This window comes from Mustela nivalis (genome assembly GCF_964662115.1).
Source record: "Mustela nivalis genome assembly, chromosome: 8".
In the NCBI taxonomy this organism is placed as follows: Eukaryota; Metazoa; Chordata; class Mammalia; order Carnivora; family Mustelidae; genus Mustela; species Mustela nivalis.
In genome coordinates, this window is record NC_139027.1 from 98,728,445 (window position 1) to 98,800,533 (window position 72,089).

The 72,089-nt window shown below is 39.4% G+C and overlaps 1 long non-coding RNA gene across 1 annotated transcript; it reads left to right on the plus strand.

Moving 5' to 3' along the window:
- Positions 1-13,604: 13,604 nt before the first annotated feature.
- On the plus strand, positions 13,605-57,366 carry LOC309871418. The gene is made up of 3 exons (XR_014315270.1): positions 13,605-13,732; positions 31,326-31,396; positions 57,079-57,366. It is a non-coding gene; the product is annotated as an uncharacterized lncRNA (long non-coding RNA).
- Positions 57,367-72,089: the final 14,723 nt, after the last annotated feature.

Here is a 72,089-nt window from a genome sequence, read left to right on the forward strand (position 1 = left end):
TGCGCATAGCTATGTCTTGAGCTGGGCTCCCCCAAGAGCACATCCTGAAGCCAGGATTCAAGTGCAAGAAGTTTAGTTGTAAGGTGAACTCAAGAATCCCTTGTAGGAGTAAGGGCTTGTGAGGTGGGAAGGAAGTTATAGGACTGGTTTTACGCACCAAGGGCAGTGCCTCTCAGTCCCTCCGCGGAGCTGCAGGGGATGGTGTAGAGCACCCTCAATAATGATTTTTACCCACACACTTTCAGCCTGTGGTTGTTTGTGGCTTGCTGTGTGGGCAGGACAAAGCCTCAAGGCAGAGACTCCCAGGTGAGAGGAGCCCCACCTTCAGCAGGTAGAGTGAGTGCCGCGGGCATCTTGGACCTGTTGCAGGTCCAGGAAAATGTCTAGTGCAGTGTAGCCCAGAGGCCCCTTAGCCATGTGTCCAAACAGGAACGAACACAGGGACAGCCTTTGTTCCTGCCAGTGAAACCAGCAAATGAGGTGGGCTGGGGCTCCCCTGCCTCAGAATGTCATTTCCTAAGTAATCCATTTGTCTGTTTATTGATGCACCCATCAAATGTGTGGCTCTGGATATACAGTCAAAAGAAAACAAAGTTCAGGTTGAGATTACATAGGGGAAAGTCCTTATTTGGTGCTGAATCCTATTAGGTGTTCATTTTTTTGTTTGTTTCTGAAGCCAGGACCTCAAAACCAAAATCCTCGGAAAGAAACCTGAGCAGGTTGTAGGGAGAGGACAAGAGAAGCCGTGAAGGTTCAGAATACAGTATGCAACAGATTCAGCCCCAGAGACAGACCATGGCTTCTCCACCAGAGCCCGCCCCGCAGAGTCAGGGTTTCATGTCACTGGAAAACCATGCCACTGAAAATATCATTCGTCAGTTGGCTGATGGTTGGCTGTACAACAGAATGAAGAATTCTTTTCCTGTGAAAGACAAAATGTTTATCTTCTAATTCTTTGGTAGTCTTTCTCTTGGCCTTTTAAAATTGAATTCCTGTCTTCACCTGAGCTGTGTATTTAAAATTCTAATTTAAAAAGTGCCTGGGTGGCTCAGTCAGCTAAGCGTCTGTCTCCAGCTCAGGTTATGATCCCCAGGTCTAGAGATTGAGCCCCGCGTTGGCCTCCCTGCTTCTCTCTCTCCCAAAGCTGCTCGCCCTGCTCGTGGGCACTCACACTTTCTCTCTGTCAAATAAATAAATAAAATCTTAAAAAAAAATAAAATTCTAATTTTAAAAAGGAAGAAAGCTTAAGCTTTTTTATTTTAAGTGCCTTTGATTAAAATAGCCTATATCAGAAACACAAAAAGATTGAGTCACATTCTTTTGATCTGTGATATTAAAAGAAAATTTAAAAATTCAGCTGGTCCATTTTCAACATTTTGAGGAACCTCTATGCTGTTTTCCAGAGTGGCTGCACCAGCTTGCATTCCCACCGACAGTGTAGGAGGGTTCCCCTTTCTCCACATCCTCGCCAGCATCTGTCATTTCCTGACTTGTTGATTTTAGCCATTCTGACTGGTGTGAGGTGATATCGCATTGTGGTTTTGATTTGTATTTCCCTGATGCCGAGTGATATGGAGCACTTTTTCATGTGTCTGTTGGCCATCTGGATGTCTTCTTTGCAGAAATGTTGCACTATTGGGTATTTACCATAAAGCTACAAACGTAGTGATCCAAAGGGGCACGTGCACCCGAATGTTTATAGCAGCAATGTCCACAATAGCCAAACTATGGAAAGAACCTAGATGTCCATCAACAGATGAATGGATCAAGAAGATGTGGTATATATACACAATGGAATACTATGCAGCCATCAAAAGAAATGAAATCTTGCCATTTGCGACAACATGGATGGAACTAGAGCATATCATGCTTAGCGAAATAAGTCAAGCAGAGAAAGACAACTATCATATGATCTCCCTGATATGAGGAAGTGGTGATGCAACATGGGGGCTTAAGTGGGTAGGAGAAAAATAAATGAAACAAGATGGGATTGGGAGGGAGACAAACCATAAGTGACTCTTAATCTCACAAAACAAACTGAGGGTTGCTGGGGGGAGGGGTTTTGGGAGAAGGGGGTGGGATTATGGACATTGGGGAGGGTATGTGCTTTGGTGAGTGCTGTGAAGTGTGTAAACCTGGTGATTCACAGACCTGTACCCCTGGGGATAAAAATATATGTTTATATATAAAAAAAAATTTTTTTTAAAAAATTCAGCTGGTCCAAGTCCATATGTGGTTGCCATTTACTTGTTGGAAATTTTTCCCAAGTGTAAAAAGGCGGCCCAGCTTTGCCACTGAACTTTTCCTTGGGTCTTATGAAAGTCACAGTCTGGTTCAGCATTTCACTTTCCTTGTTTGTAAAATGAGAGGTTTGGACTGGATTATTTCTCAGGTCTTTTCAATCTCTAAAAGGAATAACGCTTCATTATTTTTTTTTAGATTATTTATTTATTTATTTGACACAGAGAGGGATCACAAGTAGGCAGAGAGGCAGGCAGAGAGAGAGAGAGGGGGACGCAGACTCCCCACTCAGCAGAGAGCCTGATGCGTGGCTCGATCCCAGGACCCTGAGATCATGACCTGAGCTGAAGGCAAAGGCTTAACCCACTGAGCCACCCAGGCACCCCAATAATGCTTCATTATTAATCCTTTACTATCGCTACTCAGCTTCCTTGCTTCCCTCCTTCTGATGATAAACAGCAGGAGCCACTTGGGGGCCACTGTGCACACAGAGAACTACGGTGTGTGTCCCATGTGCAGAACCTCATTTACTCTTCAATCTTATCCTGCAAAAGAGGCATTATTGACCCTGTCTCTGAATGGGGAAACTGAGTCTCAGAGAAAATGAAGTTAAGCTCTCTAACTCATATAGTCCATAAGTGAAAAGGGCAGACAGACTTGAAGTCTGGGCCCAGTGTTCCTACCCACTTGGCTTTACTGCCACCCTCTGCCTTTCAAAAACAGATATGGGGGGGGATGACATTTCAAAGCCAAGACGCCAAGATCATTTATTTTCCTAATGTGCCTCAGGCAGTTGATGTACTTAGGGCTTTAACAAGCCCCCACCTGTGGGGAATTCCTCCAGCAAGTTCCCATGCTCTGAGGGCAAACCTCATGTTCCCCTTGCTGGAGGGAGTAGCTCTGAATGCTCAGTCTACTACTAAGCCAGCAGGAGTGGCTGCTATTTGGGGTTTGTTTGGTTTGGGAAGCAAGTAGAAGGAGAGCAAAGTCCCAGGATCACTTCACACACAGAAAGCTGGGATAGGATATTCACCCCCCACTACACACTCCTAGGCGCTAATAGGTAATGAGATTCTTCAGACACCCGTTTTGTCAATTTTCCTCTTACTCCCCACTTGAGAAGGGTTTACAGTAACTCACAATAAAGAAAGTGGAGGATGAGGGAATAAAGTGTCCTGGAGAGAAAAGCATTCTTGCGAGTGAATTTAGCCAGGAACATTTTGCTTCTGTTTGAACAACTGTTGTTAATTTGATTCAGTCAAACAAGTACTTAGTGTAAAAAAAAAAAAAATGCAAGTTTGGAAAGAGATAATTCTACTTTAACAAAGAAGAAAAAAATATGTGTGTGTGTGTATGTATATATATAATTTCATTGACTATAACATGCTATAATTATTAGTAATGTAATTTTATGTTCCATCAAAGGAAAATATTATCAATTAAATTTGATACAAGTATTTCTTATTCCTTGGTATTTTAATTTTAATTATGTTTAATTTAATTTAACGAGATTTTAAAGACTTTTTACACGTAGATTTTTATTGAAAGACTTTTTACACATAGTTTTTTTTATTGTATATCATTCTTTAATGTATAGAAAGTAGGCAACATCAGTTAAATAAATAAGATAATGTTTTTCTAAGACTTGCTCATTTGAGTTTTTGATCACTTTTCAACCTGGAGACTTTGATGTTCTTATGGGTTTTGTTTGTTTGTTTTCCACACAATATCATCCCCAATACCATTGAGAACGTTGAAGACACAGCCTTTCTTAAAAGGATGTTCCACTATTGCCTTCAATATCTTCTTCCAAGCTGAAGACATTCATACGTTTATTCTAAAAGCTCTTACTACTGCCAGGCTGACCAGAATTGTAAAATGCATTTCAATTTTCAGGGTGGAGGATTAAAAAAAAAAAAAAAAAAGCATTCATACAGCAGGCAGGAATGTACACAACACAGCAAAGCCTTTCTACATAATATCTGAAAAAAATCAAGTGCCCTAAAAATAACCAGAGCCTTGTTTTTCTCTAAGATTGAGTCCCTCAACTTTACCTTTCATTATCTTCATGATCTGTTCCCCAACTTTTCTCTTAGCTATTTATTTCTAGCCTCTGGGCCTCTGCCCATGCTTTTTTTTTGCTAGGGAGTGTCCTTCTCCCCCCCCCTCCCCCCAACTCTGACTCTGATAATTCTGTAGGCTTCCCTGTACTCATTAGTCACTAACTCTGGTTACCTGCCCCTTGAGTCCCACTTCTAACCTAGTACCTGGTGATTTAAAAAGAAATACTGTTTTAAATACAATTAAAAATCAGGGCACCTGGGTGGCTCAGTGGGTTAAATCCTCAGCCTTCCGCTCAGGTCATGATCCAGGGTCCTGAGATCAAGCCCCGCATCAGGCTTTCTGCTCAGCAGGGAACCTGCTTCCTCCATTCTCTCTCTCTGCCTGCCTCTCTGACTACTTGTGGTCTCTGTCTGTTAAATAAATAAATAAAATCTTTTTAAAAAAAGATTAAAAAAATACATTTTAAAAATAAATTTATACAATAATATAATAAACTACATTTGTATCTTTAGGGTAAATACCCAGTAGTGCAATTGCTGGGTCATAGGGTAGTTCTATTTTCAACATTTTGAGGAACCTCCATGCTGTTTTCCAGAGTGGTTGCACCAGCTTGCATTCCCACCAACAGTGTAGGAGGATTCCCCTTTCTTCACATCCTTGCCAGCATCTGTCATTTCCTGACTTGTTAATTTTAGCCATTCTGACTGGTGTGAGGTGATATCTCATTGTGATTTTGATTTGTATTTCCCTGATGCCGAGTGATATGGAGTACTTTTTCATGTGTCTGTTGGCCATCTGGATGTCTTCTTTGAAGAAATGTCTGTTCATGTCTTCTGCCCATTTCTTTTTTTTTTTATAATTTTTTATTTTTTATAAACATATATTTTTATCCCCAGGGGTACAGGTCTGTGAATCACCAGGTTTACACATTTCACAGCACTCACCAAAGCACATGCCCTCCCCAATGTCCATAATCCCACCCCTTCTCCCAAAGCCCCACCCCCCAGCAACCCTCAGTTTGTTTTGTGAGATTAAGAGTCACTTATGGTTTGTCTCCCTCCCAATCCCATCTTGTTTCATTTATTTTTCTCGTACCCACTTAAGCCCCCATGTTGCATCACCACGTCCTCATATCAGGGAGATCATATGATAGTTGTCTTTCTCTGCTTGACTTATTTCGCTAAGCATGATACGCTCTAGTTCCATCCATGTTGTCGCAAATGGCAAGATTTCATTTCTTTTGATGGCTGCATAGTATTCCATTGTGTATATATACCACATCTTCTTGATCCATTCATCTGTTGATGGACATCTAGATTCTTTCCATAGTTTGGCTATTGTGGACATTGCTGCTATAAACATTCGGGTGCACGTGCCCCTTTGGATCACTACGTTTGTAGCTTTAGGGTAAATATCCAATAGTGCAATTGCTGGGTCATAGGGCAGTTCTATTTTCAACATTTTGAGGAACCTCCATGCTGTTTTCCAGAGTGGCTGCACCAGCTTGCATTCCCACCAACAGTGTAGGAGGGTTCCCCTTTCTCCGCATCCTCGCCAGCATCTGTCATTTCCTGACTTGTTGATTTTAGCCATTCTGACTGGTGTGAGGTGATATCGCATTGTGGTTTTGATTTGTATTTCCCTGATGCCGAGTGATATGGAGCACTTTTTCATGTGTCTGTTGGCCATCTGGATGTCTTCTTTGCAGAAATGTCTGTTCATGTCCTCTGCCCATTTCTTGATTGGATTATTTGTTCTTTGGGTGTTGAGTTTGCTAAGTTCTTTATAGATTCTGGACACTAGTCCTTTATCTGATATGTCGTTTGCAAATATCTTCTCCCATTCTGTCAGTTGTCTTTTGATTTTGTTAACTGTTTCCTTTGCTGTGCAAAAGCTTTTGATCTTGATGAAATCCCAATAGTTCATTTTTGCCCTTTGGCGTTGTTCCTAGGAAGATGTTGCTGCGGCTGAGGTCGAAGAGATTGCTGCCTGTGTTCTCCTCAAGGATTTTGATGGATTTTTTTCTCACATTGAGGTCCTTCATCCATTTTGAGTCTATCCGAAGGGGCACGTGCACCCAAATGTTTATAGCAGCAATGTCTACAATAGCCAAACTATGGAAAGAACCTAGATGTCCATCAATAGATGAATGGATCAAGAAGATGTGGTATATTTACACAATGAAATACTATGCAGCCATCAAAAGAAATGAAATCTTGCCATTTGCGACAATGTGGATGGAACTAGAGGGTATCATGCTTAGCGAAATAAGTCAAGCAGAGAAAGACAACTATCATATGATCTCCCTGATATGAGGAAGTGGTGATGCAACAAGGGGGGGTGGTTAAGGGGGTAGGAGAAGAATAAATGAAACAAGATGGGATTGGGAGGGAGACAAACCATAAGTGACTCTTAATCTCACAAAACAAACTGAGGGTTGCTGGGGGAAAGGGGGTTGGGAGAAGGGGCGTTGGGAGAAGGGAGGTGGGGTTATGGATATTGGGGAGGGTATGTGCTATGGTGAGTGCTGTGAAGTGTGTAAAACTGGCGATTCACAGACCTGTACCTCTTGGGATAAATATATATTATATGCTTATAAAAAATAAAAAATATAATAAACATAAGTAATATATGATAGAAATAAATAATATGTAATAAATATATATGCATATAAAATACATACTTATAGAAACCGATGAGTAAATAGTCATGTTCTGCTAACCCCTTCAGACTTAACCTTCCCGAAAGTAATTTTTAATTTTTTTTAAAATTAAAAACAATTTTTAAGTAGGTTTTATACCCAGTATGTAGCCCAACAAGGGGCTTGAACTCATAACTCTGAGATCAAGGCCTGAGCTGAGATCCAGAGTCAGAGTGAGCTACCTAGGTGCCCTGGAATCAATTTCTTTTGACTAATATAGATTGTAGTTCCTATCATGGTTGCTTCCTAATTTCTAACTTTTGCCACTTCCTGTATTGTATGTAAATATTCAAGCTTCCAGTGGTGTGACAACTGACTCATTAAATGCCTTCACATTTAACAAAGTTAAACAAAAACACATTGGTTCTTCAATATGAGAGGTACCTTAGTACCTTCTTTCTCCTTGCTTTTTCCTCACAGTGCTTGATATAGTCTTAGCTTTTAGGTTTTTTTTTTTCCTTTTGTCCCATTATGACTTTTTAAAATATCCTTATGCTTTTATTCTTACTTTTAGTTGGTTAAGCCATGATTTTGCCATAGTTATTTGACACATACTGCTTCTAACCAAACAAAAGCTATTCCTTGTCGTTTCCTCTCACACCAGCCCCCAAAACTTCTTCCAGTTCTCTGATTTCACAGTATCATCACAGTTATTCACATTTGCCTCCTATTTTGTAATAACAATTAACTTTCCATGACTTGCTCATGGTCTGTATCCATAATTGGAAAGCCAGTATTTTATGATTATAAAAATACCATTTGCCGCCAGACCAGGTACTGTTATAACATTACAATTTCTTCAGCATGGGTCCAGTGCCAGTTAAATAAAATTTATTCTAAGATCAAAGCCAAATGGTTTCTCTTTTCTTACATTCAATTGGTTGTTCAAAATCATGCCATTTTTAAATTTGCTTTCTGTTTAGAATAGGACTTTATTATTTAATTATTGTTATTTGTTTTCCCTAGAGTTTTTAATTGTTTTTTGTATTTCTTGTTGACAAAAGAGCCACGTGTCCATCATATTTTTAAGTTGCTCCATCATCTCACCTTCTCAGTCAGAAAATCCATTACATGGTGTTATTCTAATACCTTTCATCACTCAGATGCTTCCTCTCGGAGCCTGTTTCCTTAAGATCCAACCTGGAAAGATTTCCCCCAGATTTACAGACACAGTTATAACCCTATGACTCTACTTCTACTTCTGCTAGAGCCCACTAGTTCCACTATTCCCCACTTTTCTTATTTATTTATTTAAAGATTTCATTTATTTGAGAGAGAGAGCACAAGCAGAAGGGAAAGCAGGCAGACGGAGAGGGAGGAGGAGGCTCTGCTGAGCAGGGAGCCCAGTGCAGAACTCGATCCCAGGACCCTGGGATCATGACCTGAGCTGAAGGCAGATGCTTAACCAACTAAGCCACCCAGGTGCCCACATTTCTTCTTTATTTTGCTGGGGTACATTTTTATTAACTTCCTAAGGAAGTTGCATGTAAGATAAACTTTGGAGATTCTCATGGCTAGTTAACTTCATTTTCCTATTCACTTGTTTGATAGTTTTTCTGAACATAGAATTCCATATCCAAAATGATTTTCCTTTATAATATTCAGTGCTTTGCTCCACTTTTGTCTAATATTTCACGTGGCTAATAAGAAGTCATTCCAGCCTTGTTTTTTGTCTCTTGCCAGTGACTTTTTATCCTTCTATTCTTGGTGTCTTATAATGTCGATTTATTTGTTTAGAGAGAGCAAGAGTGTGATCAGAGGGATGGGCAGAGGGAGAGGAAGAGATAATTTTTAAAAAAATTCTGTCATGTTAGGCACCATACAGTACATCATTAGTTTTTGATGCAATGTTCCAAGATTCACTGATTATGTATAAAACCCAGTACTCCATGTAATACGTGCCCTCCTTAATAACCATCACCAGGCCAAACCAACCCCCATCCCCCTCCCCTCTAAAACCCTCAGTTTGCTTCTTAGAGTCCACAGTCTCTCACAGTTTGTCTCCCCCTTCCACGATTGCTCTCCCTTCATTTCCCCCTTCCTTCTTCTAAAGTCAGGAGATAGAATCCCAAGCAAGCTTCTCACCCAACATGGAGCCTGACGTAAGGCTCCATGTCATGACCCTAAACTGAAATCAAGAGTCGGACATTTAACCAATGACCCACCGAGGCACCTTGGTGTCTTATAACATATTAAGAAAGAGTCTTGGTCTTAGGAAGACTGTTTCAAAGGGTCTTTACATTAGGACAGACACCTGCCCTTTTGGAAGATCCCAATTTGGAAAGGAGGAGGAAAGTACTCCAAAACCCACTTTGAATAATTGACTTGACCAGTATGGAAGATACATTTTGGATGTTTTGCCTCTGTTTGCAACTGTTAAGTCCTCTTTCTTCTACCCATTCTGCTGAGGTGTCATCACGTTGACAAATGCACAGATCATAAGTGTGCAACTTGAAACTTAATCTCAGAGTAAACACACCTGTGTAATGTACATCTGGCTCAAAAGAGAGATATCAGCACATCTGAAGTTATCTTCTTTTTCCCAGTAAGCTTCTCCTGACCTCCCAAACAACAGCTCTTCTGATTTCTAAGCACTGAAATTAGTTTTGCTGGTCTAGTCCATGTAGATGTGTATGTACATTAATATACATAGAGCATACAGCATATACTTTTTTATTTTTTAGTTTTTAATTTTCTTGTCAGTGTACCAGAATTCATAGTTTATGCACCACACCCAGTGTTCCATGCAAAATGTGCCCTCCATAATACCCACCACCAGGCTCACCCAGCCTCCCACCCCCTCCTCTGCCCCTTCAAAACCCTCAGATTGATTTTCAGAGTCCATAGTCTCTCATGGTTCACCTCCCCTTCCAATTTCCTCCAACTCCCTTCTCCTCTCTAACTCCCCATGTCCTCCATGATATTTGTTATGCTCCACAAATAAGTGAAACCATATGATAATTGACTCTCTCTGCTTGACTTATTTCACTCAGCATAATCTCTTCCAGTCCCATCCATGTTGATACAAAAGTTGAGTATTCATCCTTTCTGATGGAGGCATAATACTCCATCGTGTATATGGACCACATCTTCTTTATCCATTCATCTGTTGAAGGGCATCTTGGTTCTTTCCACAGTTTGGTGACTGTGGCCATTGCTGCTACAGTATATACTTTTGTGTCTGATTCCCCTCATTCAACATTACTTTTTTGAGTCAACCATACTGTTGCCTATAATTGTAATCCATTCATTCTCCATGTGGTTTGGTGTTCAGTTGTGTGAATGTGAATCTTTATTCTACTGTTGTTGGATATTTGGGTTGCTTCAGTTTGAAACTTGGCTGATTGTGTCCCCAACATCCCCCCACCAACTTCATGTATTGACCCTAACTTCCAGGACCTTACAATCTGACTTTATACACACACACACACACACACACACACACACACACAGGGCCTTTAAAGGGGTAAGTAAGGTAAAATAAGGTCATTAGGGTGGGCCCTAATCCTATATGATTTACCCCTTTCTAAGAAAAAGGACACAGACACACACGGAAGAAAAATCATGTGAAGATACAAGGAGGAGACAGACATCTACAAGTCAAGCAGAGAGGTCTCAGGAGAAACCAACCGTGGAAACAATTGTTCTCAGACTTCTAGCCCCAGAATTATGACAAAACAACTTTCTGTTGTTTAGGCCACCCAATCTATGGTATTTTGTTCAACTGCCCTAGCAAACTGATATAGAACTATTACAAATAGTGCTGCTGTGAGCACTTTGTATCTGTCTTCTAGTGAAAGAAAAATTTGTCCCAGTTTTTGCTAGAAATAAACTCAGGAGTGGAACTGCTATATCCCATAGGAATAGCTATGTTCATTGCAAGTAAATCCTTGCCAACTGGTTTCCAAAGTGGTTGTATGAGCTTATCCTCCCCTCGAGCAATGTGTTAGAGTTCTCCTGGGTCCTCCAAACCAACTACTTAGTTTTGGGTCTCTCCTCTCCCTGCCACATCCCTGGCCCTGGTCCACCATGTTCCCTGACTCCTTTGTCCCCTGGTTCTTCATCCCTGAGTGTTTTTATAGCCCCTTTGTGCCATCCTTTCTTACTTAGACTTGTTCTGGTTTTGTAAACCCAAACTTCTTTTTCCTTTACTTTTGTGATTCACTGATCGTTTTCTTCCTAAGATGACTTGTCAATCCTGACTTCAGCTAGGTGACAGTGAGTAATTATAAATTAATCAGACAAATTATTCAGTGCAAATAGCATAGTCTTCTACGTTTATGGCCTTGCCCTTCAGTCATTGTCAAATCCTATTAAAGTTTCGAAATAGTAGGCAGACTGCTGGGGAGCTTTCCCATGTATTACAAGAGACATTTTTGTGCTTTTCCAAGTCAGGATCAATAGACAGATGACTGTCCTATGTATGAAGTCACTTCTGGACATGGAAAGGGAGTTTACAAATTTTCATTCTCCTGGATTGAATTCCTAGTCACATTCAGGGACACTTTCATTTTCGGGATTCATTTTACCACACTTTCTACCAACATTTATTCAGACGTCCAAGAGGCTTAAGATAGAATATAATGACATTAACATGATCAAGAGAAAAAAATTCTCAGCTGCAGTAGGGTAATGTTGCTCAGGTTCCTTGCAAATCAAGGCAATTTGATCACAACTATGTGTGGGTTGATCCCTCGGATGAAGGGCAGTGTTTAGGGGAAGAGACAGCTTCTCTTAAAAGACCGTTTCCTTGATGGATGACATAAAATCTATAGAAAAAGAGTCTACTGTCTGCAAAGTTTGGATAACACAGCTGGAAGAGCTAGTTGTTGCACAGGCCAAGGAGCAGGCACTGGCATTGATGGAGGGCCTCCATGTAAAGTGCATGGCCATGTGCTTTACAGGTACCATCTTTTTAGCTCTCACATAAAGCTACACCTTGGCACTCTCATTTTACTAAGGAGCAAACCAACGTTCAAAAAGTTTAATTAACTTTTCCAAATCACACACCCTCCACTGTGGACCGGGGTCTGAATTCAGGCCTGTGTTGCTCTGGAATTTATGTCCTTTTCATTCTAAACATTCACTGACATTAAAAAAAAAAAAAAAATTGAAGAATGATTCACTGAAATAAATGTGATGCTGTTTAAAGGAAATACATGTAAAAACCCTTACTTTGGTTTAAAAATGCACAAGTGTGCAGGTGTAGGATTGGGAAGATTGGAGGAACTAGCATTCTTAATGTAACCACCATTTTACCATCATGTAAAATTTGGTGTCATTGTCTGAGCCAATTTGTAAAGTACACTCATAAAACTGTACTGCCTCCTGAGGAGTGAACGGAAGTGGATTAGGATGGAAGATCTGCTGTCAAAATACTTACTTCCAGCACATCAGTTACATGATCTTGGGTTGTCCTTCTCCTTTTTGAGCCCTACTGTACTAATTAATCTATAGAATGGGAAGAATCAGTTCCTGATTCACTGTCTTATAAGAACTAAAGAGTAAAATGTCTAACATGATGCATGTCACATAGAGCTCAGCATGTGTCCACTGGTGCTATTATACTATCTGGAGTTTATTTCCTAATTCCCAAGTCCAAACATTAAGAGTTAAAAATGGCCCTGAGTTAGTTCCAGAAGAAGGTAAAGCAGAGGTTGTCACCTGGATTCCATATCAACTGCACTAACAGCAGACCAAAGACTGGTAAGTTAAAAAACAGGAAAGAGGAGAGATTTTCTTTTCTTTTCTTTTTTAAGATTTTATTTATTTATTTCACAGAGAGAGAGAGAGATCACAAGTAGGCAGAGTGGCAGGCAGAGGGGGAGGGGAAAGCAGGGTCCCTGTTGAGGAGAGGTTCCCAATATGGGGCTTGATCCCAGGACCCTGAGATCATGACCTGAGCCAAAGGCAGAGGCTTAACACACCGAGCCACACAGGCACCTCTAGAGATTATTTCCTTTTATTTCTGCTAGCATTTAACAAACATTTCTTGACTGTTCAATACATGCCAGGCACATTTTATTCACATTGTGAATAAAATGGTAAATGTCTTGGTCCATGTAATCAAAGGACTTCCCTTCTCATGCAAGAGGCAGGCATAGAACAGCTAAATATACAAATAGACAAAATGAACAAGATGACTGCAAATTTTAATTGTTATGAAGAGGCAAATGGCAGGCTGAGATAGAGAATAATAAAGGGATGGACTGCCTTAGACATTGGCCAAGTGGTTAAGGTTATGGATTGCTAATCCATTGTCCTCTGCAGGCCTGGGTTTGAATCCCATCCCTATCATTCAGTTTCCTGTCGGACTGGCCATGAGAGGTTTTAGTACTTTGTGAGAAAAATATTTCACCAGTAGATGTGAGAAAAGGAAAAGAACTCATCTGACAAAAAAATTCAAATATCATGTAAGAGGATCTAAAAATATACATCTGTGTCTTGGAATTGGTACCCAAATCGCACTAGAGAACAAAATGTTTGTTTTGCCAAGTAATGAGCAATCTGAAAGAGCAGGTCCTTCCTGTGTGAAGAGGTTCCAGTTAGTTAATCAGAGACTTCTGGGCTGAAACAGGCAGAAAGCATGCCTGGTGGAAGGAACAGCACAGCAAAGGCTCCCAGTAGTAAAGAGCCTGAGCTGGCCAGGGAGCCAGCCGAACACCCACACTGACGTCAGAGAACATGGCAAGTGAGTTTAAGAAGACCCAACAGTGCCCATGGAAGGTGAGGAGTTTGGATTTTATTTTTAGGGCTGTGCAAAGGCATTGGGAAGCTTTGAGTGGAGGGCAGTGTGAGGTGGGTGACAACTCAAGCAGAAACTGAATTTGGAGGAAGACAAACTAGAAGCTTGTGGTAACTAACTCTGGAAACAACAGTGGCCTGGGAAGGGGTGGTAGCAGTGGAAATTGGGAGGACAGATGGATTTCAGACATGTTTTGGAAAGGAAATTGATAGGAAATATCACATGGTCCAATCACGAACCCGCAATATGTCCAGAGCTCCCTATTTAAAGGATGGATGAGCTTTGGAGAATGTTGTTTGGTCAGAAGTATACAGAAGGGAGGTCCTAAGAATTTGTGTACTGTCAGTCTATGATTACTGAATACTCAAAAGTCTATATTCATTGCTTATTTAGGATAAATATCAAAATTATCTTATAATGTTGATGATAATGGAATCATATATTAAATCATCATATACAGATATTTGGGGATTAATTAAGTACAATCTAATATGGCACTTCACAGATCTGCTAGAAAAAGAGCTAGAGGGGGAAATAATTCAATTGTAAGATAAAACTGGGAAAAGATCTAGAACTTTCTGGGCATGAATAAAGGGGATGAATAAAGGGGAAATGGTGTTGTGCAAAAGGGCGCTGGGTGGCTCTTGTTGCTGCTACCACTTCCCTCACACATCAAACCACTCATTGAGGACTCCCTCCATGCCAGGCACCATGCTTACCACCTCATAAGTTGTCTTATTTAATCCTTAACAACCCTGGGAAATCCATTGTATTCTTATTCTTATTTTTTAAAGATTTTATTTTTAAGTAATTGACTATCCACGTGATATACCACACTAATAAAAGAAAGGGTAGGGGCACCTGGGTGGCTCAGTTGGTTAAGCATCAGCCTTTGGCTCAGGTCATGATCTCAGGGTCTGGGGATCAAGTCCCAAATCAAGCTTCCTGCTCAGCAGGGAATCTGTTTCTCCCTCTCCTTCTGCCCACTACTCACGCTGTCTCCCTCTCTCAAATAAATAAATAAAATCTTTTAAAAACATGGTGCTGTGCAGAAATTTCACAACACCTTCAGAAACTTCAAGATACCCACTTGGTAAGCTCAGGTCCTATCTTTTCTCTCAGGTGTTTGGCTTTCTTTTGTCAGAGCAGATTTTTTTCACCACCTGAGCTCTTCCTTGTTAATAAATATTGCCTCTCAAGCAATCTTCGGAGATTGTCAAGTTCTGGCAGTAGAAAAATATTACTTATTTTCAAGACTTCTGTGAAAATTCACTGAGAATTAGGGTTTAAACCAGTGGGCCACGACTCGAGCTTCCCCTTCTCCTGGAGGAGAATCTGGAGACCTTCTCCTTCTCCTTCTTTCACCCAGGGATCTTCTAAGGAAAAAAAAAAAATTGCCCCAGCAGCATTCTGGGGGGAAAACATGCACCGGACATTTTAGTATCTTTAAAGCCTTCCCCAGGTGATTCTAATGCAGTCAAGCTTGACAAAATTGCTGCATACTTTTTGAACTGTCTCACTCTGTTGTTTCATTTTGAGATCTTTCTCTTTTCCACATGGCATGAATTTGCTTGGAAAAAACACATATACATTAAGGGCAAGAGAAGTTTCAGAAAATGAAGGAAGGCATAAAAGGAAAGGCCCAGTCCTTCTTTTCTGCTGGCCGTGGAAGGGGAGGTGGGGCGGGGAGGTTAGTACCCGCCAATGTCTGCAATTTTCTGTCTCCTGATGAACTCAGAGTCACCAGCCTCTGGCCAGACAAGGTTGGTGGTGGTGCGGGGTGGGGGGATCAGGTACAGATGCCCTATTCACTATACTTCTGAGGCTCTACCCTGCATTTTTAGTTCGGCCTTTATTTATCGTCTTAAAATTTTCCATTCCGACTTTTAGTCAACAGAGTCTCAAACTTCAACTCTTTTCTCATATGAGGATGGTGATGAGGAAAAAAAATACCTACCTGAGCTCTGCAAACATTTTGAGCAAACCCACACACAGGGCAAGTATAGTCTAGGATGCATAGCTAAGCCCTTTGTCAGTCCGAGGCCTCACTCCAACTGCACACTGCTTGGCTGGCGATCAAAATGGCTTCATCTTATTAGAAATCCCCAAGGCTTACAGAGTCAAAACTTGGACGTTTTCTGTACACATTAACAGAACTTATTCCACAGGCTCATAATAAATCTTTATAACCACATATGGCCGAGTTATAAATATCAGCTGGGAAGAGCAGTAAAATCACAGCATACAAAAAGGTGTCTGCCGAGCTTGGAAGCACTTTATACTTTATTAATTTACTTATTTTATCGGATTGCAGCCTTTCAGATGCTGGGGTGAAGTTAAATCACTAGCAACGTGAAGTGGAGAAACTAATAAAACACAAAAATCACGCCAAGAAAAACAATGCAACAATTAGTTCACTTAGTACTTTCAGTGGCAGGGTTGGGGAGGGGCACCGTTCTTACGGCAAAACAAAGAAAGTGAAACATAGGGAACTCGCTATGGATTATTTTGTCCTGCCGAGCAGGTGGAGGGAAGTTCTTTCTATTTGTTGTGATTCTGATACCTCCCTCCTGAAGTAAACAAAAGGTTGAACCAGGTATTTATCCACCTGGAAATATAGCACATGTAATAAAGAAAGAAAAAAAAAAAGCATGGATGGGCCCCAAGTGTCTCTCAGACACCAGAGCTTGAGTCAGCCTGGGGGCCACCTTTCTGTTTTCTGAAGCCTGTGTCATGGGCAAGGGTGGCAGGCTGTGGAGAGAATATCTAGTCTCTTCGATGTGTCGCTTTACACAGGAAAGTGAAAAACTGGGCAGTGCAGCCCAGATTTACATAGGCAGTTCTAAACTCAGAAGTCCCGTTTCAGTTTTAAGGTATCCTTTTGAAACACTGTCACTGCTAAAATCACAGGAACAACTGTGACCCTCTTTTCCCAGGGGAAAAATGACACTTGTATTTTGTGTCAGCCTCTTTCTCCTCCAGGAACTCCTCCACCACCTTTCAAAACCCACAAGGTAGGGGCACCTTGGTGGCTCAGTGGGTTCAAGCCTCTGCCTTCAGCTCAGATCATGATCCCAGGGTCCTGGAATCAAGCCCCACATCTAGCTCTCTGCTCAGCAGGGAGCCTGCTTCCCTTCCTCTCTGTCTGCCTCTCTGCCTACTTGTGATCTCTGCATGTCAAATAAATAAATAAAATCTTTAAAAAAAACCAAAAACACATGTAAAGTGTCACCTTGACATAGATGCATTTTATGTCAGGAAGCTTTTTGAGACCGAGGAAGAAAAAAAAAATTCTTAAACCTAAAGAGGTAGAAAATTTAATCAAACTGGTGATGATTCAGAATCACTGTTTACTTTCTAACATTCTTTTGCTAGACAAATAGAAATACTTTGGACATTTCCTATATTTGATTTTTTTCAAGATTACAAAATTGTTCTAATGTTCTAATGAACTTTCCTTTGGCGTTTCAAACTTTCGCTTCAAAACATACAGCATCATGCATGGTTGGTGTGTTTGCAGTGAGATGCAGACATGGACTTTGGAGCATAGGAAAAGGATTTTAAAACATGGCTTTGGGAATCAAACCTGCAGAACTTGGTTACAGAAATTACATTAGCCCTAGATTAGGTGCATATAGGAGATATGCCATATCTTTTTGTTGTTGTTGTTTACATTGAAAAATTCACTTATTAATGAAATCAAAATAGGATAGATTTAAAAAGTATTTTTCATGTAGTTCGTGTGAGTCTCCCAAAATTATGTTGTTCATAGAGTGAGTCCGGAACCACCAAAAAAGAAATACAAATATAATATATATTCAATTTAACATATCTTGGTTACAAATATAATATATATTCAATTTAACATATCTTGGTAGCTGCATAAATATTTACATTATTTTTAAAATCTAGAAGGAAATGCATTATCAAAAATGTAAACTACAGAAAATTTTAAAGGGATTAAGGAAATGGTTGCTTTGTTTGCTTTTCTCAAATGAAAAGTATTTTCTTTGTGCTTTCAAGATATTATAGCATTTTTAAATTGTATTTCACCAGATAATTAAAAGCTATTGAATATTTATGATGAGCTAGAGCTTACTGTTTTTTTTTTTTTTTTAAAGATTTTATTTATTTGACAGAGAGAGTGAATGCATGAGCAGTGGGAGCAGTAGGCAGAGGGAGAGGAAAAGCAGGCTCCCCAATGAACAGAGAGACCAATGTGAGTCTCAATCCCAGGACCTTGGGATCATGATCTGAGCCGAAGGCAGAAGTTTAACCAACTAAGCCACCCAGGTGCCCCTATGGCATACTGTTTAGGGGAAAAATCGATTTTTACCAGGGCTGGTTGCATACTAGTGTACTGCCTACTTGCTACATAGAAAAGAGAGACTCTCAGTATACTGGAATCGAGGATTGAAGACAGCATCATTTACATTAGAATTTAATTATCCAAATACTATCCTAAGAGTCCTTTTTTTGTCATGGTAGTTCTGTCACTATGATATTCCACCAAGAAAAGGTCCCATTTTGTTCATATGCACCCAGCTTAAATTTCAGGAAAGAAAAGAGAGTAATAAAGAAAGCAAAATACACCCCCATATATTATTTCTAATTTCAGCTCATAAGTACTGAAACAAACCATGCGTTTAAAAAACATTATGCCTAAACTTTGAGATCGACTCCCACAATTGTTAAGTAAATATAAATTATTATGGGACAGTTATGAAAGACACCCTCACTGTCTTTGAATCACTTACACTTGTGGGCACTTGCTACATGGCTCGCCTCTTCTTCAGAGGGCCCTCTATAGTGGATTAGTCAAGCATCAAGCATTCCCCAGTTTTTCCATGTAAAATTTGCAGAAACCACAACTATTCTAATAACTCATATTATAAATTGCACACGTTGTATAAATTTGTCAAAATGTCATCATGGGCACTCGATCTTCAAGTCCTATCATTCTTTTTTTTTTTTTAAGGATTTTATTTACTTATTTGACAGAGAGAGATCACAAGTAGGCAGAGAAGCAGGCAGTGGTGGGGTTGGTGGCGGGAGGGGGGGGCGGGAAGCAGGCTCCCTGCTGAGCAGAGAGCCTGATGGGGGTTCAATCCCAACACCCTGAGACCATGACTGGAGCCAAAGGCAGAGGCTTAACCCACTGAGCCACCCAGGCGGCCCTCTGTCATTACTTTATAAATAACCTACTGTGCTTTCAACTGTCAGTTTTCTTAGAAATGAAATACCTGTTAAACACAAGTTCATCACGCTTCAGGCCGGTCCCCACCACTTTTGTTCCTGACTTGGAATTTTCTGGATGGGACTGTTTTAAGACAGGCTCTAAGATCTGCAATAACATAGGGGAGTTTTTATGTAAAATTAGGTGACGTTTTCCTCATTATAGGAGGTAAGACAAAATTAAACACAAGCCTTTGCTAACAAGATTCTATTTCCTGGACCTTAAAGTTCATGACATTTAGCTCTCTGGAAATCTTTTCCAACAGGTCAGGGCATAAACAGTATTCAGAGATTTCAGACAAAGGCATTTCCTTCAAAGTCATGGCCAGGTGAATCTTTGACTTCCATGTAGGCTTCAAATAGCAGCCCCATAACAAGACCTTTTGGCAATTCTTTCTCAAATAAGAATCCATTTACTGCCAAAGAAAGCACCTATGTTGGATGGGTGCAAAGTTCTGTTAAGGAAAGACAAAATGTGTATCCTGCAGGAGAAGGTACACAGAGTCTTCACAGGGCAGGGGAATACACCAATCTGTACATTTTGCTGTAACCTATGAATTAGTTTTGTGGATTTCACCTTTTTGGGCTCCAGAGAAATAAAATCTAAGGGTACAGTACCAGGTCTCCTTGAAGGACCCAGAAATACCTGTTGGCTGACTGAATTAGGGCAAAACTTGGAACATGATTTCAATCCAAATTCCAAATTAACTGGAGGGCAGTTCTGTGAGTTCAAATATTGGAACAGCTGGTTTTATAGACAATCTGAGACCAGGTTCTTGCCCTCAGTGTCAAGTAATTTTGGAGGGTGGGGGTAGGAGAGAGGGCAAGGAATGTTTATATTAAATTCTATTCCTCTCTGAATAAGTACTCACTCTCCACCCCCCGCCAGTTGAAGAGAGAATCCTGAAGGTAGCCCTGGTATAAAGCATGTGCACTAAAATAAGCAGGGCTTTCAGCACCCATTTGCAGGAGCTGATTCAATCCCAAATACACCTTTTTCTCTCTGTCCAAAATCTTCCATAGAGAGGGAGGGGCAGTGTGAGAAAAATCAAAGGAAGAATGGGAATTAACATGCACGTTATAGGACAGAGGAGCCTTGTGGTGGAGGGGTCCTGGGGGAAACTTTGGACACCAAAGATTTGCAAGGGTTCCCTCCTATTTGGAATTATAGCTCCAGAGTCTACACCAGGGGGCCAGTTCCATAGAAGGCACTTAATAAACATATAATGAACTGAAATGAATTGATGACAAACCAGGGTAATATTGACATCAATTGATTAATTCATCTACCCATTCCCTTAAAAATATCCTAAAACATAGGTGATGTAGAGAACGTACAGGAAAGATGCAGTACTTGACAGCCATGACATTCTCTAGGAGGTGAGGGGTGAGTGAGAAGTGATCAAATATGACCCATGTTGCTATGCACCCAGAGACGTTTAGAGACTCCCCACAGGCAGGGATGTGAGCAGAGCCATGAGGGGCTCCTGGAAGTCTCCAGAGGGTCTGCAGATACTCTGGAGTTACCAGGATTGCTGTGACAAAGCAGAATTCTGTTCCCCGTGCTTATGCTGCTGTGTCTTTCTGGGCTGGAATGGACCCTGCCCTTCTACGCCACTCCTCCTTCAGGGACCAAATCAGATGCCAGCTTGAGGTGACAGCCCCTCCAAACACTCATGTACACAGAGAGACCAGGGCACCTGAAAGGTTAACAAAATGGTAGTTCTTGGACTTGGTTGCTCACCGTGGCTATCTACAAGCTCAAATTCCTGAAATTGTGATTTCATTGTTTTTGGGTATGGCCTGAGCCTGGGAATATTTAAAAGCACCCTCCCCCATAACCCCGGAAAGAATGAGAATATTACCCAAGAAGACATCTATTTTCAGCTATGCCAAAGTAAGGATTATTTATTCCTCTCTCCCTTTTAATTTCCCTGCTTTTTCCATGGAAAGCAAAAAGGCTTATACTTTCACTTTTGCAGGCATGCTGAACAGATTTACAAAGGGTAAAAGCACTTGGGATACTCTGTGTATTGAGGGGAACATTCTGCCTGAATAATCTGCTGTTCAGTCTTTCATCTCCCTAGATCGACCACTGGGCCTCTATTCTCCTGGGTCTGGGGGTAATAAACAGCTCTTCTGACTGCTCTTTAAATCGTATATAAAAGAGGACACAAATGGAAGTGACGAGGTGGCCGAGCGGTTAAGGCGATGGACTGCTAATCCATTGTTCTCTGCACGCATGGGTTAGAATCCCATCCTCGTCATTCAGTTTCCCTGCTGGACTGGCTATGTGAGGTTTTGGTGTTTTGAGAGAAAAATATTTCACCAGGGGACGTAAGAAAAGAAAAAAAATTTGCATGACAAGAAGAGCCAAGTGTCACATAAGAAGATCTAAAAATATACATCTGTGCCTTGGAATTGGTACCCAAATCACACTAGAGAACAAAATGTTTGTTTTGCCAATTAATGAGCAATCTGCAAGAACAGCTCTTTCCTGACGGTGTACAAGAGGCATGGAAACCCCAGCCAGACTTCTGAGTTGGCCGAACCTGGCCTGCTGCCTGCTCCAGCGGTGTGTCAGCCGAAGTCAGAGAGACCGGCTGCCAGTGACACCCCGTGCAGGCGAAATAACACTGATCTCTTCAATGGCGGGTTATGTTTGGAAACGTCCTGCCTGTTTAGGCTGCCAAGTCTGCAGACAGGGCTCTGCCGATCGTGGGTACGGGAGGAAGGCCACCTCGTGGAACACAGGTGCTGTCTGGCCTCTCTGCCTGCCTAGGGCCCAAACGAGGTGCCCCTGTGTGTTCGCCGCCGATAGGACGTGTGTTCTATAATCTGGAAGCTCCCAGAACTGGTGCTGAAAGATCCTGTCCTGAGTCATGTCAACTCCACACCTACTTCCCTTACAGGATCTGGGGCACAATTCCATGACCACCTACTGACTTTGAGGTTTGTCAGCCACACAGCGGGATAAAAAAAGGCACGCAAGGCATGAATTAGCATGGTGTGAAAAGAAAAGTCGGTAAAAAGAGTCCAGGGTGTGAGGAGGTAGGAAAACATGTTCTGCAGGGAAAGGGATGTTGATACATGGAGAGACACGTGCTGGGCAAATCGACATTCCTCTCTTCTTCTGAACAGTTACTCCTACTTTCCGTGCTTCTCTCACTGTTGACAGAATCCTACAGCCCTCTCTCATTTCACTCTGGCTGCGCCAGGTGAGATGAAGAGAACTTACAGCAGGAAGTTGTGTTTTCAAATACGAACATTACTGTAAAAAAATATTCAGTAAAGAGTTTCACATCCCGTTGCTGTTCAAATCTGTCCCACCTGCAGCTCCAGATGCTGCCAGCAATGCTGCCTTCTCCCTGGGGCAGGAGAAGGGAAAATTCTACACAGTCTCTGTCCAGAAATTTTTCCTTGGGTCAAGCTCTTGTAATATCCAATTGCCACATTCTTCTGCTGATGTCCTCCTGAGCCGTGAAGGTCTCTGCTCTGTCCCACAGGCTTCCTAACCACCCACCTGCCACCACTACTCCTGAATGTGATGCTGAGGAAAGGCACCTTGTCCTCCCCACCCACACTACACCCACCTACACCTGAACATTTAAATGACACCCTTACAAGGGAAAATGGGATGGCTTTTGTATAACTTAAACCAGAGACACAAGCATGTGAAATGGTTTGTTCGTGCATGCCATGAAACAACACCCGAAAATCTGCTTTGCTGGAAGCAGAAAAGCTGAACAATTTTGGATTTATATTTACATTAGCACATTATTTATTTTTTCTTATTAAAACAATAAGATAATACACATCAGATTTTGAAAGTACAAGAATTAGTAAAAAAGAAATAGAAAGTGGGCTCCTGGGTGGCTCAGTTGGTTAAGTGTCTGCCTTTAGCTCCTTTTATGATCTGGATCAAACCCCATGTCAGGCTCCCTGTCCAGCAGGGAACATGGTTCTCCCTCTGCTGCTGCTCCCTTTGCTTGTGCACCTGCTCTATCTCTGTCAAATAAATATATAAAATCTTAAAAAAAAAAAAAAAAGAAAGAAAGAAATAGTTACCAATCATGCTTCCTTTCTGATAATTACTATGATTTTTAAAATTTTTTATTTAAATTCAATTTGCCAACATATAGCAAGTACATCATTAGTTTTTTTTTAATTTTTTCAATTTATTTATTTTCAGAAAAACAGTATTCATTATTTTTTCACCACACCCAGTGCTCCATGCAATTCGTGCCCTCTATAATACCCACCACCTGGTACCCCAACCTCCCACACCCCCTCCACTTCAAACCCCTCAGATTATTTTTCAGAGTCCATAGTCTCTCATGATTCACCTCCCTTTCCAATTTCTCCCATCTCCCTTCTCCTCTCTAACACCCCTTGTCCTCCATGATATTTGTTATGCTCCACAAATAAGTGAAACCATATGATAATGACTCTCTCTGCTTGACTTATTTCACTCAGCATAATCTCTTCCAGTCCCGTCCATGTTGCTACAAAAGTTGGATATTCATCCTTTCTGATGGAGGCATAATACTCCATAGTGTATATGGACCACATCTTCCTTATCCATTCGTCCGTTGAAGGGCATCTTGGTTCTTTCCATAGTTTGGCGACCGTGGACATTGCTGCTATAAACATTGGGGTACAGATGGCCCTTCTTTTCACGACATCTGTATCTTTGCGGTAAATACCCAGGAGTGCAATTGCAGGGTCATAGGGAAGTTCTATTTTTAATTTCTTGAGGAATCTCCACACTGTTCTCCAAAGAGGCTGCACCAACTTGCATTCCCACCAACAGTGTAAGAGGGTTCCCCTTTCTCCACATCCTCTCCAACACATGTTGTTTCCTGTTTTGTTAATTTTGGCCATTCTAACTGGTGTAAGGTGATATCTCAATGTGGTTTTAATTTAATCTCCCTGAGGGCTAAGGATGATGAACATTTTTTCATGTGTCTGATAGTCATTTGTATGTCTTGATTGGAGAAGTGTCTGTTCATATCTTCTTCCCATTTTTTGATATGTTTGCCTGTTTCCTGTGCGTTGAGTTTGAGGAGTTCTTTATAGATCCTGGATATCAACCTTTTGTCTGTACTGTCATTTGCAAATATCTTCTCCCATTCCATAGCCGCCTCTGAAAGAGGTGCGCGCAAGCCAGGCACTCCCAGCCCAGGCCAGCGGCAAAATCTCAGTGTGTGATAGCTGCTTGGAACCTCTCTGGCGGTTGGGAGCTCCCAGACAGCTGCCACTGCTTTGGCTTTGGGTACAAGCAAAAGATCCTGCGCCCCCAGGGTCTGTAACTTGGAACGTGCTCTGCCAATGGGCAAGGGGGAACTTATTTAGGCTCTGCACCCAGACTGAGGCTTCTCTCTGAGAGGGAGATCAGGGTGTGGTTTGTTTTCCTCTAAAACTACAAAAACCATCAAAGGCAGTCAAGGTGAGAGAAAAAAAAAAAAGGGTGAACAAGCATAGAAACCGCCAGAGAAGAAAAGACTGAAAAAAACCAGTTTCCTCAGAGCCCACCCCCTTGAGGGGGGTGGGAGGACTTAACTCAGGAAACATCATTGACCCACGTGGCAGGCCCCTCCCCCAGAAAACAAACCAAGAAAGGAAAAAAAAAAAAAAAGAAAAGAAAAGAGAAAAAAAAAGGACTACAAGAGAACAACCACTACTTCATAGGAAAACCTGTATTGTTCACTCGTTTCCACTATTCCGTTTTTGGTTTTTTTTTATTATTACTATGATTTTTAAAAAAATAAGGGCGCCTGGGTGGCTGAGTGGGTTAAAGCCTCTGCCTTCAGCTCAGGTCATGATCGAGCCCCACATAGGGCTCTCTCCTCAGCAGGGAATCTGCTTCCCCCTCTCTCTCTGCCAGCCTCTCTGCCTAATTATGATCTCTCTTTCTCTGTGTCAAGTAAATAAACAAAATCTTTAAAAAATAAATAAATAAAATAAATACAATGAAAATATATTTACATTTATGTATGAATAACCAAAATTTATAGTAATATTTGATATGCGATTTTGAATCTAGTGTTTTAGTTTTAAATTTCTTCTCCTTTTCCAATTACAAATGTAGATTATTTTTAGTGTGAAAAAGTAAAATATTACAGAAATTAAAAAGAGAGTATAAAAGTAAGACTTTCTACAACAGGTGCTGGCGAGGATATGGACAACAGGGAAACTTTCTGGGCTGTTGGTGACAATGCAAACTGGTACAGCACTCTGGAAAACAGTATAGATGTTTCTCAAAAAGTTAAAAATAGAACTTCCCTGTAATCCAGCAATTGCAGTACTGGGTATTTACCCAAAGAACATAAAAGTATTAATTCAAAGAGATGCATGCACCCCTATGTTTATAACAGTGTTATCTATAATAGTCAAATTATGGAAACAGTCCAAGTGTCCACTGACAGATGAATGGATAAAGGAGATAAAGAAGATTAAGACAATGGGATATTACTCAGCCATAAAAAACAGAATGAAACCTTGCTTTTTGCAACAACATGGCTGCAACTAAAAAGTATTAAGCAAAGTGAAATAAGTCATTCAGAGAAAGATAAATACCACATGATTTCACACGTATATGGAATTTAAGAGGGACAAAAAAGAGAGACAAACCAGGAAACAGACTGAAAAAACAAACTGATGGTCATTAGAAGGAAGGTGGGTGGGGAATGGGATAAATAGCTGACGGGGACTAAGGAGTGCACCTGTGGTGAACGCTAGCCATTGTATGGGGGTGTTGAATTACAAAATTGTGCATGTGAAACTATTACCCTGTATGTTAACTAACTGGAATCTAAATAAAATTAAAAAAAAAAACAAAAAACAAAAAAAAGAAGACTTTCTGGTAATTACCACCCCCTCCCATCACCATCTTTGACACTTTAGTGTATAATCTGACAATTATTTTTCTCTTTTCCAGATGTACATATACTCAAACTTTTGTCCTGAGAGCTTCCCATTCACTACATGTTCTTTGAAAACACCATGCTAATGGCAACTTATGTATCATAGAAATGCACCAGAATTAGTTAATCTTTTTTTCCTATTGAATTTGTTTCTCCAGTTAGATGATTTAGCAACTTTTACCAAGTTTGTTGCCGGGCAGACCCTCTCATCTTTGGCCTCATTGCTGGTGGCTTCCCTTAGAGTAAAGTCTTTGAACAAGAATAGGGAATCACAGGACAAGAACTTTCAATCAGCTTGATACATATTATTAGGCTATATGGGCACTTTGGGCACTTTCTACATTCAGTATGTATATTTGATTACAATTTTAACCAATTTAAGATATTTGGTTAAGATATCTTTGACATTTTGAATCATTAGATCTTCTTATTAGTTTTCCCTTCAGATTTCTTTCATAGAAAGCATTTCTCCAACATGAGAGTGGTTAGACTCTCACATATTTTTCTTTTTTTTTTTTTAAATATTTTATTTATTTACTTGAGAGAGAGACAGTGAGAGAGAGCATTAACGAGGAGAGGGTCAGAGAGAGAAGCAGACTCCCCATGGAGCTGAGAGCCTGATGCGGGACTCGATCCCGGGACTCCAGGATCATGACCTGAGCTGAAGGCAGTCGTCCAACCAACTGAGCCACCCAGGCATCCCTCTCACATGTTCTTCTGTGTTGGAGTTTTGTACTTGTTTTTGTTTTTTCCCATTTCTTTCTTTTTTTTTTAAGATTTTTTATTTATTTCACACACAGAGAGAGATCACAAGTAGGCAGAGAGGCAGGCAGAGAGAGAGGGGCAAGCAGGCTCCCCGCTGAGCAGAGAGCCTTATTCAGGGCTTGATCCCAGGATCCTAGGATCATTGCCTGAGCCCAAGGCAGAGCTTTAACCCACTGAGCCACCCGGGTGCCCCACGTTTTTTCCCATTTTGCTCCTTAATCCTGTTAGACTTTGTTTTAGTAGGTCACATAATGTGAGAATGTTTTGCTTTCTTTTTCTAAAATAAACAAGTAATTGCTCAGTACCTCTTAAAGATATTCTTTGCTTGGGGGGGGATGAGGTGTTTTTTTTTTTAACAGTGAATCCAGGCTACTCATTTCTGGTCCATTGACTCATTGTTGATTAAGCATCAATGCCACCTGGCTTGACTTTTTGTAGCTCAAAGCATGGCAACTTTTGTAGCTCAAAGCATGGCAGGTAGGTACTGAATTAGAGGGTGCTATACAACATTAACTGTGAGCCTCTGTGAAGTGGTACACAAACTCCCTGGCTCCTGTTGGAAGGGAGTACTTGTGGTCCCTCTGCATAAGGTTGTTGGGGGAAAGGAAATGTGGCAGTTCAGGAAAGTCATGGCATGGTATTTATCACAGATGGGTTACACACGGTAGCTACTGTTAGGTGTTGCATTTTGTATCTGCTAAGAGGAGCCACACCCAGTATTGTTTGTTTGTTTGTTTCCTTTTTTTAAGTCCTGCCTATTCTGGTCTCTTTTTATTTTCAGAAAAATTTCTCTAACATATTCAAAAGAAATTCCATCAAGATTTTAATGGAAGTTATTCATCTGATGTACTCATTTGGGAAAAATTGACTTTGTGCCATAATCTACTCATCCTCTGTCTTGCACTATGTTTTACAATTACTAAGATTTTATATCTTCAGGCAAATTTTGTGGTGGTATTTCTGTTTTACTTTTGCACATTTATTCTTAAAGCCATTCTTTTGTGGGGTTTTTTTTTTTTTTGGTGTATTTTTGCTCATGTGATTCATATAGGTTCTTATCCTTTTTGAATAAATGATTGCTTATATTTGGAAAGCTATTTAGTTTTGGTGTATTTGCTTTGTATCTAGCAACATCACCTTATTTGGGTACCCTAAAACCGTAACTAAATTTTTAGGCTTTCTAAAAATTCAGTTATATCATCTGTCAATAATAACGATGCCATCTCTTCTCTTCAGTTACCGCCTCTCCTCTGTTACGTACCCTGGAGAATCTGCTACAATGGCCAAAACAACACTGCAAACCATAGTGTCAGAAGTCATTCTGCAGAGCAGAGTAGCCCTTTCTTTACTTCCCTCTCTACCTCGATGCTGAGCAATCTTGCATCCACTCTTCTCTGTGCCTCAGTTTCTACATTGGTTTAAGCGTTTAACTAAGAGGTAACTCATGGCAGGGTGCTGACCAACCCTTTCTGTCATTCATTATTGATTCTGCCTATACTTGCTCTCCTTTCTTCTCTGTTTCCTCATTTGACATTTTCCTTCCATCTGGACTCCTTCCCTCTTTTTTACAGCTGGTACCTCAGATGACCATTATTTCTGGGGCCAGGTTTTTACCATCCCTCTGAAACTGTTCATTTGTTTCCTCTCTCACCAGAGGACAGGTGTGACCTGTCCACACTGTTGGGCTAGGAGCCTTCTCATGTGATTCAGTTCCAAGCTGGGGGTTGGGAGAAAGAACTGAAATCCCTTTGTGGTTTGATAAAGTCAGACTTGTGGCATCTTGCAAAGATCTTCAATGCAGGAGAATCTGGGACAACATGGTTTGGCTTTGGATTTAGTGATTTGAGGGAACTTCAAATAGGACCTGTGATGAATTAGCAGGGGATTTTCAGTTATGATGCTGTCACATATTAATATTCTAGATTCCTGACCACAGACTATAATCACTGTATTATTTTAGAATGTTTGCCCTTTCTAATAATTTCTCTCCAAAAAAGAAGATAAATCATAATTGGAGCATTTTTGTCTTGGTCTGTGGCCACATATGGCCATCCTCATGGTTCATCTTTGTGAGTCTGATCTCATGAGAAACAAGAGTTACATAGAAATCAGCTGTAAGATTAACTCAACCCTGATCTCGTTTTGTTTCAATTTAGCAATTCCTCAATGGCGCATCAGTCCATCAATCAAGAATATGAGGAAAAGGGATGACAGCAGATTGGATGAAGCTGAGAGAAGGATATAATAATATCCTTAATGCTGAGTTCTATGCTTCAGCCTTAAAGTGTATCTTCGATAAAAAGACTCAAAGTTGCAATAATTCCTCCTGATGACTTGCTTTAAAGTGGGTTGGGGGAGGGTTGGTGAGTGGCAGGTGTTGAGACTGGGAGGGAGAAGGACTTGGACAAGTTTCCTTTGGGGTCAAGCAAATCCCAAAGGCAGCCTGCAGTGGTGGTTAAGAAGTCATAGGAGCTACTCCCTGGTTCCCACCACTTACTGGTTGTGTGTCCCCAGACAATTTGCTTTGCTGCTCCTTGCCATAGTTTCCACATTTGTGAAATGAGAATAATAATAGGATACATAGGGTTATTATAAGATTTCAATGAGTTACTATTACATGCCAAGGACAGTGCCTGACTCAGGGTAAGTGGTTATATGTGTCTGTTAAAATTTCTAGTGAGGCTGTTGGATGCTGTATAGAGTTAGTGGGCTGGGCAGAGGTTCAGATGAGCCATTTTGTGCAGGTAATGGTGAGGGTGCAACAGAGAAGGACCAAGAGTCTAGGCAGTTGCAGCAGTTTCCAGGCTAGGCCTTAGGTCATCAGCACACAGTTATGTGAGGTGATGTCAGATACAGATTTACCCACAGGGGGAAAGGGGTTTTAAGTGCTGAGGAGACCTGTCCAAGGCCCAGATGAACAAGCAATCAGGTGAAGGCATGGTACAGGGCATGGTGACAAAATTCTGTGTGGTCAGGAGGATACCGAATGTGGCTCCATTTCACCCCATCTGGGCTGGGAGGTCTGCTTCCAACACAAATAGAAATGATCCTGCTGCCGGTAACATTGCTGTTTCTCAGCAAGAAGAAAAGAGCAAACAGAAGGTAGGAAAGAGATGAGAGGAGAAATACCACAAGAAAACACTTCTCTTTACAGTGTTCTCTGATTATAGGAGTCCAAAAGAAATACCTGTGGAAGGGGAGAAATCCACTAAATATAGAAGTACATGATTCGTTCGGAATGAGTTCCATGAAAAATAAATCTCCCTTCACTGACTAAAAATGTATTGTATTTATTCAACAATCATTTCAACAATGAAGTAAAATATGACCCATTACAATATTTATCTCCATTTTTTGTTACAATTTTTGAGATGACAAATCCACCACAACTAGGCTATTCATCTAAATTTTGCTAACTTGACAACAATCAAAACACTGAACAATCCAATTTAAAAATCTTCCAAGAAGCTGAATAGACACTTCTACAAAGAAGATATTCAAATGGCCAATTAACACTTAAAATGATGCTCAGTATCACTAATCATAAGGGAAATGCAAATCAAAATTTTAATAACACTTCACAGATATTAGCATGGCTATTACAAAAGAAAACAAAAACAAAAATCAAAATAACAAATGGTGGCAAGAACATGCAGAAATTGGAGCCCTGGTGCATAATTTTGGAAATGTAAAATGAGGCATCTGCTATGGAAAACAGTATGGTGTTTCCTAAAAAAAATTAAATGAAGATTTGCCATATGATCCAGCAACTCCACTTCTTGGTATACACCCCCAAAAAATTGAAAGCAGGGACTTCAAGAGGTATTTGTATACCAATGTGTATGACAACGTTACTCACATGTTTATGGATCTCTCTAACTGCTAAAAGGTAGAAGGAATCAGAGTGTCCATTGACCGATAAATGGATGAACAAAATGTGGTATCATATACAATGGATAATTCAGCTTTTTTAAAGAAAAGAAGTTTTGATGTATGCTATGACATGGATGGACTTTGAAAACATTATGCTAAGTGAAATAAGCCAGACACAAGAGGACACATATTGTATGGTATTTGTATCATTTATTTGAGGTACCTAGAATACACAAACTCATGGAAACAGAAGTGGAAAGCTGATTTTCAGAGGCTGGGGGAATGGGGCTATGAGAGTTGTTCCTTAATGGATATAGAGATTTAGTTTAGGATGACGAAAAAGTTCTGGAGATGAATGGTGGTGATGGTACAGAAGAATGTGAATGCAAATGGTCAAAATGGTCAATTCTGTATTATGTATGTTTTATCACACATAAAAATTCTCTGTTCTGTGACACATCCCAGCTGCCACCTGCTTAACAGTCTTATAAATATTCCATTGTCTTCATGTAGGCATGGACATTATGAATTTTCCTCCCAGCAAGAAGAGTTGAAAGGGACATCACTTTTAGTTATTGAGAAATGTGTTAACAAATCAGCTCTAAGAGTTGAAGTTAGCCTCATTTCACTACTCATTACCTTAAATAATTTGGTTGATTAGGGTGTCTGCTTTCAGAACTATTTTTTAAACTTCAGAATGTTATATATTGAATTTATAAAATTCCCAATGCCATTTACTCATGCCATTTTGACTTTAACATTTGCTTGTTTGTAGGAGGGGAATGATTTAAATGGTACCAAATATGAGAAAGAATCACTGGAAATTTTGGAGAATTTCAGTGTACGGTAAGAAAAGTTATATATAAAATGAATAGATTCACTTAGCTTACTCACCCTGACTCAGGGCATCTACATTTAGAAATATAAGCCTACTTCTTTTTTCTTTTTTCCTCATTGTGAAAATCAAGGCATGTTTATGGATCTCTCTAAAAGAAAAGCAACATTTTTATAAGGCAAATTTTTCTTCTCAAAAAAAAAAAATTAAATGTTGTGCTTAAACTGAGCTTGAAATCTAGCCTTGACTTAAATATTACCCCAATGAGCAATTCTAGGTATATTTGCTTCTCTGGCACAATGAACAAGCTTTGGAAAGTTAGAGGGCCTGCAGGGCTCTTTGGGGAAATGCCTTAAAAATTCCCAGGAAAGACCAGAGGAGACTGTTTGCCCCTTTTGCTTATTCCACCTTTTAAAAGATCATTTCCTCTTAACGCTTAAAGCAGAGTAATCATAGCAGGGGTTAGAGAAGCTCTATTTCAATCTTTGGAATGTTGAAACTTTTCATGTGATTCCAAATTCCATCTTTGGATTTTAATAGGAGGAGAAATTGCTAATTTGACCTGGGCAGGTGGTTTATAAGGATGGTGAGTTCTGGGAACCACCTGGGGTGCTACAGGCAGGGTGCTTATTCCATTCATGTAAGTAAAGGCTTGCAGAATACCAACTGTCACTGTCTTGCCTGGCTTTTACCCTGCATTGCGGGAACAGGGGGCTGTCTGTGGAGGAGGGTGAACATTAAGAAAACCTGAATTCCATAATATGAAAGTGTAACTTGGAAACCAGAAAGATGAATTCAGTCAAAAATGGACTCTCAAATGATAGAGAGGATAATTTTTCCTGAATAATCTGTTCTTTGATAAAAATCAACTTGTTCTATATTCTTTAGTCTTACTATTTTTCTACTTCCAATTTATCTAAACAGAATTTTGTACAATCGGGCTTTTAAAAATAGTGGTATTAGCTACTATTTATTAAGTTAATGCACTGGGTCAGGCACTGTGCAAAATCTATTATTTCAATTAATTCTCACTACAATTTCATGATGTAGTCACTATTATGATCTCAAGTTTACCAATAAGGACATTCAGTTTCAGAGAATGAAAATGAATTCCCCAAGGTTCCTTAACTCCTAAGTGATGAAACTGGGATTTAAATGCAAGGCTTGTCTTGCATTTGAACTAGCAAAGCTACTGCTCTTGACTCCTATATTAGATTACTAGTCTATATTAGGGGATGTTAGCATACAATAAAGCCACGGTTAATACTGAATTGTATCAAAATAGGATTTGTAACCTTAAACCTTTCCACTTTTGAAAAGACAGAATGTCGGGGAAAAAAAAAAAAAAAGCCATGCTAAAAATTGTATTTTAAAATAGTGTTTCCTATAGTGTTCTAGTATAGGGCCAATTAATTTTGAGATCCACAATTGTCATTAACATAATACATGTCCCGAGAAATCTTGTAAATAAAAAGGTATTTAATATGTGAATTAATCAGCGTTTACTACAAAAATGTTGCATAACAACCTCCCCCCACCAATCTTAATAGCTTACAATTAAGTATTTCTTTCAAGTCTGCAGGTCAGCTGTGTTGGTTCAGATAGAAATTGCAGTCATGCATAGATCTGGTGCATATGTACATCTTTCTGTGAGCCAGGCTGAAGGAACAGTGCTTACCGGGAGAAGGCTTTTCCCATGATGGTGGGCAGAAGTGCAAGAGACCAAGTCAAACCACACACATGATTTGAATTTAAATCTTCTGATTGGATGTAGCATGTATCATGTCCACTTACCATTCCATTGGTCTGAGTCACACAACCAAGTTCAAACACAACGTAGTAGCAGGGGGAGACAGGTCTTCCCATGGAGCAGAGAGAGAAGATGTGTATATTTACTTAACATTAATACATTCCACACTGATGCTATATGATCAGATAATTCACAAACTTATGTTATCACACAACAATCTTCTTAACAAAACAAAAAACAAAAAACTTGGTTTCCTTCAAATCTCAAGACCCAACTTTTCCCCGATCAGAATTTGAGACGAGTTGCAAAAAATCTCTTATTTGTGAAGTACTATGTTTTAATAAAAAGAAATATAAAATAGCCTCTGATGTGAGACTTTTTTCAAAGAAAATAATTAAAGCATAATAACACTCTGAATTTGCAAAGACTCTACTTCAAATAATTTTATTGACTGACACAGTGACATATTTTTGTTCTATTCTCAAAACAACTTGTGGATAAACTGTTATAATCCATTTACTACAAGTAGAAAATCCCATAGATATTGGGAATTTTCCAGGTTAAAGCAGTAGTACCAGTGCCAAATCCTGGGTTCCCATACCTCCAGTCAGTTCGAAAAACCATGTCCCATGATTTGTGAGTTCAATTGTATCAAAATGATATAAGCTGCACTAAGTAGGTTTCGAAGTTACAAGATCAACTTTTTGGAGGAGTTTATTTGAAATGTGTTTCAGACCTCTACTAACCAGAATAAAATGCACTAAGGAAGAATCAAAGAAGTATCTAGATAGTTAAAAAGAAAACAAACTAAGGGTTTTGGAGGGGAGGGGGTGGGAGGTTGGGTAAGCCTGGTGGTGGTATTAAGGAGGACACGTATTGCATGGAGCACTGGGTGTGGTGCATAAACAGTGAATTCTGGAACACTGAAAAGAAATAAAATCAAATAAAACAGAAAATAAAATAAAATACGTGAGACAGAAAAAAAATAAAAAGAAAAGAAGACCATTATTATAAAAGCCAATTTATCACACTATATTTGAAGTATAAAAGTTTTTCTTGATCCAGTTGAGTTTGTCCCAAGATAAAGTTGTCCAAAAAATAATGATAGGCCGAGGGGGAGGAGTCAAGATGGCGGAGAAGTAGCAGGCTGAGACTACTTCAGCTACCCGGAGATCAGCTAGATAGCTTATCTAAAGATTGCAAACACCTGAAAATCCATCAGCAGATCGAAGAGAAGAAGAACAGCAATTCTGGAAACAGAAAAACAACCACTTTCTGAAAGGTAGGACCGGCGGAGAAGTGAATCCAAAGCGACGGGAAGATAGACCCTGGGGGGAGGGGCCGGCTCCCGGCAAGCGGCGGAGCAACCGTGCACAAAATCAGGACTTTTAAAAGTCTGTTCCGCTGAGGGACATCGCTCCAGAGGCTACCCGGGGCGAAGCCCACACAGGGTCAGCGTGGCCTCAGGTCCCGCAGGGTCACAGAAGGATCGGGGGTGTCTGAGTGTCGCAGAGCTTGCGGGTATTGGAACGGGAAAGCCGGCTACAGAGACAGAGCCGACAGTAAGCTCGGAGCTCGGGGTGACCTTGAACCGGTCGCAGGCTCGGTGAGCTCGGAGCGCGGCCGGAGGTCAGGCAGACGGGAGTAACTGAGCGCGGTTCTCTGGGCACGCACTGAGGAGTGCGGCCCTGGGCTCTCGGCTCCTCCGGGCCGGAGACCAGGAGGCCGCCATTTGTATTCCCGTCCTCCGGAACTCTACGGAAAGCGCTCAGGGAACAAAAGCTCCTGAAAGCAAACCCAAGCGGATTACTCACCCCGGCCCCGGGTAAAAGCTGTGCAATTCCGCCTGGGGCAAAGACACTTGAGAATCACTACAACAGGCCCCTCCCCCAGAAGATCAACAAGAAATCCAGCCGAGACCAAGTTCACATACCAAAGAGTGCGGTTTCAATACCAAGGAGAGCAGCAGAATTCTAGAGGAGGAGAAAGCAAAGCACGGAACTCATGGCTTTTTCCCTGTGATTTTTTTTAGTCTTGCGGTTAATTTAATTTAATTTTTTTCTTTTTCATTTTTTTTTTTTTTTGCCTTCGGGTAAAATTTTTTTTTTTTTAACTGTTACCTTTTTCTTTTTTGACGATTTTTTACTAGTTTATCTAATAAATATATTTTTTTTCTTTTTTATATTTTTCTTAGGTGTTTTCTTTTTTTTTAAAACAAATTCTTTTTTTTTTTTTCTCTTTTTTTTTTTTTTTTATTGTTTCCTTTTTGAACCACTTTTTATCCCCTTTCTCCCCCCTCACGATTTTGGATCTCTTCTAATTTGGTTAAAGCATATTTTCCTGGGGTTGTTGCCACCCTTTTAGTATTTTACTTGCCCCTTCATATACTCTTATCTGGACAAAATGACAAGACGGAAAAATTCAACACAAAAAAAAGAACAAGAGGCAGTACCGAAGGCTAGGGACCTAATCAATACAGACATTGGTAATATGTCAGACCTAGAGTTCAGAATGACAATTCTCAAGGTTCTAGCCGGGCTCGAAAAAGGCATGGAAGATATTAGAGAAACCCTCTCGAGAGATATAAAAGCCCTTTCTGGAGAAATAAAAGAACTAAAATCTAACCAAGTTGAAATCAAAAAAGCTATTAATGAGGTGCAATCAAAAATGGAGGCTCTCACTGCTAGGATAAATGAGGCAGAAGAAAGAATTAGTGATATAGAAGACCAAATGACAGAGAATAAAGAAGCTGAGCAAAAGAGGGACAAACAGCTACTGGACCACGAGGGGAGAATTCGAGAGATAAGTGACACCATAAGACAAAACAACATTAGAATAATTGGGATTCCAGAAGAAGAAGAAAGAGAGAGGGGAGCAGAAGGTATACTAGAGAGAATTATTGGGGAGAATTTCCCCAATATGGCAAAGGGAACAAGCATCAAAATTCAGGAGGTTCAGAGAACGCCCCTCAAAATCAATAAGAATAGGCCCACACCCCGTCACCTAATAGTCAAATTTACAAGTCTCAGTGACAAAGAGAAAATCCTGAAAGCAGCCCGGGAAAAGAAGTCTGTAACATACAATGGTAAAAATATTAGATTGGCAGCTGACTTATCCACAGAGACCTGGCAGGCCAGAAAGAGCTGGCATGATATTTTCAGAGCACTAAATGAGAAAAACATGCAGCCCAGAATACTATATCCAGCTAGGCTATCATTGAAAATAGAAGGAGAGATTAAAAGCTTCCAGGACAAACAACAACTGAAAGAATTTGCAAACACCAAACCAGCTCTACAGGAAATCTTGAAAGGGGTCCTCTAAACAAAGAGAGATCCTACAAGTGGTAGATCAGAAAGGAACAGAGACCATATACAGTAACAGCCACCTTAGAGGCAATACAATGGCACTAAATTCATATCTCTCAATAGTTACCCTAAATGTGAATGGGCTAAATGCCCCTGTCAAAAGACACAGGGTATCAGAATGGATAAAAAAACAAAACCCATCTATATGTTGCCTCCAAGAAACTCATTTTAAGCCCGAAGACACCTCCAGATTTAAAGTGAGGGGGTGGAAAAGAATTTACCATGCTAATGGACATCAGAAGAAAGCAGGAGTGGCAATCCTTATATCAGATCAATTAGATTTTAAGCCAAAAACTATAATAAGAGATGAGGAAGTACACTATATCATACTCAAAGGGTCTGTCCAACAAGAAGATTTAACAATTTTAAATATCTATGCCCCCAACGTGGGAGCAGCCAACTATATAAACCAATTAATAACAAAATCAAAGAAACACATCAACAATAATACAATAATAGTAGGGGACTTTAACACTCCCCTCACTGAAATGGACAGATCATCCAAGCAAAAGATCAGCAAGGAAATAAAGGCCTTAAATGACACACTGGACCAGATGGACATCACAGATATATTCAGAACATTTCATCCCAAAGCAACAGAATACACATTCTTCTCTAGTGCACATGGAACATTCTCCAGAATAGATCACATCCTCGGTCCTAAATCAGGACTCAACCGGTATCAAAAGATTGGGATCATTCCCTGCATATTTTCAGACCACAATGCTCTAAAGCTAGAACTCAACCACAAAAGGAAGTTTGAAAAGAACCAAAATACATGGAGACTAAACAGCATCCTTCTAAAGAATGAATGGGTCAACCGGGAAATTAAAGAAGAATTGAAAAAAATCATGGAAACAAATGATAATGAAAATACAACGGTTCAAAATCTGTGGGAAAACAACAAAGGCAGTCCTGAGAGGAAAATATATAGCGGTACAAGCCTTTCTCAAGAAACAAGAAAGGTCTCAGGTACACAATCTAACCCTACACCTAAAGGAGCTGGAAAAAGAACAAGAAAGAAACCCTAAGCCCAGCAGGAGAAGAGAAATCATAAAGATCAGAGCAGAAATCAATGAAATAGAAACCAAAAAAACAATAGAACAAATCAACGAAAGTAGGAGCTGGTTCTTTGAAAGAATTAATAAAATTGATAAACCCCTGGCCCGACTTATCAAAAAGAAAAGAGAAAGGACCCAAATAAATAAAATCATGAAAGAAAGAGGAGAGATCACAACTAACACCAAAGAAATACAAACAATTATCAGAACATACTATGAGCAACTCTACGGCAATAAATTTGACAATCTGGAAGAAATGGATGCATTCCTAGAAACATATAAACTACCACAACTGAACCAGGAAGAAATAGAAAGCCTGAACAGACCCATAACCAATAAGGAGATTGAAACAGTCATTAAAAATCTCCAAACAAACAAAAGCCCAGGGCCAGACGGCTTCCCGGGGGAATTCTACCAAACATTTAAAGAAGAACTAATTCCTATTCTCCTGAAACTGTTCCAAAAAATAGAAATGGAAGGAAAACTTCCAAACTCATTTTATGAGGCCAGCATCACCTTGATCCCAAAACCAGGCAAGGATCCCACCAAAAAAGAGAGCTATAGACCGATATCCTTGATGAACACAGATGCGAAAATACTCAACAAAATACTAGCCAATAGGATTCAACAGTACATTAAAAAGATTATTCACCACGACCAAGTGGGATTTATTCCAGGGCTGCAAGGTTGGTTCAACATCCGCAAATCAGTCAATGTGATACAACACATCAATAAAAGTAAGAACAAGAACCATATGATACTCTCAATAGATGCTGAAAAAGCATTTGACAAAGTACAGCATCCCTTCCTGATCAAAACTCTTCAAAGTGTAGGGATAGAGGGCACATACCTCAATATCATCAAAGCCATCTATGAAAAACCCACCGCAAATATCATTCTCAATGGAGAAAAACTGAAAGCTTTTCCGCTAAGGTCAGGAACACGGCAGGGATGTCCATTATCACCACTGCTATTCAACATAGTACTAGAGGTCCTAGCCTCAGCAATCAGACAACAAAAGGAAATTAAAGGCATCCAAATCGGCAAAGAAGAAGTCAAATTATCACTCTTCGCAGATGATATGATACTATATGTGGAAAACCCAAAAGACTCCACTCCAAAACTGCTAGAACTTATACAGGAATTCAGTAAAGTGTCAGGATATAAAATCAATGCACAGAAATCAGTTGCATTTCTCTACACCAACAGCAAGACAGAAGAAAGGGAAATTAAGGAGTCAATCCCATTTACAATTGCACCCAAAACCATAAGATACCTAGGAATAAACCTAACCAAAGAGACACAGAATCTATACTCAGAAAACTATAAAGTACTCATGAAAGAAATTGAGGAAGACACAAAGAAATGGAAAAATGTTCCATGCTCCTGGATTGGAAGAATAAATATTGTGAAAATGTCTATGTTACCTAAAGCAATCTACACATTTAATGCAATTCCTATCAAAGTACCATCCATCTTTTTCAAAGAAATGGAACAAATAATGCTAAAATTTATATGGAACCAGAAAAGACCTCGAATAGCCAAAGGGATATTGAAAAAGAAAGCCAACGTTGGTGGCATCACAATTCCGGACTTCAAGCTCTATTACAAAGCTGTCATCATCAAGACAGCATGGTACTGGCACAAAAACAGACCCATAGATCAATGGAACAGAATAGAGAGCCCAGAAATAGACCCTCAAATCTATGGTCAACTCATCTTCGACAAAGCAGGAAAGAATGTCCAATGGAAAAAAGACAGCCTCTTCAATAAATGGTGCTGGGAAAATTGGACAGCCACATGCAGAAAAATGAAATTGGACCATTTCCTTACACCACACACAAAAATAGACTCAAAATGGATGAAGGACCTCAATGTGCGAAAGGAATCCATCAAAATCCTTGAGGAGAACACAGGCAGCAACCTCTTCGACCTCAGCCGCAGCAACATCTTCCTAGGAACAACGCAAAAGGCAAGGGAAGCAAGGGCAAAAATGAACTATTGGGATTTCATCAAGATCAAAAGCTTTTGCACAGCAAAGGAAACAGTTAACAAAATCAAAAGACAACTGACAGAATGGGAGAAGATATTTGCAAACGACATATCAGATAAAGGACTAGTGTCCAGAATCTATAAAGAACTTAGCAAACTCAACACCCAAAGAACAAATAATCCAATCAAGAAATGGGCAGAGGACATGAACAGACATTTCTGCAAAGAAGACATCCAGATGGCCAACAGACACATGAAAAAGTGCTCCATATCACTCGGCATCAGGGAAATACAAATCAAAACCACAATGAGATATCACCTCACACCAGTCAGAATGGCTAAAATCAACAAGTCAGGAAATGACAGATGCTGGCGAGGATGCGGAGAAAGGGGAACCCTCCTACACTGTTGGTGGGAATGCAAGCTGGTGCAACCTCTCTGGAAAACAGCATGGAGGTTCCTCAAAATGTTGAAAATAGAACTGCCCTATGACCCAGCAATTGCACTATTGGGTATTTACCCTAAAGATACAAACGTAGTGATCCAAAGGGGCACGTGTACTCGAATGTTTATAGCTGCAATGTCCACAATAGCCAAACTATGGAAAGAACCTAGATGTCCATCAACAGATGAATGGATCAAGAAGATGTGGTATATATACACAATGGAATACTATGCAGCCATCAAAAGAAATGAAATCTTGCCATTTGCGACAACATGGATGGAACTAGAGCGTATCATGCTTAGCGAAATAAGTCAAGCGGAGAAAGACAACTATCATATGATCTCCCTGATATGAGGAAGTGGTGATGCAACATGGGGGCTTAAGTGGGTACGAGAAGAATAAATGAAACAAGATGGGATTGGGAGGGAGACAAACCATAAGTGACTCTTAATCTCACAAAACAAACTGAGGGTTGCTGGGGGGAGGGGGTTTGGGAGAAGGGGGTGGTATTATGGACATTGGGGAGGGTATGTGTTTTGGTGAGTGCTGTGAAGTGTGTAAACCTGGTGATTCACAGACCTGTACCCCTGGGGATAAAAATATATGTTTATAAAAAATAAAAATTATATTAAAAAAAAAATAATGATAGGCCTTTCTGTCTTTTTCTTGGTTTATAATCACCAACGAAATAATGGTGGCTCTCACTGTCTTCCCTTTTTTATTTTTCAAAGGTGACCCCCCAAAATAACCCAACAACAACAATCACAACATCTTTTTGTGTCTTTCACCTATACGTAAATAGATATACTGACACAGACTTCCAGATATTGAATCTTGGGTCACATTTTGATTAAACTCGTATAGCAAAAGGGATCTGGGAAATGATAATAGGTTATAAAGAATAAATTTTAAAAATCATGAGACAGCAATCCTGAAGGCATGAAAAACTCTGCCCAGTGATAGCTAGGAGGTATGCTATTCTAACTTGGCCAGTGCTGGTTGCATGACTCTCCCACACCATGACCCTGTCTCATTGCAAATCATTGAAGAGTCATTGACATCTTCCTTGGCTTATTTAATTTTATTTATTTATTTATTTATTTATTTATTATTTTCTTTCTTGAACCCAAGATAAAGATTGAAGCTGGAGGTGAGGGGTTTGGGGGAATTGAAGTATAAGAAAAAGAAAACAGCTCCAGTAGGATAGAGAGTGAAAGAAATTAAATCACCTTGGGACTAATTCTAAATAAACTATATATGCAAGGATTAAAAGAAGCAGGAAATAATCTATCTTCTATATTAAGCTTAAAAATGTGGTATGGTATAGGGAAAAGCAGATAGATTTTGCTGAGTTCATATCATGACTATACTTCTTACCGGCTGTGTCACTTTGAACTGGTTTATTCAGTGAATCTTGGGTTATCTAAAAATGAATGTAATAGCAATTATCTGGCAGCTTTATTATTACTGTGACAATTAACTGAGATACTGTGTAAACTGTCAATTGTGACCAGAGGGCTTAAAATGACCTAAAAATGTTTTTTGTGACTTGCAGATAGTACTTTAAATGTAGAATTAGTTGCTAATATATAAAATTTAGAAATTTCACTTGAACATTTAGATTTTAGTTTTTTTTCTTAAAAATGTGGAAGACCTGCTGTTTTGGTTTTCTATAGCTGTCTAACAAACCACTACAAAACCTAATTAATGACTTAAAAAAATCATTTCTTTTGCCTACAAATCTGCAGTTTGGGCAGAGCTCAGTGTGGAAAGGTCATTCATTCAAATCATATCATATTCCCTCCCCAATAGTAGCTCACTGGAATCTGGAAGATCCTCTTCTGAAATGACTTTGTCTCATGGCTAACTCAGGGTTTGGGGCCTCAGTCTTTTTCTTGACATGGGCCCCATGGGTTCTGGGCTTACTCATAGTAGCCTTATTCTCTCGAGGATGAATATCCCAAGAGAGACCCAAACAGAAGTTAGATTGCCTTTTTTGACCTAACCTTGGACATCATACATATCACTTCTATCATACTCTATTTGTAGAATCTCTCCCACAAGGTTTGAAAAGGAGGAGTCATAGACTCCAGGTTCTAATGGGGAAAGGCAAAGTTCTTGAAGAGCATCTGGACTGGGAACATTGTTATGATCATTTCTACAAAGTATAATCTATCATACCTGGTACATTGGGCTTGTGTTTTTACATAGCCACAGTAGAATCTGACTTGTAGCTGTGCCATTAATGGGTCCTGAAATTACTTCCCCTTTCTAGCTATCCAACACTTGGCCTGATCATCCATTACACTTAGTAGGCTAGGAATTTACACTATTATCTCCATACACCGAAGTGTAGAGAAAAATGAAGTACCAGTCTACTACACTCACTAGAGTAGATTTGCTTTGCCAAGGTGTGAAGAACAAACAACTGGCTTAATAAGGAGGGGAGTAGATCTGTGGACAAGGCTGCTGTCATCAGAGTTGCAAATGCACCTTTTAAACTATACTTTTTGACTCTGAAAAAGCAAAAGCCTAAGCAACACAATATGTGAAAAGTAGAATGAGATTCTTCAAAGTTGAAGAACTCATGTTGCAGATCAACAGCCTCTGCAAAACCAGGCTGCCTGAAGCATAAGGCTGAGTTATGGATGACCTGGGTTAGTCGTGTAAAGGAGTGCTAAGCTACAAAGACCAGGAGAGAAGTCTTTTTCTTTTTTTTTCTTTTGCTTTTTCTTTCTCTCTCTCTTTGTTCCTTTCTTCCTCTCTCTCCCTCCACCAACCTCTTTCTGGCTGCAGGCATTTAAGGGAGCCTCTGTCAGGTCACTGGTTGACCACCAAGACAATAAATCAGCGACTTCAGACACCACATAATCAGAAATATAATCTTTGTGAAAATCGTTTGGAAAAGGTAATAAACACATAACTCCTTTAATAAACCACTTAAAAAAAAGCACAACAATCAGCACCAGCAAATTCTGGGGAAAGGGGAGAAATTGATTTCCACCTTATAATATTAAGACGTCTGGTTTTCAACAAAAAAATTTATAAGGCATTCAAAAAAACAAGAAAGTATGGTCCATTTATAGGAAAAAACAGATCAACAGAAACCATACTTGAAGAAACACAGGACTTACTAGGCAAATATTTTAAATCAACTTCCTTAAGCATAATCAAAGACTAGAAAAAAACAGAGAAACAATGTAAAAACAAAATGGAAAGATCAGCACACACACACACACACACACACACACACACATTACTGTAGCTAACAAATAATTTTAGCAAGTTGTGGAGTATAGGATCAGAATGCAAAAATCAGATGTGTTTCTTCACACCAGCAATGAACAATCCAAAAAGGAAATTAAGTAAATATTCCTTTTATCCTAGGATCCAAAATAATAAAGTATCTAGGAATAAATTTAAGCAGCCAAATGATTTGTTAACTGAAAACTTTAAACATTGCTGAAAGAAACTGATGAGGATCTAAATAAAAGGGAAAACATCTATGTTTGTGGGTTGGAATATACAATATTCTTAAGATGGCTATGCTAAGCAAAGTGATTTACAGAATTAAAGCAATTCTTATCAAAATTCCAATGATCTTTTGGAGCAGAAATGGGAAAGCTGATCCCTAAATTCTTTGTTTGTTTGTTTGCTTGGCTGATTCTATTTATTTATTTATTTATTTATTTATTTATTTATTTTTTCAGTGTTCCAAGATTCATTGTTTATACACCACACCCAGTACTCCATGCAATATGAGCCATCCTTAATACCCACGACTAGGATCACTCATCTGCCCACCAGTCTTCCCTTCAAAATCCCGTTTGTTTCTCAGAGTCCAGTCTCTCAAGGTTCATCTCCCCCTCTGATTTCCACCAATTCACTTTTCCTTTCTTTCTCCTAATGTCCTCCATGTTATTCCTTACACTCCACAAGTTAAGTGAAACCATATGATAATTGCCTCTCTGCTCAACTTATTTCACTCAGCATAATCTCTCCCGGTCCCATCCATGTTAATACAAAAGTTGAGTATTCATTCTTTTTGATGGAGGCATAATATTCCATTGTATATATGGACCATATCTTCTTTATCCATTCATCTGTTGAAGGGCATCTAGGCTCTTTCCACAGTTTGGTGACTGTGACCATTGCTGTTATGAACATTGGGGCACAGATGGCCCTTCTTTTCACTACATCTGTATCTTTGTGGTAAGTACCCAGTAGTGTAATTTTGGGTCATAGGGTAGCTCTATTTTTAATTTTTTAAGGAATCTCCACACTCTTTTCCAAAGCAGCTGCACCTACTTGCATGTCCACCAACAGTATAAGAGGGTTCCCTTTTCTCCACATCCTCTCCAACACTTGTTGTTTACTGTCTTGTTAATCATTTTTAAATTTATTTTTTTATTTATTTTCAGCATAACAGTATTCATTATTTTTTCACCACACCCAGTGCTCCAATACGTGCCTTCTATAATACCCACCACCTGGTACCCCAACCTCCCACCCCCCTGCCACTTCAAACCCCTCAGATTGTTTTTCAGAGTCCATAGTCTCTCATGATTCACCTCCCCTTCCAATTTACCCCAACTCCCTTCTCCTCTCTAACTCTCCATGTCCTCCATGTTATTTGTTATGGTCCACAAATAAGTGAAACCATATGATAATTGACTCTCTCTGCTTGACTTATTTCACTCAGCATAATCTCTGCCATTCTAACTGGTGTAAGGTGGTATTTCAATGTGATTTTGATTTGAATGTCCCTGATGGCTAATGATGATAAACATTTTTTCATGAGTCTGCTAGCCATTTGTCTGTCTTCTTTGGAGAAGTGTTTGTTCATGTCTTCTGACCATTTTTTGACATGATTATCTGGGGGTTTGGGGGGTTTTTTGGGGGGAAGTGTTTAGTTTGAGGAGTTCTTTATAGATCTTGGATATCAGCCCTTTGTCAAATCAAGAAGAGAGAAGAACCACATGGTCCTCTCAATTGATACAGAACAAACATTTGACAAAACACAATCTCCTTTCCTGATTAAAACTCTTCAAATTATAGGGATAGAAGGAACACTCCTCAACTCCATAAAATCCATCTATGAAAAACCCTCAGCAAATATCATTCTCAATGGGGAAAAATTGATAAACCTTCCCACTGAGATCAGGAACATGACAAAGATGCCCACTCTCACCACTGTTGTTCAACATAGTACTAGAAGTCCTAGCAACAGCAATCATACAACAAAAAGAAAAGGTAGTCAAATTTGCAAAGAAGAAGTCAAACTCTTTCTCTTCCCAGATAACATGATACTTTATATGGAAAACCCAAATTCCTATAACTCATACAGCAATTCAGTAATGTGGCAGGATACAAAATCAATGCACAGAAATCAGTTGCTTTCTTATACACTAACAATGAAAATATAGAAAGAGAAATTAGAGAATTGATTCCATTTACTATAACACCAAAAGCCATAAGATATCTTGGAATAAACCTAACCAAAGAGGTAAAGGATCTGTACTCAAGGGACTGCAGAACACTCATGAAAGAAATTGAAGAAGACACAAAAAGATGGAAGAGCAATCCATGCTCATGAATCATAAGAATAAACATTGTTAAAATTTCTATACTGCCCAGAGCAATTTATACTTTCAATGCCATCCTGATCAAAATTTCACTTGCATTTTTCAAAGTGCTGGAACAAACAATACTAAAATTTGGATGGAATCTGGTATGGAAATAGAAAAGACGCTGAATCCCTAAGGAAATGTTGAAAAAGAAAAATAAATCTGGGGGCATCAAATTGCCTGATGTCAAGCTTTATTACAAAGCTGTGATCACCAAGACAGCATGGTACGGGCACAAAAACAGACACATAGATCAGTGGACCAGAGTAGAGAGTCCACATATGGACCCTCAACTCTTTGGTCAAATAATCTTTGACAAAGCAGGGAAAAATATCCAGTGGGAAAAAAGATAGTCCCTTCAATAAATGGTGCCGGGAAAGATTGAGCAGCTATATATAGAAGAATGAAACTGGACCACTCTCTTACACCATACACAAAGATAAACTCAAAATGGTTGAAAGTCCTCAATATGAGACAGGAATCCATCAAAATCCAAGAGGAGAACATAGGCAGTAACCTCTTCAACATCAGCCACAGCAACTTCTTTAAAGACAGGTCTCCAAAGGCAAAGGAAACAAAAGCAAAAATGAACTTTTGGGACTTTGTCAAGATAAAAAGCTTCTGCACAGCAAAAGAAACAGTCAACAAAACAAAGAGGCAACCCGTGGAATGATAGAAGACATTTGCAAATGACACTGACCCTTAAATTCCTATGGAATTTCAAGGGGCCTTGAATAGACAAAGCAATACTGAAAATGAAGAACATGGGGTTCCTGGGCAGCTCAATCAGTTGAATGCCCAACTCTTGATTTCAGCTCAGGTCATGATCTCAGCATTGTGAGATAAGCCTCGGGTGGAGTCTGCTTATTTCTCTCCCTCTCCTTCTGCCCTTTGTGCAGCTTGCTCACTCGTGTGTGCACATGTGCTCTTTCAAATAAATAAAATCTTTAAAAATATAAAATAAAATAAAAAAGAAAGAAAAGAATAAAGTTGGTGGTCTCACACTTCCTGATTTCAAAACTTACTACAAAGATACAATATGGAAAACAGTGTGGTAATTCCTTGATATAGATACATAGACCAATGGACTAAAATTGAGAATCCAAAATAAAACCATACTTCTACAGCCAACTGATTTTCAACAAGGGTATAAAGACCATTTGCTGGAGGTAAAGGATGATCTCTACAACAAATGGTACTAAAACTGGAGATTCAAACAAAAAAATAAAGTCAAACCCCTACTTTATACCATATACAAAAATTTGCTCAGATTAGATCAATAATCTGAATATAAAAATTAAAACAATTTAAAATTTAGAAGAAGACATAGGGGAAATCTCTTTTTTAATTTTTATTTTATTTTATTTATTTATTTGACAGACAGAGACACAGTGAGAGAGGAAACAGAAGCAGGAGGAAGTGGGAGAGGGAAAAGCAGGCTTCCCGCAGAGCAGGAAGCCTGATGCAGGGCTCGATCCCAGGACTCTGGGATTATTACCTGAGCCAAAGGCAGATGCTTAATGGACTGTGTCACCCAGGTGCTCATGAGGGAAACCTTTTATGAATCTGGGTTTGGCAATGATGTCTTGTACATGATCTCATAACACAAATAGCCAAAGGAAAACATACATTGGACCCCATCAGTAATTTTGCAATTCAAAGGACATTTAAAAGAAAGTAAAAAGAAAAACCCACACAATGGTAGATAATATTTAGAAATCATATATCTGTTAGGGTTTTAATGTCCAGAGTAAATAAAGGAATGTCTAAAACTCAATAGCAAATGGCAAACAACCCCATATAAAAATGGTTCGAAGTGTGTAAACCTGGTGATTCACAGACCTGTACCCCTGGGGATAAAAATATATGTTTATAAAAAATAAAAAATTTTTAAAAAAATGGTTTGACCATTTAATTTCTCATTTAATTATAAATGAGAAACTTCTAAAGGAAAATAACATTCTTATAACCTTAGGCCAAGTCCAGCAGGTAGTTTGCATGCTTCAAGTGATGCCATCATCCCCAGAAGCTTGTAGGGAAAGTCTCAATATGGGTATGAAGCCTGAGGCTCAGCTAATTTAAGTGATGCCCAAATTCACTGGGTGGTGAGAAGAAGAGACAAGACTCAAATCCTAGCTCTCTGTACTTGTCACAGTGATTCCCCACCCCTACCCTCATCTCCCCACTCCCTTTAGACCTTGCTGGAGACCTTACTAATTTAGTAAAAGCTTAATAAGTACTAACAGATTACAAGTAGTAATCAACCAATTACTCTTATTACTATTAAATACAGTGCTAGCTGTCTTGTCATGGATGCCCTTTATCAAGTTGAGGAAATTTCTTTCTATTTCTTGGTTTTTGGATATTATGAAAGAGTGGGGTTTTTTTAAGTACATTTTCTGCATTTCTTGAAATGATCTTGTGGTTTTGATTTATTCTATTAATACTGTGTATTTTTTTTTATTGATTTTAGTATGTTGAACTAACCTTGCATTTAGATAGATCTCACTTGGTTATGCTGTATAATCTTTTTTATATGGCGTTGGATTTGGTTTCTAGTATTTGTTATGAATGCCTGGCTCTGTATTCACCTGGATTTCTTTTTGACTAACTGATTTCTTGAGTATTCTCTAATTTAGATATATTTGTGCATTTCCCAAATTTCCTTCTTTTGTTTCTATTATCCCATTGTAGTATGGGAAAAATGTATTATTTTAATTCTCTTCTATTTATTGAGACTTATTTTAGGGGCTAGCAGTTTATTGTGGACATTGTTCCATGTGTACTTCAAAAGAATGTGTACTTTTCTGTTGTTGATTGAAATGTTCTTTCAGTGTTTGTTATGTCTTACTGGTTTATGTTGTTATTCAAGTTGTCTAGTTCCTCATTAATTTCACTTTATTGTTTTAGCCATTATTAAAGTCTTCAACCACTATTATTGAATTTTCCATTTCTCCCTTTGATTCTTTCAATTTTTACCTCAGGTTTTTTTGTGCCTCTGTTGTTAGATCTATTTGAATTTAAAATTGTCATATCTTCTTGATGAATTGTCCCTTTTATAATATATAGTGTTCTTCTTTGTCTCTTGAAAAACTTTGACTTAAGATTATTTTGTGTGAAATTAGAAAGGCCAGTTTGGTTGTCTTTTCATTACAATGCATGGCATTTGTTCTCCATCCATTCAGGATGAAAAGATGGGCACTCAAATTCCTTCCTTGATATGATAAGATATGAACAAAGAATCCACAAACACATAATATGTACAACCATCAAAAAGGGTCAAAGCCCTTAGCAGATGTCAAACTTAACACAAGTGACAGGAACTATGAATTCAACACACAAAGGAACAAAGATCATGAAAGAATAACTTGCCAAAAATGGAGTAAAAATTAAATTTAATTGCATTTAATTAAAACTAAAGAAACACAAATTAGTGCTATTCATGTATTGATCACAGCTACTGTTGGTCAGTGATTTATTTATTATCAAACCACACAAATACAGATATTGAGTGTAAATGTTTAAAAATTTTCGAGTAATTTGGTATTGTCTTGGTATTCATAAGTGTCATCAATGGACTTGTTGAATTCAAAGACAAGTTTAGGTGATGTCAGACTCACATGATTTACACACAAGTGGCTCCATGTAGGTCCTGGTTATGTACTGTAGGTTCACATCACAGTCCACAACAGATTGGAAGTAAAATATAATTTTGGTACTTTGCCTTGGATATCTTAAGACACACTGAATTAAGAAAATATGATTCGAAGATTTTCCTTGTCAAACTACAAATTTTACAGGGGTGCTTATGTGGTTCAGTTGGTTAAGCACCAGAAGCATGTAGCCTGCTTAAGATTCTCTCTCCCTTTTCTTCTGCCCCTCCCCCTCCATATCTCCCTCTCTAATATAAATATAAAGTTTTACCAGAAAGAAAGAAAAAGAAAGAAAGAAAGAAAGAAAGGAAGGAAGGAAGGAAGGAAGGAAGGAAGGAAGGAAGGAAGGAAGGAAGGAAGAAAAAAAGAAAAAGAAAGAAAGAAAGACAGACTCCTATACGGGCATTTTTGTGAATGAGCACTTCTAGATAAAAATGTAGTTGATACAATGGCTAATGAAAGTAAATAAATACCACTTCTATAGGCCTTAAATCATCTATAATCATTGAATAATTAATTCTACCACGAATCCCATAGACAATCCTTAATTGCTGAGTAAGAATTACATACACAGGATAACAATTACTATCTTATGAAAATAGTAGAAACCATAACTAAAACTCTTAACAATAAGCCAAATTTATGTATATATTCATATGTTGAAACACTATGCAGCCATTTTATATGCTTATAAAGGTTTAAAGGTCAACTCTATAATAACACAATAATATGTGTTGGTTTGGGAAAATATAGAAAGAAATATAAGAAAATAAAACTAATAATTTCAACACTCAAAGGTAAAAACTTAATTTGGTGCAGCTATTTGTAACATTATTTTACACATACATACACACACAAAATTGACTTCATATATATGTAACACATTTTTACCTTATTTTTCCAGTTGGTATTGTTTTGGGAATCTTTTCTCATCTGTATTAATCAATGGCTACTGACTAGTGTTTAGTGGCTTAAAACAACACATGTCTGTTTCTTTCTAATCTATATTTCCATTTCTGGTTAGCAGAAGATCTCTACTTATTATCATCAGTCAGCCATGTCATTTCAAATATTGTTGGACTTTTTGTTAAACCTGGAGTGTTTCCCGTTAGCAATTAAATGTTCCGGCCTGGAAATGATGCGTGTCGCTTCTACTCATGACTCATTGTCAGGCAGTCCCACAGCCCCACCCAAACGCAAGGTGTCCAGGAAGTGTGAGCCTCCCACATGCCCAGGAGGTAGGGAGCTGAGAATATTTGGCAAAGAGCACCAATGACTGCCAAGCCAGGCCTACAAAGCCCCATTGCACTAAGTCAATAGGATTCCATCCCAGGAATGTACCCTCATTTATCCAACCATCCTCATTGTTGAACATTTTAGTGTTCACATGCTTTTTAGTCTTACCAAATATACCTGCCATGTATTAAATACTAATTTTTGAACTCATGTCTGGTTATTCCTTTTGCATATATATCTTAAAAATTAACTACAGATCAAAGCATAAAACCTGATAGTACCCTTAAATTATTTTATGAGTTTATTCCAGAGCATTTGAATAGAAACAGAAAAAATTGCTACCAGTAGCAATGTAAACATTCCAATCAAACTCCAACTTCACTAACCTTGCATATTGTCATTTTATTATTTTATTTTATTTTTGCATATTGTCATTTTAGAAATCTATGTTAATCTGATAGCAGACATAGTATTTTATTGTTATTTAAATTACTAATACAATGATATATTAAAATATATATCATATGGTGAGAAGGGGATGGATAAAATATCAGCTGTATAAACTTATATTATGCAGGGGCGCCTGGGTGGCTCAGTGGGTTGAGCCGCTGCCTTTGGCTCAGGTCGTGATCTCAGGGTCCTGGGATTGAGTTCCGCTCAGCAGGGAGCCAGCTTCCCTCTCTCTCACTCTCTCTCTGCCTACCTCTCCGTCTACTTGTGATCTCGCTCTGTCAAATAAATAAATAAAATCTTAAAAAAAAACCCTTATATTATGCATGGAGAGAAATCATCAAAATATTATACAGTATTTTATTTTTTATTATTTTTAAAGATTTTATTTATTTATTTGAGAGAAAGAAAGAAAGCACGCAGAGATGAGCAGGGAAAGAAAGAAGCAGACTCCTCACTGAGCAGACTGCCCGACTCATAGCTTGATCCCAGGACCCCAACACCATGACCTGAGCCAAACGCAACCACTTAACTGACTGAGCCACCCAGGCGTCCCCCCAAGTAGTTTAAAGTATTGGGATTACTAATAATTTTCATCTTATTTGTATGATTTTTACTTGCTAATTTTACTACAATTATGAGAATAAAATGTTTATTACATTTATGGCAAAGTAGCATTTCAGATCAGTAAGAGACAGAAGAATTATTCAATGATTGATACCAGGGAAATTGAGTAGGAAAAAAAAATCTCTACTTACACTACACACATTAATAAATTCCAGAATAATATCTATATAAATAAGAAAACAAAAAGCAAAACAAATATCAACACAATTGTATTATAATAAAATGTCTAATTAAAACAGTCTGACAGAAGAGAATTTCTTAAGCCATGTAAAAATCACAGAAAGTATTTTTCCCATAAATGTTTAAAGCAGTGAACAATAAACAGGAGTCAACAAAGTTTAGGGAAAAGTAACAGAATGAAGAAATATATTAACAACATATGTCAATGTATTTAAAATATATAAAGTATCCAGTGTCTATAATATAAAGAACCTCTATAAATCAATAAAAATGAGAAAAACCTGATTAGGACAATACAAATTAGAATTATCAACTATCTCTTTTAGATCCCTCACACTCACAACATTAAAAAAATTATGTTGTAATGAAAGTAACAGTAGTCTTTTTGAATCAAAATTTAGCAGCATCTATTAAAATGTAATACACAGGGGCACCTGGGTGGCTCAGTGGGTTAAGCCTCTGCCTTCAGCTCACGTCATGATCTCAGGGTTCTGGGATTGAGCCCCACATTGGGCTCTCTGCTCAGCAGGGAGCCTGCTTCATCCTCTCTCTCTGCCTGCCTGTCTGCCTACTTCTGAGCTCTATCTGTCAAATAAATAAATAAAATCTTTAAAAAGAATGTAATACACATTTCCCCTTGGCCCCACATTTTACTTTTATGTATATCAGCTGGAAATAGTGCCACATTTGCACAGAGTATATAAGAATATTTGTTTTAAATTTATAATAATAAAAGATTGGACTCACTCTAAATATTCATGGATACAGGAATGGCAAAATAAGCCATTCTGTCCTCAGGAGAAAAATGTGGGAAGAGGAGGAAGTCAGAAAAGTTAACTTTTACTTTGTGTGAATTTCAGGAAATGCTGCCAATAGGGATGTAACTATGCATTATTTGAGCAATGAAAAACAAATGCAAGCAAAAGTTTAAAAAGTAAAATAAATATAAAATTGGTTTCTTCATATGTAGTTGCTACTGAAATCATTTTATTAGTACGTATATGTTATGGATTTATTTTTACTTTACTTCATACAGCCTGTTTGCGATCATTATGGAGATGACTTTGGTTTTCTTTCACATATCTAACTTCCCATTAATTTTTATTGAACAACTAACTGTTAATGTCCCAGGCACTGAGGTAGGTAATGGATTTCAAAAATTAATATAATCAAATGAGGTCCCTTAGTGAAAGAGAAAGATGGGAATAACCAACCACCTGAGAGGGCAAATTCTTAAAAGAGATATGCCCTAGGGAATTTGGGGAATGCCAAGAGGGAGAGTAAAATTATTTAAGGGAGACCATGCACCCCACAAAATCAGGGTTCCTGGAGTTCTTGATCACCATCCAACCTCTAGCACTGATGCCACTGAGTAATTGAAGAGGTTGGGGAGGAGAGGAAGCTCTGGATGATGAACGAAAATGAAGTACAGGCAGGGACAGGTATGGGTGCAGGATGGTTGGGAGCAGGGATGGGAGATGCCTCAGCAAGATGGCTCAGTGGCCACCTTTCCACATTTCCCAGCACCGGTGGGGTTTAGATAGGGCCCTATCCAATTAATTGATATGAATACATATGTGAAATTCGCCATAGCCATTTAAAAAAGTACATAATAAAAAGATGTCTCTCCTACCTGTTTTCTTTTAATGTTTCAAGTTTTTATTTAAATTCTAGTTAGTTAACATATAGTGTAATACTAGTTTCAGCAGTAAAATCTAGTGATTCTCCACTTACATATAACACCCAGGGTGTACCTTTCTTTCTCTCAAATAAATAAATAAAATCTTTAAAAACTTGACACTCCAGTCAAGTGACATTGCAAATAAGGTTGCTCTTACATTGACAATCTGAAAGCTCAACAAATATTAAACATGTGGGCCAAGAGAAAGTTTTTTAAGGCCAGACCTTGGCCTTTCTCATTTCTCTGGCTTTCACATGATTCTTTTTGGTATCTTCTGATGAGGCCACCCACATCTGACCCAGCAACGAGACAGTGGTAGCTACTGTCTGAAATAGAAATGACATCCCGAGCCTGAAGCTCCTTCAGGAAGCGAAGCATTTAAAAGTACATGCACATGATTTTCTTTCAGTGATTAAAGAGGACCTTATGGTGAAGTAGACCACAGCTGTCAGAAAACACTTAATTTGGTTTGCTTGGCTTATTTTTTTTCTAGATGCTACTTAAAATCAGTTACCAGCGAGTTAAATTTTTTCTTCCAAGGGTAAATGTACAAAGGTGGGTATGTCAAGTGAGGTTAATACGGCCATCTTCACAGAGCCCCGAGGCTGCCGATGTTCTGCTAATTGGAGCAACGGATAGTTTCGTGTTGGTTAAACCTCAGGAGTAGCCCTTGGACTGGCTAACTTGCAATTTTAAATCAGAATAAAACAAAACAATATTTTAACACTGTAAATCACTATGTCTTCTGGCTTTTATTGTCAAAATGTTGATTTTGTCAAGACTATGCCAGCCCTTAATTATACCTAAATTTTCTATTCCTGGTTTAGGAACTAGAAATCTACATTTCCAGTTTTCAAAATGAAATGAAATTAAGCAACTTTATTCCATCTCCAGAACTAAAATTAATAACTTGTTCAGTTTTAATGCTGAAATGTTATAAAATGAAGCTAATAATAACGTTATGCCAATTGAAGATGGTAAGCAACAACATAATACATGACTTCTTAATGTTATATCTTTACATGGATTGCAAGTACCAGTTCAACTAAAATTAACTGTGGATTTACCTTGTTACTGAAGGTCTAAAATTTCCTTCTTTTTTCAAAAAGAGATACAATCACTGCTGTTTCTTCTTTGGCAAAATCACCTAATAGTCAAAAATGTATTAAATACTTTTAGCATCAACCAAACAATTTCACTCGATAATTCACTTATTTTCTAAAAATGCAAAATCATTTGTAAAGTAGAAATTCATTTATCTAAGCACAAACTCATTTCTCACAGAAATACATGCCCGTCCTGAGCTCAAGGTATTTCCTTTGAAACTCCCCAACTGCTGGTTTTCAATCAATCATTCTATTAAAATAAATTTGTCAATTGGAATGAAAACAGCCACCGATGCCTTGAGATGGTATTACTTGTTTGGATAATAATGTACATATTGCGTATACCTTAGAAAAGTGCTTTTTAATTTGAAAAGAAACAAAAGAAAAAGAAGAATCCCACAGGTTCCAAAGGCACAGAACGACTCTTGAAATACTGAGGCTTAGAAATATTCCCCCAATTTCACTTACACTGACTTACTCAGGAAAAGAAAAAAGAAGTGCAGCGGGCTCTACAGAGAGTCTGGCCGTCCCGACGAAGACCTCACCCAGAGAGATTGGACGCATATGGACGCCATTTGTAACCAGGGGAGAGAACCCACGGGTCAGCCTAACCTTTGGTGTCTGCCTATCCATCTGTTTTCACATTAGTTGCAAATTATAGAATCCTCCAGACCCAAATGACCATAAATCAGTACTATGAGCATGTACACTTTTCCCATCTGTCATAAAACAATGAATTAAATTCATGCCTGTCAAAATAGGCTGCAGCAAAATGGTCCTTCTTCTGTAGCCGAAGGAATACAAAGCTTCACCTCATCGCTGTAATTTATGGCCTCCGTGGGGCTTCGGGGTGATTAGGCCTTGGCCCACCAACACACAGAAAAACAGTAGGAACTCCAATAACTCCAAATGGAAATCTTGGGTCAAATTTATCAAACAAATCAGAGAGAAATCTATTTCTGTTTGGAAAAGGAGGAGATATATTGCATGTTTAGTGTTCATGCACAGCTTTGGAACTTTTGGCTATTCGGTATTTGTGAGTTTTGGAATTTCTCGCTTAAATAGTATCACCAAAGGACATGTAATGTATTAGACATGAGCCATTTTTAGCCAAATAAAATATACAACTGCAAGCAAAGAGGTTTTTCAATGTTAACATCAACATATTTGTGCAAATGATGTAACTGAAAATTTTCTAGGTAGACCTAAAAAAAGCATAGCTTTAGTACTGGAAAAATACACTGGAAGAAAATGAAATATGTTAGTAATAGGAACCCAAAAAAAGGATAATAAAAAGAAGGGGGAAACTAAAGCGATAAGGTGTATAAACTTCAACTATTTCATGCCAATGGGCTTATATCAATCCTGCCACACAGTAAATGTTTCTTTAAAACTTCTTTTCTATAAAACTGCCTTGTAGGCAAAAATAGCTTGTCATCTGAGAGCAAAGAGACAGAGAAAAAACAGAATGTTACAAGGCAGGCAAAAACACTGATGTTCGCCATACAAAAGCTATTGGTCACAGTCAGACGTGATGAAAAATAAACAGATAAATCGGGTTGGGGGACCAGGGAGGGGAAGGGGGTTGCAAACAAAGGCATGCGTGCTACAAACTCATCTGCAGGCTTTGGCACTTGTCCCTCATTAAAAGCCACAGTGTGCTTGAACTGCTGTTTATCATGGGGCCCTGCAGGCATTCATTCAATCAGAAAGTCGTATTTCACCAAACACCCCTGCTGTATTAGAAATGTTCTGCAGGGTTAGAGCGAGCGAAATGAGAAGATGATGTGGCAGTACTGTATGTCACAGATCTGGTTAATATCCAGCCGCGAATTATTGCTTCTTTAAGAGAACTTCCCTGGGTGTTCAATATCATTTCCAGGGGACTAGAACCCGCGTCCAGCAACAGTTCCCAGGTTGTCCGCAAAGTATTGCTCCTGCCAGGAGCAATGATGTTCGGTCTTCATCACTGATGCCCGGGATGGGTCACCCTGTGGGTTTCCGCCGTGTGAACCCGCAGGGATGAGGCTCGTCCCAACACCCAGCACTCAGCAACACGTCATGGTTGAAATGCCTTTGCTTTCATTTACTGCCTCTGTATTGTGGGAGGCTGTGGAATGCTGGCGGCAAGGTGCAGCAGAGGGGGCCTTGGAAGCAGGCTTTGGAAACCCTTTCCTAGTGCTGTGGTTTACTTGCCTTTACAAGATAAGCAAAGTTAGAAAGACCTAGTTGATACCGATCTTGTGAAGAGTAAACTAAGCTTGGCAGAATCTTGAGACTGCAGGTTGCTAATGAGTAAGAGCGTCCTTTCTTTCTTTCGTTTCCTATTTTCTTCTTTGTCTTTATCATTCCTTTCTTTCATTCTTTTTCCGTTGCTTTCTGTCTTTTCCTTTCTTCTTTCTTTCCTTCTGTTTTCTTCCCCCATTCTTCTTGTCTCTCTCCCACACAGAGACACAAGTCATTCATGTGTGCGGGCGGGAATTCAACCACCTAAGCTGACTAGTTCTTGCCCCTCTGCAGAGTTTCATGGAAGATTGAGACGTTAAGCAACACACGACACACTTCATTATGAATTAATTATGGCTGGGATAATTGCTGAGAGCCAAGACTTCCAGGCACTGTGAGAACACAGAGCAGTGGCAGAATCTGATCACCTACTGGTTTTCTGTACCACGAAGCTGAGAAGTCCTGCCCCAAACTGAACAAAACATTCAAGGTTGTTTTCCTCTAAAGCACGTCATAGAAGTTATCATTATAACCACTGGTTTATTACTTCATACCCAATAAAGTGACTCACTGTTTGTTTTATTGCAGTCTTGTTATTTTTTTTTTAAATGGGAAACTGTAGTAGCTCCTATTACATGAAACTGACCGCCAGTAACTATAGGCTTATTTTATTTGAGAGAGAATTTATTAAATAAGAACATATGTTTGAAAGAGAAGAGAATGTGCCACTGAGTTTCTGTTCTCCTCCTATTTACTTCCCAAACTGAAGGTTATAGGAGGCACTTGCAATTGATTAAACCTGTCGCCTGCCATCTGATTCCATTGCCAACAGCACTCATCAAAATCAAGTAGTGAAATTAAAAACTAATTAAAACTTCTGAAGATAAAGTTGCAGATGGAAATTGTTGCGGGAGTTAGTTCCAAAAAAATTACTTTAAAAAATGAAGAAAAAAAACACTGCATTCTATTTACCATCAGTACATTATTTTTTCCTGTTCTAACAATGCATATACACGGACTCCTGCCACAAATTAGATCATAAATAGTAAATGAACATATATCAACAGGATTTACGAATTTGAAAGAAAATATTCAATGTATCTAGACAAAATTTATATTTGATTCACAATAAATCTCTTTTCCTTTTTCATTTGTGTGTGTAAATCATTTTTCCCTCAAATTAAAAGACTTTTAAAATTCCAATTTTTAACACACTTTGTTTCCCGTTTGTGTGTGGTTTACTGTAACACGACAATTAAAAATCTGGCTAAGTTACCAGTAAATTCTTGAAATGCTGACAGGGAAGGAGGACAATTGTATTTGTTCTTTCATTTTAGATGGTTATCAGTGATCCTATATGAACAAAATTTCTGAAAATGTGGGGTTCCTGCACTTTCACTTCACCTGTGGCAAAAGGAATGCTCTTGGGAGGCTGTTATTGCTTGCTGGCTTCGGGTTTCTAAATAAAATTCTGCCTGAAGGTCTTCTTCACCCCAAGACCCTAAAGAAGCAGGAGAGTCACACAGAGGCCTTCCCGAAGCAAAGCTACACTGCTCTTTACGTTCCATTTTAAAGATCCGAGACTTCAACTGTCCACGCTTTCAAACTGACACCACCACAAGGTCTCAATGGTCCATTATTGAGAATTATTTTCCTCCCTTTGTATCCATAATATTTTAAATATGAGGTTTGGGCATTAAACTGTGGCAAGTTCGAGAACACTCTGTAGCGGCGTGCAGCAGGAAACCCTATAGGAAGGCTGTATAAATCCAGGCTGACGTCGGAAGAAATGAGAACCGAGCTCAGAGCCACCCTCTTGGGAACAGCAAATTGAGGAGCCATTTTGGGCATGTGGTTTGGGGGCGGGGATGCCTGCAGGGCAGGAGCTAGACTGAGACCCAGGAAGGTTAGGAAAAGGGAAAAATGACTCCCCCAGCTAGTGCTACAGTAGATACGTCCAAAATAAAACAAACTAGTACAGACATAGATATGTGCCATTAATCTGTGAAGAAGTCAACCATCCTCTCCACAAATAGCTTCTCATCCTTATATGTTGCTTCAGGCTGCAACTATGTGCCATTTTTGTGATTTCAAACCCCACCCCCCTTTTAGTCTGTTCCGGACACTCAGGTAAACCTTGGGTGAAAATGATCACCACAATGGAGAGGTGGAAACAGAACATGATTCTCTCAGCATCTCTCAAAGGATTTAGGGTGGTAGGTGTTTATTTCTGGAATTAAATGAGTTGTAATAATAAAAACGTGTGGCTTTTCTCAATGGTCTACTCTAGGTGAACTTGAACAGCAGACATTTCTACAGTCACATAAAGAGAAAAAAATAAACACAAAGCTTCCTCAGCCATTTACAAAGAATGTCTCACATTTGATCTTCATAACAGCTGAGATAGGATTCTTGGGAAGCTGGTTTCACAAACAATGCAACAGACTTACCTAAGTGATTTGCCTAAACTGGCAGACACCCATACTGTCCTTTACACCATACTGCAATAGTGGGATGGAAACTGCTGGGAAATATATTTCTTTTTCACTGTCAGAGTTTGGCAATCTGTTTAATGTTACTTCTTCTTCTTCTTCTTTTTTTTTTTTCTGTGTTCCAAGATTCATTGTTTATGCACCACACCCAGTGCTCCCTGTAATACCTGACTTCCTTAACACCCACCACCAGGCTCACCCCTCCCCCATCTCCCTCCTTTCCAAAACCCTCAGTTTTTTACTCTGTTGCTACTCTTCTGCCTTTTTTTCTACATCAGAGACATTTCTTCCTAGAGCTTCTATCCCAAAAATCTTGACCAGAAATCTGTCTGAGGCTACTTGGCCATTTTAGAAAAAACCCTTTCACATACATTATCTGATTTTTGACCTAGCCTTCTGCAACTACAAAGCACACTGTCCGCTCTCCCAGAGCTTCCCACTCCCTGTTGTACTTCTATTCCCTCAGGTGAAGGTGTGCTTGGTTGAATCTGACCCCAAGGCAGCCTGATTAGGGCATGTAGAACAGTAGCCCAGGGGAAGTAGGATTTGGTTTTCCTTGGAGTCCCCACACAATGAATGGCATCCTTGCTGGAGCCAAGTCTATACCCATTCACCTGCAAGGTACCCTAGGAGGCATTGGTGCTGAAAGTGCTGGCCCTGGAGCTGGGAGTGGGGAGGCCTGTGGGGTGTCCTCTCCAGGTCACTTCAGCTCTAGTACATCAGAAATGAAGTGGCCAAAGTACCCTTTTTGTCCAAACCAGCCACTGGATGCCTGCTATAACTAGACACGTGGGTCCTACAAATCATTGCCATTCTTTCAAAGTCCTTGTCTGATACGTAGAAATTGAGTGGATTGGAAATCCACACTCATTATCCTAAGAAATTATAACAGTTCATTTTTCTTAATCTCACAAAACAAACTGAGGGTTGCTGGGGGGAGGGGGTTTGGGAGAAGGGGGTGGGATTATGGACATTGGGGAGGGTATGTGCTTTGGTGAGTGCTGTGAAGTGTGTAAACCTGGTGATTCACAGACCTGTACCCCTGGGGATAAAAATATATGTTTATAAAAAATAAAAAATTAATTAAAAAAAAAAGAAAGAAAAAAAAAAGAAAAGCAGGAGCTTTTGAGTCTAATGTTCAACTGTTGTACATTTTTGAATGGAGGTACAATGGCCATTTTGTATTCTCTACTTGAGTCAACAAACTGTCTTATTCGGAGTGAGTATAAAATGGTATAATTATTGGGCAGCTAATCAAGCTTGAGGTCCAGGGTGCCTTGTTTTCACCAGCCCCCGTGAGTGCTGGCAGAATTGCTGGGAGTCATAGAATATTCTAGGTTGTAAGGGGAAGCCAGATGCTAAACAGAAAGCAGTTCCAACACAGGCCTAAATATATTATAGAGGAGAGAAAGACTATTATCTCTAAGCTTCCAGGAATTTATTATGACTTGTTTTCTCATTCTAAGTAAATACTAACTTTTTTTTTTAACCTGGTTTGATCATTGTTATTTTCTATTCTCTTAAAGTCTCCCCACTCTCTGAAATTGTATAAGCTTCAGACCCAAGAAACCTGGTTTTGAGGCTGATGAGGAATTTCATAAAGCCATATCAAGCATAAACCTGACAAATTTAAAGTCAGATCACAGGGGTAAGTTCAAGTTTCTCATTAAAGAGTTGGGGGAGGGGGTGGAAAATAGTTCAAGTGGAAGATTTATACTAAATCTATGTTTAATATTTTTCTAAAAGGGTCGTATTTTATTTTTCTTATCATAATTGTGTAATATAAAGAACATGTCATGAAAATCTCACCAAGTGCTCTGTAAATGCCCCTAAATTTCCTGGTTATTGCGTTGGACAAATATGATCATTCTCAGAGCGCCGTGATGGGAAAAGGGAAGCTCTGCTGCCTGAGCTGTGCTCTGTCCTCGGGCATGGTTTCGCTCCAGCTCCGGAGCCAGGGGCAGGACGCGCAGTCCCCGCGCAGCCCCGGGTTCTTCGGGCGCACGCAGCTGCACGGCGCGCGAAGCCTCCGTCCCCGCGCGGCCGTCGCCGCCGGTCCCCAGACCCTGGCCCCCGCCCGCCGCTGTGCTGGGTTCCTGCGCCCGGGCTGCAGGGCTGAGCCTGCCGGTCAAACCCGCAGGCTGACAGCTTACAAGGGACTGTCCACAGGCGCGTCAAAGCTGTCTGCGCCGCCTCACGGAGCGGGGGGGGGGGAGTATGCGTGTGTTTGTGCTAAGTGCCAGTTCATGTTCCTTAAGTAAGAGAGGATTTGATTTCCTGGGACCCCATCCAGTTGTTAAATCATTCGGTTAATCATCTGCTCAAGCAATTACTAATGATAGAACTGCTGTGGCTGTTCATTTGGAACAGCTTCTCCCTTTCGTTTTTGTGCAGCTTCTCCTTTTCGTTTTGTTTTGTATTGGTAACACGGGCACTTGTGACGAGTCCTGCTCAGCTGTGTTACAGGACGCCCTTTACTGTGGGTTTGTCTGATGTTTCCTCAAGAAGGGATGCAGCTTATGTATTTTTGAAAGAACATCACAGATGTGATGATGTGGCCCTCTCAGGGCATCACATGACAGACTAAGGTGGTCAGACTGCCCCATTAGGGGTGATGTTAACTCTGCTCCCTGGTTGGGGTAGTGTCCACGAGGCAAAATTAAAATAAGAACAACAGATTAAATAATAGCATTGTAGTCACAATATTTCCCCGATTTTGTTATTCAATCATGGCTACCTGAGAGAACATTCCTGGTTTTAGAAAGCATGCACTTGAAGAGAGACAGAGTCAGAGAGACAGAGAGAACAATTTAGGAAATGTGTTCAAATTTGGAAAATATAGGTGGAGACATAAGGACATTCTTTGCCCTGTTTCCTCAACTTTTCTTTAAGCCTAAGATTATTTCAAAATAAAAATTTCAAAGAGAACGCAGAGCAAGTCCACCTGACACCAGTGCCAGACCTGAAGGAATGTTTCAACTGTGTCCCACTGGTGCTGCATAGGCACTGTTTAATAAATAATCCCAGGGATTCTCCACCAGAGCCATGCTTTTTGCCCAGTTTTCAATGACATCCATCCATTTAGAACAATTTTTACAATGAAGTTCCTGTACAAAAATTTAGGGACGAAAAATTACAATTGCCTTCTCAGTTTATTTCTTAACATCTGGCTTTGAATCAACTTCTAACTTTGCAAAGATCGACTAACATATGTCTAAAAACCATGCCAAAATACACAACAGAAAGGACTGGTTTAAAGAACATAAAATGGACACATTAAGTCTTCAGTTCTCACTTCACTGTCATTTTCTCATCCTCGGTCTGCCTTTGGATGGAAGCTGCTTTCCAAATTTTAAAAGGAAAACTATGACTAGGTCAGGATAAAATTCCAGAACATCCTGGTGGGATGTCAAAAACAGCAGTGATCCTTCAAGTAATTGACTTACGGTTATTCACTTTATGTATTATGAATGTTAAGGTCGTGTTCAAATGTGTATTTTTTTTTTTTAACATTTTCCCCAGTTGAATTGGTTGAGGGGACATTTTCCAAGAATCCTAAAGACCACAGTTAGTTTAATTGTTTTTATTGTGTGTGTGTGTGTGTGTATGTGCAGGTTTTTTAACTGAAGTCCCTAACTTCAGACTTTTTGTTTTACAAAGCTTAGGTAAATTAGGAAGCCAGATAATACATGTGATTGCCTGAATGGAATGTTTAGATAATCCTGTGGTGACCGCTTTTTCAAAAACTAAATGTACTATGATCAGGGCCATGTCATGAATGTCATGCATAAGGAAGTACAGAAACCCTAGCTCACTAGCTTCTCCGTCTGGTCAGGAGGAACAACATAGCCAAAGGAACAACAGATTTGGAGTTGATCAGCTTTGGATCTGCCAACCAGCTCTACCATTTATTTACTAGTTCTGTGTCTTTGGATAAAACATCACATGTAGCACAAGTGTTATGTAAAGTTGGACGGGTTGTCTACTGCAACAAAAGCACATGGCCAAGAAGGTGGGCCCACAAATCTAGCCCACACTCTACTCATCCAGCTGTGTGCGTGGTAAGGCTATGCCAACCTTAAGAAAGGCACACTGTTTTATAGTCAGTTCTCTCAGAGGAAACATGTCTGTGATCCATCAACCCGGAGAAGCATCTCTTTGCAGTTGTAATTGCCTAGCAAACACAAATGTGCTGAAAGCAGCTTTAAAAAGCCCCTTTCACTGTCCCTGGTTTCAGTGCCCTCGGTTCTGATGGTGGGATTTGGTTCAAAGGTTTAATGTGGGGATGTTTATGGCAATAGTATTTGAGATAGCAAAAAGTTAAAAACAGCTCAGTAGACCCAATCAAAGGGAAATGGCCAAATATATTACGAGTTGGGAGAATGCATTGTGTTTTCGAAAAATATCTAATGATAAAGGGAAAAAAAAAAACAATAAAACAGCCTAACAGCACGTAACATGAATAAAGGAAGCAGAAATACAGGCACACAAAATCACAGGGGACTACACATGACACAGGAGTGACCACTTTCTTTAGGTGACAGGAATATTTGTGGTTTATGTTTGCATTTTCCTTTTTCTGTGTTTTTCAAATTTTATAATGCTAATATATCATTTCACGAGAAAGACGTAACAAAAAAAAAAATTCAAGCAAAAAAGTTCATGTTCTCTGACCTAGGTCTTTGACTTCAAACCATTTATCCTAAGGAAAAAAAATCAAATATATAGCCAGGCATGAATTAGAGTCACACACACACACACACACACACTCACACACACACACACACACACACACACACACGAAAGTTAGGAAACAAAGCCAAGGGAGAGAAATGGTTAAAGAAAGTATAGTTCCCGCAGATGCCACTGTGAAATGATGTTTATATTCCTGTTCTATTCTGTCATTTTTATACTCACGGAGCTTCTTGGCAGCATGCATAATGTATGCACTGGCTCAGGGAGGACAGGCCTGCTTGTCCAGTTCTCATTGTGAACTAATAGACCGGCACCCTCATTTTATTTTTAGGTTTCTTTCCTGAGAATGAAACATGACAATCTGAGAATATTGAAAGAAAAACAGAACACAAACTTAAATATACTCTAATACCTCAGCTATGCGAATACAGAAATACATAGATTCAGAGCCAACATGTTAAGACAAAAACTGGAGGGAAAATATCAAAATATCACAAAGGTTTTCTCCATGATGAGGTTGTAGGCAATATTCATTTTATTCTGTGTAGTCTTTTCTGTATTTTCAAATTGCCCTAAAATTAGCAGAAATTAAATGTGGGTGGAAAAACGTATTTTTTTTTTATTGTCCTAAGATTTATACAAATAATACCAAAGCTAGATGATTTTTATACAAAGGTACATCTGTTATATTTTAAAAATACATTTTCCTCTATTACCCCAATTTAACTTTTTTTTTTTTTAATTTATTTTTTATTTTCAGCATAACAGTATTCATTATTTTTCACCACACCCAGTGCTCCATGCAATTCGTGCCCTTTATAATACCCACCACCTAGTACCCCAACCTCCCACCCCCCACCCCTTCAAAACCCTCAGATTGTTTTTCAGAGTCCATAGTCTCTCATGGTTCACCTCCCCTTCCAATTTCCCCCAACTCCCTTCTCCTCTCTAACTCCCCATGTCCTCCATGCTATTTGTTATGCTCCACAAATAAGTGAAACCATATGATAATTGACTCTCTCTGCTTGACTTATTTCACTCAGCATAATAATCTCTTCCAGTCCCGTCCATGTTGCTACAAAAGTTGGGTATTGGTCCTTTCTTTTTTTTTTTTTTATAAACATATATTTTTATCCCCAGGGGTACAGGTCTGTGAATCACCAGGTTTACACACTTCACAGCACTCACCAAAGCACATACCCTCCGCAATGTCCATAATCCCACCCCCTTCTCCCAAACCCCCTCCCCCCAGCAACCCTCAGTTTGTTTTGTGAGATTAAGAGTCACTTATGGTTTGTCTCCCTCCCAATCCCATCTTGTTTCATTTATTCTTCTCCTACCCACTTAAGCCTCCATGTTGCATCACCACTTCCTCATATCAGGGAGATCATATGATAGTTGTCTTTCTCTGCTTGACTTATTTCGCTAAGCATGATACGCTCTAGTTCCATCCATGTTGTCGCAAATGGCAAGATTTCATTTCTTTTGATGGCTGCATAGTATTCCATTGTGTATATATACCACATCTTCTTTATCCATTCATCTGTGGATGGACATCTAGGTTCTTTCCATAGTTTGGCTATTGTGGACATTGCTGCTATAAACATTCGGGTGCATGTGCCCCTTTGGATCACTACATTTGTATCTTTAGGGTAAATACCCAATAGTGCAATTGCTGGGTCATAGGGCAGTTCTATTTTCAACATTCTGAGGAACCTCCATGCTGTTTTCCAGAGTGGCTGCACCAGCTTGCATTCCCACCAACAGTGTAGGAGGGTTCCCCTTTCTCCACATCCTCGCCAGCATCTGTCATTTCCTGACTTGTTGATTTTAACCATTCTGACTGGTGTGAGGTGATATCTCATTGTGGTTTTGATTTGTATTTCCCTGATGCCGAGTGATATGGAGCACTTTTTCATGTGTCTGTTGGCCATCTGGATGTCTTCTTTGCAGAAATGTCTGTTCATGTCCTCTGCCCATTTCTTGATTGGATTATTTGTTCTTTGGGTGTTGAGTTTGCTAAGTTCTTTATAGATTCTGGACACTAGTCCTTTATCTGATATGTCGTTTGCAAATATCTTCTCCCATTCTGTCAGTTGTCTTTTGATTTTGTTAACTGTTTCCTTTGCTGTGCAAAAGCTTTTGATCTTGATGAAATCCCAATAGTTCATTTTTTCCCTTGCTTCCCATGCCTTTTGCGTTGTTCCTAGGAAGATGTTGCTGCGGCAGAGGTCGAAGAGGTTGCTGCCTGTGTTCTCCTCAAGGATTTTGATGGATTCCTTTCGCACATTGAGGTCCTTCATCCATTTTGAGTCTATTTTTGTGTGTGGTGTAAGGAAATGGTCCAATTTCATTTTTCTGCATGTGGCTGTCCAATTTTCCCAGCACCATTTATTGAAGAGGCTGTCTTTTTTCCATTGGACATTCTTTCCTGCTTTGTCAAAGATGAGTTGACCATAGATTTGAGGGTCTATTTCTGGGCTCTCTATTCTGTTCCATTGATCTATGGGTCTGTTTTTGTGCCAGTACCATGCTGTCTTGATGATGACAGCTTTGTAATAGAGCTTGAAGTCCGGAATTGTGATGCCACCAACGTTGGCTTTCTTTTTCAATATCCCTTTGGCTATTCGAGGTCTTTTCTGGTTCCATATAAATTTTAGCATTATTTGTTCCATTTCTTTGAAAAAGATGGATGGTACTTTGATAGGAATTGCATTAAATGTGTAGATTGCTTTAGGTAGCATAGACATTTTCACAATATTTATTCTTCCAATCCAGGAGCATGGAACATTTTTCCATTTCTTTGTGTCTTCCTCAATTTCTTTCATGAGTACTTTATAGTTTTCTGAATATAGATTCTGTGTCTCTTTGGTTAGGTTTATTCCTAGGTATCTTATGGTTTTGGATGCAATTGTAAATGGGATTGACTCCTTAATATCTCTTTCTTCTGTCTTGCTGTTGGTGTAGAGAAATGCAACTGATTTCTGTGCATTGATTTTATATCCCGACACTTTACTGAATTCCTGTATAAGTTCTAGCAGTTTTGGAGTGGAGTCTTTTGGGTTTTCCACATATAGTATATCATCTGCGAAGAGTGATAATTTGACTTCTTCTTTGCCGATTTGGATGCCTTTAATTTCCTTTTGTTGTCTGATTGCTGAGGCTAGGACCTCTAGTACTATGTTGAATAGCAGTGGTGATAATGGACATCCCTGCCGTGTTCCTGACCTTAGTGAAAAAGCTTTCAATTTTTCTCCATTGAGAATGATATTTGCGGTGGGTTTTTCATAGATGGTTTTGATGATATTGAGGTATGTGCCCTCTATCCCTACACTTTGAAGAGTTTTGATCAGGAAGGGATGCTGTACTTTGTGAAATGCTTTTTCAGCATCTATTGAAAGTATCATATGGTTCTTGTTCTTTCTTTTATTGATGTGTTGTATCACATTGACTGATTTGCGGATGTTGAACCAACCTTGCAGCCCTGGAATAAATCCCACTTGGTCGTGGTGAATAATCTTTTTAATGTACTGTTGAATCCTATTGGCTAGTATTTTGTTGAGTATTTTCGCATCTGTGTTCATCAAGGATATCGGTCTATAGCTCTCTTTTTTGGTGGGATCCTTGTCTGGTTTTGGGATCAAGGTGATGCTGGCCTCATAAAATGAGTTTGGAAGTTTTCCTTCCATTTCTATTTTTTGGAACAGTTTCAGGAGAATAGGAATTAGTTCTTCTTTAAATGTTTGGTAGAATTCCCCCGGGAAGCCATCTGGCCCTGGGCTTTTGTTTGTTTGGAGATTTTTAATGACTGTTTCAATCTCCTTACTGGTTATGGGTCTGTTCAGGCTTTCTATTTCTTCCTGGTTCAGTTGTGGTAGTTTATATGTTTCTAGGAATGCATCCATTTCTTCCAGATTGTCAAATTTATTGCCGTAGAGTTGTTCATAGTATGTTCTTATAATAGTTTGTATTTCTTTGGTGTTAGTTGTGATCTCTCCTCTTTCATTCATGATTTTATTTATTTGGGTCCTTTCTCTTTTCTTTTTGATAAGTCGGGCCAGGGGTTTATCAATTTTATTAATTCTTTCAAAGAACCAGCTCCTACTTTCGTTGATTTGTTCTATTGTTTTTTTGGTTTCTATTTCATTGATTTCTGCTCTGATCTTTATGATTTCTCTTCTCCTGCTGGGCTTAGGGTTTCTTTCTTGTTCTTTCTCCAGCTCCTTTAGGTGTAGGGTTAGGTTGTGTACCTGAGACCTTTCTTGTTTCTTGAGAAAGGCTTGTACCGCTATATATTTTCCTCTCAGGACTGCCTTTATTGTGTCCCACAGATTTTGAACTGTTGTATTTTCATTATCATTTGTTTCCATGATTTTTTTCAATTCTTCTTTAATTTCCCGGTTGACCCATTCATTCTTTAGAAGGATACTGTTTAGTCTCCATGTATTTGGGTTCTTTCCAAACTTCCTTTTGTGGTTGAGTTCTAGCTTTAGAGCATTGTGGTCTGAAAATATGCAGGGAATGATCCCAATCTTTTGATACCGGTTGAGTCCTGATTTAGGACCAAGGATGTGATCTATTCTGGAGAATGTTCCATGTGCACTAGAGAAGAATGTGTATTCTGTTGCTTTGGGATGAAATATTCTGAATATATCTGTGATGTCCATCTGGTCCAGTGTGTCGTTTAAGGCCTTTATTTCCTTGCTGATCTTTTGCTTGGATGACCTGTCCATTTCAGTGAGGGGAGTGTTAAAGTCCCCTACTATTATTGTATTGTTGTTGATGTGTTTCTTTGATTTTGTTATTAATTGGTTTATATAGTTGGCTGCTCCCACGTTGGGGGCATAGATATTTAAAATTGTTAAATCTTCTTGTTGGACAGACCCTTTGAGTATGATATAGTGTCCTTCCTCATCTCTTATTATAGTCTTTGGCTTAAAATCTAATTGATCTGATATAAGGATTGCCACTCCTGCTTTCTTCTGATGTCCATTAGCATGGTAAATTCTTTTCCATCCCCTCACTTTAAATCTGGAGGTGTCTTCGGGCTTAAAATGAGTTTCTTGGAGGCAACATATAGATGGGTTTTGTTTTTTTATCCATTCTGATACCCTGTGTCTTTTGACAGGGGCATTTAGCCCATTCACATTCAGGGTAACTATTGAGAGATATGAATTTAGTGCCATTGTATTGCCTGTAAGGTGACTGTTATTGTATATGGTCTCTGTTCCTTTCTGATCTACCACTTGTAGGCTCTCTCTTTGCTTAGAGGACCCCTTTCAATATTTCCTGTAGAGCTGGTTTGGTATTTGCAAATTCTTTCAGTTGTTGTTTGTCCTGGAAGCTTTTAATCTCTCCTTCTATTTTCAATGATAGCCTAGCTGGATATAGTATTCTGGGCTGCATGTTTTTCTCGTTTAGTGCTCTAAAAATATCATGCCAGCTCTTTCTGGCCTGCCAGGTCTCTGTGGATAAGTCAGCTGCCAATCTAATATTTTTACCATTGTATGTTACAGACTTCTTTTCCCGGGCTGCTTTCAGGATTTTCTCTTTGTCACTGAGACTTGTAAATTTTACTATTAGGTGACGGGGTGTGGGCCTATTCTTATTGATTTTGAGGGGCGTTCTCTGAACCTCCTGAATTTTGATGCTCGTTCCCTTTGCCATATTGGGGAAATTCTCCCCAATAATTCTCTCCAGTATACCTTCTGCTCCCCTCTCTCTTTCTTCTTCTTCTGGAATCCCAATTATTCTAATGTTGTTTCGTCTTATGGTGTCACTTATCTCTCGAATTCTCCCCTCGTGGTCCAGTAGCTGTTTGTCCCTCTTTTGCTCAGCTTCTTTATTCTCTGTCATTTGGTCTTCTATATCACTAATTCTTTCTTCTGCCTCATTTATCCTAGCAGTGAGAGCCTCCATTTTTGATTGCACCTCATTAATAGCTTTTTTGATTTCAACTTGGTTAGATTTTAGTTCTTTTATTTGTCCAGAAAGGGCTTTTATATCTCTCGAGAGGGTTTCTCTAATATCTTCCATGCCTTTTTCGAGCCCGGCTAGAACCTTGAGAATTGTCATTCTGAACTCTAGATCTGACATATTACTGATGTCTGTATTGATTAGGTCCCTAGCCTTTGGTACTGCCTCTTGTTCTTTTTTTTGCGTTGAATTTTTACGTCTTGTCATTTTGGCCAGATAAGAGTAAATGAAGGGGCAAGTAAAATACTAAAAGGGTGGCAACAACCCCAGGAAATTATGCTTTAACTAAATTAGAAGAGATCCAAAATCGTGAATGGGGAGAAAGGGGATAAAAAGAGGTTCAAAAAGGAAGAAAGAAAAAAAAAAGAAAAGAAAAAAAATTTTTTTTTAAAAAAAGAAAACACCTGAGAAAAATGTAAAAAAGAAAAAATATATATATTAGATAAACTAGTAAAAAATCGTTAAAAAAGAAAAAGGTAACAGTTAAAAAAAAAAAAAATTTTACCCGAAGGCGAGAAGAAAAAGAAAAAAAGAAAAAAAAAATGAAAAAGAAAAAATTAAATTAACTGCAAGACTAAAAAAAAATCACAGGAAAAAAGCCATGAGTTCCGTGCTTGGCTTTCTCCTCCTCTGGAATTCTGCTGCTCTCCTTGGTATTGAAACCGCACTCCTTGGTAGGTGAACTTGGTCTCGGCTGGATTTCTTGTTGATCTTCTGGGGGAGGGGCCTGTTGTAGTGATTCTCAAGTGTCTTTGCCCCAGGCGGAATTACACCGCCCTTACCCGGGGCCGGGGTGAGTAATCCGCTCGGGTTTGCTTTCAGGAGCTTTTGTTCCCCTGAGCGCTTTCCGTAGAGTTCCGGAGGACGGGAACACAAATGGCGGCCTCCTGGTCTCCGGCCCGGAGGAGCCGAGAGCCCAGGGCCCCACTCCTCAGTGCGCCCTCAGAGAACAGCGCCCAGTTACTCCCGTCTGCCTGACCTCTGGCCGCGCTCCGAGCTCACCGAGCCTGCGATCGGTTCAAGGTAACACCGAGCTGTGAGCTTACTGTCGGCTCTGTTTCTGTAGCCGGCTTTCCTGTTCCAATACCCGCAAGCTCTGCGACACTCAGACACCCCCGATCCTTCTGTGACCCTGCGGGACCTGAGGCCACGCTGACCCCGCGTGGGCTTCGCCCCGGTTTAGCCTCTGGACTGATGTCCCTCAGCGGAACAGACTTTTAAAAGTCCTGATTTTGTGCGCGGTTGCTCCGCCGCTTGCCGGGAGCCGGCCCCTACCCCCGGGGTCTATCTTCCCGTCGCTTTGGATTCACTTCTCCGCCGGTCCTACCTTTCAGAAAGTGGTTGTTTTTCTGTTTCCAGAATTGCTGTTCTTCTTCTCTTCGGTCTGCCGATGGATTTTCAGGTGTTTGCAATCTTTAGATAAGCTATCTAGCTGATCTCCGGCTAGCTGAAGCAGTCTCAGCTTGCTACTTCTCCGCCATCTTGACTCCTCCCCGGGGAAACGTATTTTAAAAACAAAACACCACATATGATTTATCCAACTTGGTGACATCATTTCAGTTTTGTTTTTTTTTTTTTCCCCAAAATGTTTCACTGGGTGATAGTTGAGAGACATGGATTAGTAACAAGATATCATAAAAAAAAAAAAAGTCCCTGAGAGTTCTGGTCAAAGGCATAGGCTGAACCATTAAAATCAAGATCATGGAATCTGAAGACATGCCTTCTCCTGCCAAATCAGAGTACAGGCACTAAGTTTAACTGACTGTTTGCCAGGGCTGGTGGTACTCTGTAGAGAGATCCCAGGCAAAGCTGATATCCTCCCACCAATTTTTCAGGGCACGTTGGAGTTTTCAAGGAGTCAGAGCTTTCTTGCTAAAAACCTCTTTAAGAACTTGAGGGGAAAAAAAAGCCACTAATAACCAGACCTTTGAATAATGTTAAATAAATATTTGAAACTTGGTTTATAAGCTTGGCGGGGGGGAAAAAAACCTCTAAGAAATTGATCATGACTTTTCCAAATTCAGCCCCTTTTCCTTGTCCCTTGAGGGTCCAGATCCAAACATATATCTCCATGTTTGCCCTTCATATTGACTTATAGAATTCTATAGAAATCCACCAATGTACACAAAATTCAGAGTCATG